Below are 72,089 nucleotides of genomic sequence, written 5' to 3'. Positions count from 1 at the left end.
TAAAAATCCTGAGATATAACAATAACATCTGATAGAAACATGGCAGATTATCTGCTCCCTCATGGGCTTCTTTCCACAGTTTGCAGCTCCGGCCCAAGGCCTGCTCTCCATGGCTGCAACCACCCTCAGGTCAGATCCACCATGGTTTCCTCCACAGGCTGCAGCATGGAGATCTGCTCTGCTGTAGGCTGCAGGGGGACAGCCTGCTCCACCAGGGGCCTCTCCACAGGCCTCAGGGGGACTTCTGCTGCATGCCATCTCCTCCCTCTCCTTTTTCACTGACTTTGGTGTCTATAAAATTGTTTCTCACTCCTCATTCTCCCCATTTTTTCCCCCTTTCTTAAAAATGCTTTCACAGAAGCAAAACCAACATCGCTTACTGGCTCAGTTCTGACCAGCAGAGGGTCCATTTTGGAGTAAGCTGGAAATGTTTCTTGTCTGACGTGTAGCTTTAGGACTCTTCTCACTGAGACCACCCCTGCTTCCAAAACCTTACCACATAAACTCAATACAGGGATGCAAACCAGTTTTCTTTTACTTGGAGGGGCATCCAGTACACCGGTCATCAATTGCCCCAGGAGTGGAAACACATCCCTACCATTTGCTATGGACTGATCCACACTGCACTGGAATAGGATTAAGTTCCTGAAAATGTTCAATATACTGCTGACATCATCATGTGGAATAACATAGGAGAAAAAGGTTTTGAGAAAGGGGATAAAATAGTTCGAATCCTTCTAAAGATTGGTTTTATTATAAAGCAAAGTAAAGTCAAAGGATCTGCACAGGAGATTCAGTTTTTAGGAATAAAATGGCAAGATCAATATCATCTGATCCCAATGGATATAATCAACAAATTAACTGTTATGTCTTCACCAACTAGGAAAAAAAAAAAAAAAAAAAAAAAAAAAAGTTCCACTCTATCAAGTGATGCAGGAAATAATGATTTCAAATGTGGCCATGAGCATCAATAAACCTTTGAAAAAATACAATGGGAAACAGTTTATGCTTTAGCCCTTGAGTAAATCCAAGCAGGACAGTATGTAAAAAAAAATGCGCTCTACACTGCGAGAATGCAGCAGGGGAGAATGGCCTTACCGGGAGCCTCTGGAATGAATAGTGCAGGGAGATTCAAGGTTGACTGCTAGGGTTTTGGAGTTAAGGATACAGAAGATCCAAGGCCTGTTAAAGTCCAACTGAAATAGAGATATTGTCACTGTATGAAGGGGTTAAAACTGCTTCAGAAGCCGTTGGGACTGAAGCACAGCTTCTCCTGGCACACCGATTGCTGGTGTTGGGCAGGATGTGACATGGAGTAAGTGGCTTCAAGAAGGGCAAAAAGGAGAAACCAGAAAACTACAGGCCAGTCAGTCTCACCTCTGTCCCTGGAAAGGTATTGGAACAGCTTGTTCTGGATGCCATCTCCAATCAATTGGAAGAGAAATGGTTCGGGAGCATCTGAGTGGGCTCAACACACACAAATCCATGGGTCCTGACGGGATGCATCCATGTGTGCTAAGGGAGTTGTCAGAGGTTATAGAGGAACTGCTCTCTATCATCTTTGAAAGGTGCTGGAGAACAGGAGAAGTGCCTGAAGATTGGAGGATAGCCAATGTCACTCTGGTCTTCAAGAGGCGCAAGGAGAATCCAGAAAACTACAGGCCAGTCAGTCTCACCTCTGTCCCTGGAAAGGTGTTGGAACAGCTTGTTCTGGATGCCATCTCCAATCAATTGGAAGAGAAGAAGGTTATGAGGCACATTCAGCATTAATTCACCAAGGGGAAGTTGTGCTCAACCAATCTCGTTGCCTTCTATGATGGCATCACCAGCTGGGTGGATGGGGGAGAGCAGTGGATATCATCTATCTTGACTTTAGCAAGGCTTTCGATACTCTCTCCCATGACATCCTGCCAAAAAAGTTGATAAAGTGTGAGATAGAGGAGTGCACAGTAAGGTGGGTTGAGAACTGGCTGACTGGCCAAGCTCAGAGGGTGGTGACTGGTGGCGCAGAGTCTGGCTGGAGACCTGTGACTAGTGCTGTTCCCCAAGGATCAATGCTGGGTCCAGTCTTGTTCAAAATCTTCATCAACAACCTTGGGGAGAGAATAGTGTCTGCTCTCAGCAAGTACACTGATGATACAAAGCTGGGAGGAGTGGCTGACATGCCAGAAGGCTGTGCTGTCATTCAGTGTGACCTGGACTAGCTGGAGAGCTGGGCAGGAAGAAACCAAATGAGGTTTAACAAGACCGAGTGTAGAGTCCTGCACCTGAGAAGGAACAAACACATGTATCAGTACAGGCTGGGAGGCTACCTGCTGGAGAGGAACTCTGAGAAGAAGGACCTGGGGATCCTGGTGGACTGCAGGTTGACCATGAGCCAGGAGTATGCCCTCGTGGCCAAGAGGGCCAATGGTATCCTGGCGTGCATTAAAAGGAGTGTGGCAAGCAGTTCAAGGGAGGTGAATCTGCCCCTCTACTCTGCCCTGGTCAGGCCTCATCTGGAGTACTGTGTCCAGTTCTGGGCTACACGTTACAAAAAAGACAGGGATCTCATGGAAAGAGTCCAGTGGAGGGCCACAAAGATGATACGGAGGCTGGAGCTTCTTCCCTATGAGGAAAGGCCTGGGTCTGTTCAGCCTGAAGAAAAGAAGAATGAGAGGGGATCTCATCAATGTGTATAAATACCTGAGGTGTGGGTGACAGAGGGATTTGGCCGACCTCTTTTGAGGACAAGGAGTAATGGTCACAAGATAGAGCACAGGAAGTTCCACACCAACGTGCAAAAGAACTTCTTCACAATGAGGGTGATGGAGCACTGGAAGAGGCTGCCCAGGGAAGTTGTGGAGTCTCCTTTTCTGGAGATATTCAAGGTCCATCTGGATGCCTACCTGGGCAACCTGCTCTAAGGAACTTTTTTTGGCAGGAAGATTGGACCTGATGATCTCTAGAGGTCCCTTCCAACCTCTTCAATTCTGTGATTCTGTGATTCTGTTGCACTGATTACTCAGTGGGCTCTATAAGGAAACCTTCAGGCTGTTGATATTGCTGAACCAGAAAAGTGGCCAGTTTTCAATCTCTATACCAACTCATAGATGGTGGCAAATGCCCTTTGGGGAGGTTACAGCAATGGAAACAGACCAGCTGGAAGTACAGAGGCAAACCCACCTGGGCTGCTGCATTCTGACAAGATATCGCTGCCTGGAGAGACAACTTTGTTGCAAAAGTACACCGGGTAGATGCTTGTGTACCCAACAGTTGGGCCACTGAAGAACATCAAAACAACCAGCAGACAAATCAGGCTGCTAAGATTGAAGTGGCTCACAGAGACCTCCCTGGATATTGTTGGACTGGCGACATTATAGGTCAGTGGGCCCGTGTCACCTCAGGCCATCAAAGAAGAGTTGCAACATATAAATGGGATCATGACTGAGGGGTGGACCTGACCATGGACACTATTACACAAGTTATCCATGATTGTAAAACTTCTGGAAATTCAAGTAATCTGTACCTAACCTAAAGATGCTACCAGGTACCTGGAACCATTTGCATATACTGTTTATGCTGTTGTTATATCATATAGATCAAGTTTTTCTATGAAACTGACAACATTAGTTTATATATTTTTATGTCTATGTGTTCTCTAGAAAACATGATTACCAATTCCTGTCAAAAGAAATGACTTTTAGAAAATGAAATTTGTGTATGCTATTTTAAATTGTTTTATTTTTTTTTCAGTTAGCACCCAGATAAACCTGGAGCAGAAGCAGATGTTATTGAAATTGGTCTTACAAAGCTCATTCAAAAGTGTACCAAGGGAGTAAGTGAAATTTACTGTAGGATCTGACGTTATATTTTTAGAAAAAAGGAAAGATGGTCAGTGAACCCTGGGCAAAGCATGTTGCATACTAATAAAATCTCTTCTAGTATGTATGTAATTCAAACCATCAAGGTTCAGGAAAAAAATAAATAATAAATAATACCAGCATCTAAATTTTTCTACTGTTCTGGAAATAGAATTCCCCAAGTTTTGTAGCATACCTAGATGAAGCACATTTCTTTTCAAAACAACAAAGCATACATGTGCAATCATCAAAATCTTAGACCCCATGGACTCATATAATCTAGCAGCAAGAGCAATGAACTGAATTTTCGACCCTTTCCTGTGTGATACTAAAACTGGCCCTTTCATTCTCTTCACACACAACATCTAACTGAAAAAGCATATAAATATTTCTTGTAGGCAGACATATGCTTCTATTAAGGAGAATGTATAGTTTTAAACTTATTTTCCAATAAGAAGCCTTTCCCAAAGGATGCAACATGAGAAAAGTGCTTAAGTCAATACCAGCTTGACACTGCTGCTCTTGCCATCTGTTTGTTATAGAGCTTTCTGCAGCTGCTTTGCACTCTTTTCACCGACTAAAGGTTATTAATATTGCTTGACAACTGTCTTGTGTATGAAATAAATAGTTATCTAATTTTTTGCCTAACAGCTGTTGATTCAGCCATGTTAACATATTTACGGAACATCCATCACGTATTTAGGTGGACAGCTTCCACCGTACATTTGGTGAGAGAATATTGGACAATGAAGAAAGGCAGCCAGTAGAAAGAAGATAATGACACAATTACACAAACAGATGTTATATCTTTAATAATTTACACATCAATCACATTACAAAGATGACATTTTCTATGACTAAAGAACCCTGCAGGCAAATAGATAAGACCTATTGCCAAAATACAGCCTGAATAAGAATAAAATTTCTAGGTTATATCCTAGGTTACAAGATCATATAGTTCCTTTATATACCTGTATACCTGTAGATGTGTTTGCTCTATTAAAACCCTTACCACAACCCTCCTTCCCACCCCCATGCTTCCCACCCCTATTTTAACAAGTAGTTAAAATATCTCTTCTTACTAACAAGAGATAAGTTAAAGAAGAGCAGCTATTTAAAAAGTTTGTTTATGAGGGCTTTGGGGAAATGCATGCATACACTCAACAAAACAATGTTTAAATGATTTATTTAAAATCTGATCACTAAAGAAAAATTTAAACATCTGGTTCTATCTCACACAGATATATATTCCAATATTCATTTTCTCAATATCAAGAACCTCTTTTTTTTTTTTTTTTTTCCTTTTCCTTAAAAAGGAAAAATTCTCAAAAAGTAATTTATTTTATCTTCTATATTCTGTCATGGTCATATTAGAATTAAAACAATGTACCACTATTTTTTCCAGTAGAATTTTTCTTCAAGGGTTTTAGGTTTAGGTGTGTTTGTTTTTTGTTGCTCTCCCCACCACTACAAACTAAAATAAAGAAAAGTTTATTTTTTTCCTTATGGGACTTCATTAGCTACATATCATGTCTGTAAAGCTGCAGAAGTGGGAATGAAAGAAAAACAGGATGAAAAAGAGCCCTTAACATTACATTTTAATCAACAGTCAGTTGCTGTCGATGGAAGATTGATAGGGAAAATAATAAAGAAAAATGAAAATGTTTCAAATGTATTTTTAAAATGTTCCATTAAAATCTTCAAAACTTGTTTGAAGAGATAAGTCAAAAGGATTTTATTTATTTATTTATTTATTTATTTATTTTTCTAGCCTAAAATTTTACTCTACTATTATTTGAAATAACTACAGAAGACCTACTTAGACTGGCAACAAAGATTTCTTTTTGTCTGTGTTATCTTTTTGTCCCACCTTGACTCTCATTGTTTTTGTGTAATTGTGATGAGAAGTTCAATTTAAATTATGGGCAAGGTATAATGGATTTTTACAAAATAATTCCAGATTTACTCATTTCAAGTTTGTTATAAATGACTGAGTCCCAAATAGGGTTACAATCAAAGCAATCAAAGTTTACAATTTATTAAAGGAATAGAGGTAAACAAACAGCATTGGTTGCACCGGGAGTCTCTGCTCCACCAAGACGCGCACCAGTTACATCAAGCAGCTGATTTTTATGCTCCTAGGCTAATACATATTCATTACTACTTCTGAAAAAAAAAAAAAAAAGTTATTATAATTAGTTTCCAGAATCCAAACCCTCCTACTGGAGCATGTGTATCAGTCTCCGGTGGTCCCTCTGAGGGTCGCTTGTACTGAAGGCTCGTAGTCTTCCTCCCAGGTTTTGTCCTTTGGTCATTCTTAAGCTTCCCCCCCCCCCCCCTTATTTAATAGTCTCTGGGCCAGATGTCAGAAAGTTGTGTCTCATTCAATAGTCAGCAGTTATCTCAAAAAACTCCCCGCTATTCTCTTATCTCCCAGACCCAAGTCTCAAGGTTTACCCTTCAAACCCTCTATCGACACGAACTGCTAGACCATTCTTTTGCAAGATACAAGAACTATATACACTTACCACTCTGTCTCTCTTGGACTTGTGGTTATTTATACAAAGGGATATAAGACAGAAGGTCACATTTCATTATGAGGCCCTAGCATTGTTCCATATTGACATGAATCAGATGAACATATTTCACAAGTTCAATAATATTTCATAACAATTGTAAATCTTTTGTCCAAAATTATATCCTAGCTCTTGTACATTTTCAATTCACTTTGCTCCTTGTCCTTAATAAATGTAACAATTTAAAAAAATTAAAAAGAATAACAAAATAAAAAGACATAGTGATTTCTACTCCCTGATTCCCAATTTCAGTGATATTGTAGAGATTGAATTGTATATTCTTCACACATTTATAAGAAAGAAAAGAAAAAGAAAGCCATGAGAAATCACCTAAGTACGTGTGAGGATCAAAATTCTTAACAGTACCTAAATACTCTTCAGGTATTATACAGTATTTCTAGATATTCCACATTTCAGAGGTGGACCTGTGTAAACCTCATTAAGTTTATGGCCAGCTGCAAGGTTCTGTATCTGGGCCAGGGCAATTCCAAGCACAAATACAAGCCGCATGGAGAATGGGTTGAGCAGCCCTGAGGAGAAGGACCTGGGGGTGCTGGTTTATGAGAAGCTCCATGTGAGCTGGCAATGTGCACTTGCAGCCCAGAAAGCCAAACATATCCTGGGCTGCATCAAAAGAAGCATGGCCATCAGGTCAAAGGTGGTGATTGTCTACCTCTACTCTGCTCTTGTGCAGCCCCACTTGGAGTACTCTGTCCAGGTCTGGAGCCACCAGCACAGGAAGGATGTTGATCTGTTAGAACAGGTCCAGAAGAGGGCCTCAAGAGGCTGGAGCACCTCTCCTACAAAGAAAGGCTGAGAGAGCTGAGAGAAGCTGTTCAGCCTGAAGAAGAGAAGGCTTCAGTGTGACCTCATTCTGGCCTTTCAACATTTAAAGAGGATTTATAAAAAAAAGAGAGAGAATAATTCTTTCCTCAATCTGATAATGACAGGACAAGGGGGAATGATTTTAAATTAAAAGAGGGGAGATTTAGATTAGGAGGAAATTCTTCACTCTGAGGGTGGTGAAACACTGGAATAGTTTGCCCAGAGAAGTAGTGGATGCCTCATTCCTGGAAGTTTTTAAGACCAGGTTAGATGAGGACCTGATCAACCTGATCTAGTGGACCATGTCCCTGTCCATGTCAGGGTGGCTGGAACTAGATAATCTTTAAGTGTCTTCCAATCCAAGCCATTCTTTGATTCCATGATTCTATGGTTCTCTCCCTCCACTCTCATGAGACACCACTTGGAGTACTTCATTCAGTTCCCGGGACCCCAGCAAAAGGACATGAGCATATTAGAACAAGTCCAGGGGAGGGACACAAAGATGAACCTCTCCTATTAAGTCAGGCTGAGGGAGTTGGTGTTGTTCAGCCTGAAGAGAAGGCTCTGGGGAGACCTCATTGCAGCCCTTAAAGGGGGCCTACAAGAAAGCAGAAGAGAGACTTTTTCTCATGAAGTGTAGTGTTGTTGATGGACTTAGTGGAAAGACAGAGAAGGGAAAGAATGATATGGTATGGCAGATTAATATAGACAGGCTGTATACATACGTTTCCCTTTATTGAACAACATCAGTATTATTCATATTCATACATATTCATAAAAAAGAAGCAAAAATATGGTGACAGTAAGACCAATTTCAGTTTAAAAAAAAAAAAAAGCAACAAACAAACAAACAAACAAAAAACTTTATTAAAGTCAGAATCTGACAGAGATTTATTTGATTAAATGTATGAAAACACCAAAATCTGAGTGGTCTGAGTAACATGTTATTACCAAGTATTCACTGAGGTTGGAAAATCTTTAAAGTTAATACCCACAAGTATTATGTTAAATCTATACTTCCACAATGTAGGATCTTAGATGTGTAGTTGAAAATGATTGTGCATGTGCACTTCCCAAACCTTAATCTAAAGAGAAGCAGTAAAAATGCCAACAGAATCTGAGCTGGCAAGTACCTTGCATTCAAACAGCTAATTATGTGTATTCATTTAAGATTATGGGACTGAATCCTTAAATAAACAACATGGCAGAGCCTTAATTACATTTATAAAGAATCCTTATTATATAACATCATCCAAAAAAAAAAAAAAAGATAAAAAAAAATAATAATAAATAAATAAATAAATAAATAAATGAAAGGGTTAGTTTATATTTTTTATCAACATTTGGGATGTCTAATTTAGTGACTATACTACAAAGGAAATTTAATTTATAAAAGTTCTTATATATTTTCTATGATAATAAGTAGAGACATTATGGAAGTCTGACTTTTAATGCTAGATCAGATAAATCTATGATCTTCTGCTCATCTTTTTTTTTTTTTTTTTTTTTTTTTTTCATTAATACATTTGAAATGAAAAGTCTTCCCAATATCTTGAGCGAGTCCAGAGAAGGGCGACAAAGCTGGTGAGGGGCCTGGAGAACAAGTCCTACGAGGAGCGGCTGAGGGAGCTGGGCTTGTTCAGCCTGGAGAAGAGGAGGCTCAGGGGCGACCTTATCGCTCTCTATAGGTACCTCAAGCGAGGCTTTAGCGAGGTGGGGGTTGGCCTGTTCTCCCACGTGCCTGGTGACAGGACGAGGGGGAATGGGCTTAAGTTGAGCCAGGGGAGTTTTAGGTTAGATGTTAGGAAGAACTTCTTCACTGAAAGGGTTGTGAGGCACTGGAACAGGCTGCCCAGGGAAGTGGTGGAGTCACCATCCCTGGAAGTCTTCAAAAGACGTTTAGATGTAGAGCTTAGGGATATGGTTTAGTGGGGACTGTTAGTGTTAGGTCAGAGGTTGGACTCGATGATCTTGAGGTCTCTTCCAACCTAGAAAATTCTGTGATTCTGTGATCTATCTCTTCATTTGACCATCAGTCCTCAACTCCACCAGACTCATGTTTCTATTGGATCCGGTAGTGCTGTTTAATTAGTGGCCCATATTTCCTAAATCGCGTAGTCTATGCCAACAGTTAGTGAGGTTTGAATTCAGCACATACCTGAATTTCCATGCTTAAAGAAATAGTTGATTCCTTTAATCAGAATAATATAGATTTATATCCAGGGTGAAAGAACACACATTCACACCTTGGGTGTGAAATTAACATGCTATATCCTGTATTTCTGTTGACTATGTTGTAATACAGATGTTCCAAGTAAAAAATAAAAATGAATCTATTCCAGACCACAAAGTGACCAGTTATCAATCCTTTGAACACACTAATCATTTTGCTAATGTTGTCAAAAAGAATCTAAACATTATGACTTCCAATGCCTAAAAGTACTTAAAAATTGTTTGTGCTTTCAATGCTTCAAATTTCTGTCTATGACTTGTCTTAAAAATAAATAAATAAATAAATAAATAAACTACAAAGGAATTATACAGATGTTACTTGATGTTAACTCTTGTTAACTCTTGGAAATTAATAATTATCACTTTTTAAATACTGTGACACTCATACTATTTTTATAAATTCTTTACATTCCTATGGGTGTTACTACAACCATTTCATGACACATTTAAAAATCAATAGAATTATAGAGACATAAAGGTTGAAAAACACCTCCACCATCTGGTCCAAGCACCACATCCAACCTTTTCTTAAACACCCCCAAGGATGGTGACTTGACCACCTCCCTGTGCAGCTCATTCCAATGCCTAAATGCCTTCACCTGCTTCGTAGCCCTTCTCTGGACACGCTCCAAGACCTTGATTTATTTCTTGTAGTGAAATAGTAACACCATATGAAATATTGGTGACATCTCAAAAGAAAGAAATTCCACTGGTATTTTCTAATTAATTTGAAACAATGTTTCAGCTAGGGGATTGTAATTTATGTATCATGAAAATAAAATAAAGTCATAATATACCTAAATATAACTAAATAATAATAAATATAAATAATAGTAAATGATAAATAATAAATAATAAAAACTATGATGAAGTCCAAAATGTTCTTATTGAGGAACTAATAGAACCATCCAAGTCTTCAGGTCGGAGTATCTGGGAACCAAAACAGAATATTGTTCTCTCACCTTAAAGAGTAAAATTTCTATTCTTTTACATCCAGCCAGTGACCACCTTTAAACATAAGTTGTCGTATAACTCTACTTTAGCAATGGCCATATTCTGTTGTAGAATACATATGAATCAAAGGAACAAGGAACTCACCACTAGAGTTTAAATGAAACTATCAATAATGATAACTGGAATTTCAAAGGTAGAAGTTTTACAGAGCTATGACAATTTGTTAGTGGAAATATCGCTTGACTTTTGTTAATATCAACTGGGCAGTTTTTATAGATACATATACCAAACCTATTACTTCTAGCACATTCTTCAATGCAGTTTTCCATACATCCTTGCTGCATAATTTTTACTATTGTATTACTTGCATTACTTGTGTATATAGAATACATCTGATTTTGTTGTTGTTGTTGTTGATGCTTTCTAGCTTATAGAAATCATGACTTAAATGTCAAAACCTAAAGTTCACAACTTGAAAGCATAAAACATATCAACTATACAGTTTCAGATCAATTGTACCCATTTCCAGGTCTTCTTGTAACAAAACCTAGTTCCAGATAGAGATGGAATTTCAGTTTTTCACCCATTTCTATAACATTATATATGACTTTACTTCCTAACTATAACTTTAATTCCACATTTTAAGAGAGCTTTTAATCCTGTCCAGTATATTATATCACAGAATCACAGAATTTCTAGGTTGGAAGAGACCTCAAGATCATCGAGTCCAACCTCTGACCTAACACTAGCAGTCCCCTAAAATATACATTACTCTGTCTTATTACATTGCTCTCTGTTAACTTAGTCTAGTTTTAAATATTTTTATCTCGAAAGTTTGTCACACTCATTATGTCATGTCAGTTACATTCTTGCATAGGGAAACCACATAAAGTATCTATAAACAGAAATATTTGAAATATTCTGCTTTCTCACTAAAGCAGCCATTGTAACATTTAATTCACAATTTAAGTTCCAGATTATAAATAATTTGAGCAATGCATACTAATAGCATCTAAGAATAATTGTTCAATTTCTTTGTGCCTTACTGATGTCATTGATAACATTGGAATCTATGAAATTTACACTTTCTGAACATACCAAGAAACAGAGAAGGAACGTGAGAGAAATCAATGGAAAGACACTAGTGATCTTTAAGTCTTAAAGACTCACATAGTCTTTAAAATGTAAAGACAATATAAGGCTTTACCCTGCACTGGATTTCCTCAACATTTAGCTTAGTACCAGGTTAGCTTCCTAACCTGGTACGCCCCTCTGACTATTACCCCCTTTTGATAGTCCAGGCGGGCAGTGATAACATCGAAGAGAGAAGCCTCAAGGCTATCAAAAGGGACTTTAGGGGACTGGGTCGGTTAGTGGATGGAGCGGGAGTGCAGGTGGTGTTTTCGTCCATCCCTACGGTGGCAGGGAGGGGTTCAGAGAGGACACGGAAAGCCCACCTGTTAAACACGTGGCTCCGGGACTGGTGCCAACACAGAAATCTTGGGTTTTTTGATCATGGGGCACTTTACTCAGCACCTGGCCTGATGGCCGCAGACGGGTCCCTATCTTTTAGGGGTAAAAGGATCCTGGGCCAGGAGCTGGCAGGGCTCATTGAGAGGGCTTTAAACTAGGTAGGAAGGGGGATGGGGCTGAGGCTAGGATTGTTGGGGCTGTGCTAGGGGGAACAATGACAAGGCTGGAGGATAAGGCAATGGCCCAGCTGAAGTGCATCTACACCAATGCACGCAGCATGGGTAACAAACAGGAGGAGCTGGAAGCCATCGTGCGGCAGGCAGGCTACGACTTGGTTGCCATCACGGAGACGTGGTGGGACCAGTCTCATGACTGGAGTGCTGCAATGCCTGGCTATAAGCTCTATAGAAGGGACAGGCAGCATAGAAGGGGTGGTGGTGTGGCTCTCTATATTAGAGAGTCTTTCGAGGTTGTAGAACTCGAGGTTGGGAATGACAAGGTCGAGTCCCTTTGGGTTAGGATCGGCAGGGACAACAAGGCTAGTGTCCTGGTCGGGGTCTGCTATAGACCGCTGAACCAGGATGAGGAGACGGATGAGGAATTCTACAGGCAGCTGACAGAAGTTGCAAAATCGTCAGCTCTTGTACTCGTGGGGGACTTCAACTTCCCTGACATATCCTGGAAGCACAACACAGCCCTGAGAAAGCAGTCTAGGAGGTTTCTGGAGAGCATGGAAGATAGCTTCCTGACGCAGCTGGTTAGTGAGCCTACCAGGGGAGGTGCCCCGCTAGACCTTCTCTTCACAAACAGAGAAGGACTGGTGGAGGACGTGATCGTCGGGAGCTGTCTAGGGCAGAGTGACCACGCAATGGTGGAGTTCACTATTCTTGGCGAGGCCAGGAAGGAGACCAGTAAAACCGCTGTATTGGACTTTCGGAGGGCTGACTTTGAGCTGCTCAGGACACTAGTTGGTGGAGTCCCTTGGGAGGCTGTTCTGAAGGGCAGAGGAGTCCAGGAAGGCTGGGCGCTCTTCAAGAGGGAAATCTTAATGGCGCAGGAACGGTCTGTCCCCACATGCCCAAAGACGAGCTGGCGGGGAAGAAGACCAGCCTGGCTGAACAGAGAACTGTGGCTTGATCTTAGGAGGAAAAAGAGGGTTTATAAGCTTTGGAAAAGTGGGCAGGCCACTAAGGAGGACTTTAAAGAAGTAGCGAGGCTGTGCAGGGACAAAATTAGGAAGGCCAAAGCTCATCTGGAGCTCAATCTGGCTACTGCCGTTAAAGATAACAAAAAACGTTTCTATAAATACATCAACACAAAAAGGAGGACTAAGGAGAATCTCCATCCTTTACTGGATGCGGGGGGAAACTTAGTTACAAGAGAAGAGGAAAAGGAGGAGGTGCTCAATGCCTTCTTTGCCTCAGTCTTTAGCGGCAATACCGGATGTTCTCTGGATACTCAGTACCCTGAGCTGGTGGAAGGGGATGGGGAGCAGGATGTGGCCCACACTATCCATGAAGAACTGGTTGGTGACCTGCTACTGCACTTAGATGTGCACAAGTCGATGGGGCCGGATGGGATCCACCCAAGGGTACTGAGGGAACTGGCAGAGGAGCTGGCCAAGCCACTATCCATCATTTATCAGCAGTCCTGGCTATCGGGGGAGGTCCCAATCGACTGGCGGCTAGCAAACGTGACGCCCATCTACAAGAAGGGCCGGAGGGCAGACCCGGGAAACTACAGGCCTGTCAGTTTGACCTCAGTGCCAGGAAAGCTCATGGAGCAGATCCTCCTGAGAGTCATCATGCAGCACTTGCAGGGGAAGCAGGCGATCAGGCCCAGTCAGCATGGCTTTATGAAAGGCAGGTCATGCCTGACGAACCTGATCTCCTTCTATGACAAAGTGACGTGCTGGGTGGATGAGGGAAAGGCTGTGGATGTGGTCTACCTTGACTTCAGCAAGGCTTTTGACACCGTCTCCCACAGCATTCTCCTCAAGAAACTGGCTGCCCTAGGCTTGGACTGGCGCACGCTTCGTTGGGTTAGAAACTGGCTGGATAGCCGGGCCCAAAGAGTCGTGGTGAATGGAGCCAAGTCCAGTTGGAGGCCAGTCACTAGTGGCGTCCCCCAGGGCTCGGTGCTGGGGCCTGTCCTCTTTAATGTCTTCATCGATGATCTGGACGAGGGCATCGAGTGCACCCTCAGTAAGTTCGCAGATGACACCAAGTTAGGTGCGTGTGTCGATCTGCTTGAGGATAGGAAAGCTCTGCAGGAGGATCTGGATAGGCTGCACCGATGGGCTGAGGTCAACTGCATGAAGTTCAACAAGGCCAAGTGCCGGGTCCTGCAGCTGGGGCGCAATAACCCCAAGCAGAGCTACAGGCTTGGAGAGGAATGGTTGGAGAGCTGCCAGGCAGAGAAGGACCTGGGAGTGATGGTGGATAGTCGGCTGAATATGAGCCAGCAGTGTGCTCAGGTGGCCAAGAAGGCCAACGGCATCCTGGCTTGTATCAGAAACAGTGTGACCAGCAGGGCTAGGGAGGTGATCGTCCCCCTGTACTCGGCTCTGGTGAGGCTGCACCTCGAGTACTGTTTTCAGTTTTGGGCCCCTCACTACAAGAAGGACATCGAGGTGCTTGAGCGGGTACAGAGAAGGGCAACGAAGCTGGTGAGGGGCCTGGAGAACAAGTCCTCCGAGGAGCGGCTGAGGGAGCTGGGCTTGTTCAGCCTGGAGAAGAGGAGGCTCAGGGGCGACCTTATCGCTCTCTATAGGTACCTCAAGGGAGGCTGTAGCGAGGTGGGGGTTGGCCTGTTCTCCCACGTGCCTGGTGACAGGACGAGGGGGAATGGGCTTAAGTTGAGCCAGGGGAGTTTTAGGTTAGATGTTAGGAAGAATTTCTTCACTGAAAGGGTTGTGAGGCACTGGAACAGGCTGCCCAGGGAAGTGGTGGAGTCACCATCCCTGGAAGTCTTCAAAAGACGTTTAGATGTAGAGCTTAGGGATATGGTTTAGTGGGGACTGTTAGCGTTAGGTCAGAGGTTGGACTCGATGATCTTGAGGTCTCTTCCAACCTAGAAAATTCTTTTTGATTCTGTGTGATTTTTGCCAAGCAAGGAGTGCCTTCTTCTTTTTTAACATTTTAAGCAATAAGTTCAACTTGAAACTAGAAATCTGTATCTTAAAAAACAAAGCAATCAGACTTCCATGCATATTACACAAATTACACCATATCTAAAGATCCTGAGTGCAAGTTAAAATTTTAGAGTCTGTTTTAGGGAGCTAAAAAGATTTTAACTATTTTAACTTGTAAATAATTGTTTCTGTTATGAATAAAAGGCACTTTCCAGGAAATGTGTATTTCAGCAGATGTGCAGAAGCATTTCCATTAGGCATATTTTAATACTCAGAGAGTGCTATAAAAATTAATATTAAAGCTTCTGTATTTTCTGGACTTTAAGACATGATTTGCAATATCAGTTCAGCAGGAAAGCTCAAAAGCTTCTAAAGAAGGGTCCAAGAACCATTACACGTTCAAGTTGATAATTAGACTTTAGTTGTAGAAATTATTATATTTTTGTCTCTTGAAATGATCTGAACTTCAAATTAGAATAAACATACAACACATTCTCATATCAGAGCACCCAGGAATTCACAGCCTTTTTACAGATTGTACTGAATCATAGATTCATAGAATCATAGAATCATTTAGGTCAGAAAAGACCATATGATCATCAAGTTCAACCATTACCTAACACTACCAAGTCCACCCCTAAACCATATACCAAGTGTCCCACCCACATTTCTCTTAAATACCTCCACGGGTGTCAAGTCTTCCCTGGGCAGCCTGTTCCAATGCTTAACTGCTTTTTCCCTGAAGAAATTCTTCTTGACATCTAAGCTAAACTTTTCTGGGGAGAACTAGAGGTCATTTCCTAACACTTATCACCTGAGGAAAAAAACAAACAAACAAAAAAAAAAAGTAACACCCACCTCACTACAACCTGCTTTCAGGTAGTTGTAAATTTATGAGGCCTCCTCAGCCTTCTCTTCTCAAGACTCTCAATCTCAAGGAACTGACATTCTTGGCCACCTAGACACTCTGTTGTGTTCAGCCAGCTGTTGATCAACACACCCAGGTCCTTTTCTGCCTTGCAGTTTTCCAGACATTATTTCCCAGACTATATTAAGACTTTGTGTTGTCATTGCCCAAGTGTAGCATCCAGTATTTAGCACTGATGAATGCCCTATGATTGGATCTTTGGAACTCTCTGCAGAGGCTTCCTACCTTCAAGCAGATCAACACACCAGCTGAGGTTAGTGTCCTATTCAAACTCACTGAGTATTCAATCAATCCACTTGTCAAGATCACTGATAAAAATGTTAAACAAAACTGGCCCCAATACTGTGACCAGCTAACAACCAAATGTAAATCCGTTCACAGAGACTCTTTGGGCCCTGCCACCCAGACACAATGGACAGTACATTCACCCAACTACTATCTTCAGAAAAACTTGTCAGTGGACAGATGATGGTATAATAAATGAATACTAAAACATACTCAGAAGAAGAAGAAGAAGAATCACCACTTTGATCACCACTTATCAACTGCCTCTACCTGGACATAGAACCATTGACCACTCATATCTAGGTGCAGCCATCAAGCCAATTCCTTACCTACCAGGTAGTCTACCCTTCAAATACCCTTCTAAATGAATGACAGTCTTCCCTTGTTGACTGATGCAAGGTTGTCATGCGGGACTGTGTCAAAGGCATTACAGAAATCCAACTAGATGACATCGGACAGTCTTCCCTTGTTGACTGATGCACTTACTCCATTATAGAAGGTCACCAGATCAGTCAGTCATGATTTACCCTTGGTGAAGCCCTGCTGGCTGTCCCGGATCACTTCCTTGTCCTGCATGTGCCTTAACATTGGCTCCAGAAAGATTCGTTCCACAATCTTCCCAGACACAGGGGTGAGGCTCACCAGTCTGTAGATCCCCAGGTCTTCCTTTCTACCTTTTTTTAAAAATGAGGGTGATGTTTCCCTTTTTCCAGTCACCAGGGACTTCGCCTGACTGCTGTGTTTTTGCAAATATGATGGAGAGTGGGTCGGTACCTACATCAGCGAACTCCCTCAGGGCCATAGAATTCATGTCATCATGGTCCATAAACTTGTAGTTGTTAAATTGTTTTAAGAGGATCTAGACCTGCTCTGTACCCACAAGTGCCAAGGGAACTGGCTGAGGTCATGGTGAGACCACTGTCAATCAACTTTGAAATGCCATGTTGATCAGAGGAGATGCCTGTGGGCTGGCAGACATCATATGTTAATGCTGTGTTCAGGAGGAAAGACCCAGGGATCTACAGTCCACTGAACCCCATCTCAATTTCTGGGAAGGTGATAGAGTAAATAATCCCCCAAAATATTTACAAACATATGAAGGACAAGAAGTTGATGGGGAGTAGTCAGCATGGTTTATCATGTCTGAACAGGATAAGATTTATTTGGTGGTCTGAACCCTGGCTGAACTGCCAAAATGGCTGTGAATCAGCAGCACAAAGCCCATCTGGAGGCCAGTCACTAAAATTGTACTCAGAGTTCAATACTGTGGCCAGTACTATTTAACATCTTTGTTAAGGGCCTGGATAATGCAACACAGCTCATTCTCAGCAAGTTTACTGGTAGTATAAAATTAGGATGAGTGGTTGATACACCATATGTTTGTGATGCCATTCAGAGGGACCTTTACATACTGGAGGAACAGAGAGAAAGAAACAAAGAAATTAAACAAAGGGAAAAATCATGTTTTGTGTCAAAATTCCCTTTTATTTTAAATGGAAGAACTCTTTTCTTGTAAAATTTCACAGATTTTTGAAAAACTGAACTTTCCACAGAGCATGTTTTCTCTTTGTGGTGGTTTTACTGTGCTGGACAGCTGAACACCACAACCGCTCTCTCTCTCCCCCTCCTTAGATGAGGAGGGGAAGAAGTATAGAAAAGAACAACTCACAGGTTGAGATAAGAGTAATTTAATTATAGGGGAAATATATATATATATATTAAGGAAAGATTATTATTAATCAAACAATTAACTAAAAGGAAAAAGGGAAAAAAAAGGAAAGGGGGAAAGGGAGGGGGAAAGGGTAAATAAATAAATAAATAAATAAATAAATAAATAAATAAATAAATAAAGACTATGTGGAAGTGAAGAGGAAAGAAATTACTCTCTAATTCCGACAAATGAGCGATGCTCATTCCTTTTAAGCAGAGCCTCAACGCATGTAGCCGGTGTTCAGGAGGACAGACATTTTCACAATGAGATCCCTCCCCTCCCCTCTTCTTCCTTTTTCCACCTTTTATTGCTGAGTGTGGCATCATATGGTATGGAATATCCCTTTGGTTGGTTTAAGTCAGCTGCCCTAGTGATGTTCCTTTCTCACTTTTTTGCCCACTCCCTAAGAGGGTTAGAGAGAGTCCTGATGCTGTGCCAGCACTGCTCAGCAGCAGACACAACACTGGTGTGATACCACTGCTACAAGTGCAGAGCACAGCATTGCATGGGCTACTGCAGGGAAAGTTAACATCCCAGCCAGACCCAGTACACTATTAAATTGCTATAAGAAAACACAGACATTCTGATAGATATTTAGTGATCCATTTGAGAGATAACTACACTTTATAAAGTGTATTGCATTTGAAGCTACTAAAGAACATTCCTACATGTACTATGCAAGAATACTCCTTTGTCACTGAAACCATACACAGAGTCACTTCCTGCTCTTCTAGAAAATTTACTACATCCCTCTTGAGATAAAATATAGGAATGATAAAAAGTTATTTGCTGTGTTTTTCCTTTGTGTGTGCACATATTTTATGCTGTATCTTAGTCTTTATATATGTTAAATACAAGCAATCAAGGATCTCATAATGATACTTCCTTGAAAGATCTTCCAAATTCATGATATTTAAGTATTAAAACATATAGAGATAAATTCACAGAGCACAATCTCAAATCTAATTCTTAGCTTTGCTTAATTTGGGAAGAGTCTGATATGACCTCAGATTTTACTTTTCCATCATGAAGATATACACAAAGCATAAAAAGCTTTTCTCCTCAATTCTTTGATATATCCATGACATCATAATTACAGCAAGGTTCTCCAGCTATTCAAATTCTGTTGACCCATTTCTATAATCACCCAAATAAAAAGATTACTAAGGAAGGCATCATGCAATAAAAGAGAAATAAACAGAAAATATCTGAAATGTGAATGGTCACCTTTCAATGAAAAGTTCTTACAGTCTACTTTTGGAGCTTGTAAGCAGTAGGACTAGTGGGAAAAAAAAAAAAAAAGAGAATGAAGGCAAAGGGACACTTAAGTATAACAATTTCAGTACAGTTTCTGTTTTAGGGTGGTGCTTAATCTTAGGCATTTTAAAACTGTTTTTGCTTTTAAACACCTAGAGGGTTTTTGTTGTTCTTTTGTATAAGGCTTTATATAATTATGTTGAACATTGCACGGAAAAGAGTTACTCAACTCAGACAGAAATAGGAAGATTTTAAAGAAAATGTGTTAATAATATTTAGATCAAACTTTTAGAGATTCCTTAACTCCTTTACCTTTATGTTTCAAGATGCATCTTGTAGTGTAAATTAATAGGACAAAAATAAAATAAAACCTTGAATCGTCACACATTTCATATTTCAAGGTAGCTGCTTCCAGCTGCTCAAATATTGGAGCCAAAAAGTTGTGAAATCTTCATCACTGGAATAACTCATTACTTAGAACTGGACCAGGCAGGGCCTTGTGCAGTCTTTGATTCACACTGAGCAGGAGGTTGAACCTCTGGAGGTTCCTTCCAGACAAAAATATACTGTAGTTCTATATGTTGACTTAGTTATGTATGTTAAAATGATACTGAGTGTTTTCAATCCCAGAGTCATTCATTACTTATCAAACACCAATGATATAAAGAACTTAGGTCACATTTTCCAGAAAAATAAATCAAATGCTTAAAATCTGGCCTTTATATCTGCCACTTACTCCGAAGCTTAATGTGTCAAACATACAATTATAAGTTTTCCAAGTATTTTACTTGATAGAGAATATGTGTCAACTAAACCTTTATGACCAAAGCATTCCCTAATGTTCAGAAATCTAAAGGAGTTTAAAAGATATGTTGAAAAAATATTGCCTTTACATGTCAGATTATTTCATCTTCTAAAGAGAAGTGGTAAGTCTCTGGTAAAACTCTGACTACACATTACAGGGAGGAAGTATTACCACAAAGAGAGAGGTCTTTTGATTAAAAACCTACAGAAGGTCAGCAAAAGCAGTCAGTCCCTCCATCTTCTATGATGTACTTTGGCATTTCTAACTCAATTCAAAAGTATTGCTTATCTATGTTAATATCATTACATCTTCTCTTTATTAGAGCCTTTCTAGGTAAACTTTTCACCTCTCCCTTGTTTCTGCATATCGTCTACCTGGAAAATAATCAGAATACCAGCAACACTACTATATTGTATATAGAAACACCTTTACACTATGTAAGAAAAAATAAATAAACAAAATAAAACTAAATAACAATAAAATGACTGACTTTATGAACTTTTTGTTCAAGAATTCATATATTCACTTTTAATTGCCATGTTTCTAATGATCTTTTCCTCTGTGTTTAAATCTCCATACCCATTCTGTACAAGTAGGTCTGGGAACCAGCTGTTGTAACAATATCTATTTGAGCAGGGATGATCAGAAGTGTACAGAACATAACATTCCCTTCCCTTGAAATTTCTAGTGATGTGATAAATTATTCCAGTCTTTACTAGGAGGAAACATCTTTGATTCAAAGTTTATTATTTTAAAGAAGAAAATTAGGTAAAAATATAAAATAATAACAAAACATTACTGTATTTGCTTGAAAGATTTGAAATTGAACTTAAATCCATAATACTATCACTGTGAACCTTGACCTGTCATATGCAAACAATTTTCTGAACATTAAATGTCAATTATCTATTGAAATTCTGTTGGCTCTGCGTGTGGTTCTAGGTAAAATTATCACCAGAATGGAAAACTGAACCTGTGCATCATCTGAGAACACCATAATTATAACAATAATTTTTGTCTCTATAGGATATGTTGTATTTTAAATGCTGTAATGATATTTGCAAGCTGAGAGTCTCTGTTCCTTTAAGGCCTACCTTTCCAGTGCAAAAAGGGATCGTAATTAGAGGGAGATATAAACAAGAACATACAGAGACATAAATCTGACAAATAGGTAGTATGGGAAGTATAAATGAGAACTGAACCTGGTCAGTCACATTCTTTAGTGGAATGTGGGAATGTTCATTTCAGTAGGATTACCTGATCAAGCACACTGTCAAATGGGATGATGAGGAAAATGGTAAAGCACTTCCATGAAGGGTGGTTGCGTGTAAAACAGGACCAGTTGCTATTATTGTCTGACTGAGACCTATGCCTGATAACTGCAGTCTGTCTTATCTTCTTACTAAATCCTTTCTCGACAATCTCTAGTCTATAGTCTCACTCTCTATTCCATATCTATGTGTACTCCAAGGACTTAGTGCCAATATTTGGGGTGGAAAGGAGTGGAGTTAGCCCTAGTATAATAACATTGTTAGTGATCACATGATTTTAGCATTTTCTTACATTCTGATATCCTAGCCAGACATAAGATATAAACATTTTTGATAAGTAAGCAATGTAATTCATAATGACACAGAGAAAAGATTTGGTCACTCACTTTCAGGCGGCAAGGGAAAATGTTCCAACACTGAATAGATAAATAAATAAATATATATATATATGTATATATATATATATTTGCAAGATAAAGAAGAGCAAGGGACAGTAAAAATGTGGATCTTTCTGTTCAATATGGCAGAAAGATGACTGGAAAAAACAAGAACAAGATAAGAAACATCAGGAGCCAATGAGATCCACCAAGACCTGTGTTTACTGTGTTAACTGTAAGGCTTGAGTTTCATGTCATTATACACACAATAATTTAGGTATAGCTGTTACAAGATAAGAGTTCTGTACACAGTGAAAACAAGTGGTGATGCGTAGAAACTGTTAGCATGAAAGGTGTTCTTAAAGAATGTTAATACGAGAAAGTTTGTTTTAAAGTCTGAAACTGGCTGTCTTCTAAACATTTCCCTAACAAATGATCTCTGACACCTTGACTGGTACATGTACACATGCATAGACATAAATACACAGATATTCAACAAGAACTCTTTTGCAGCATTTCAACTACTGAAGAAAACATAAGCTTACTGGAAATAGGAAAAAAAAAAAAAAAGGACAAAAACTGAATTTGATTCATTCGTACTGGTAGATACAGACTTTTCTTTAAAACAAAACAAAGCAAAAAAAAAAAGAAACAACAACAACAACAACAACAACAAACTTTCTAACCAGCTAGCTAATGTGTCAAACACTACAAGAAGCTCAGTGAAACCTATCCAGCTGGTTACTGCCATTATTTTGCTAGATCTAATTTAGCTGTTTTTCCTACACTACAGATACGGAGACTAACATTTACTGCCACTAGACTTAGATCTTTCATCTTTGTTTTGGTTAAACAGAGATTTATCCTTGCAGAAATTTATCCTATATCACCCCTACAGAACGGAGAAATGCTGCTATAACAACTTTGTTGACCTGTGTGCTAGAACAAGAAAAGCTGGTCCTCCATATATCTTTTTAAAATTACATTGTTGGAAAGAATGTTCTATACTGCCTGGTACAAAGCAAGCTGTTCATTAATACAATATCAAATGTTTTCATTCTCTTGGATGCAAAGGCAACACAAACTCTCTAACTTCTATTTGTAAACAGAACCCTGAAGTTTTTCTTGCAGGGATTAGAAGTAAAACCTCTCTTGAATGTCCAGTCTGAGGTTCAACTGCAGGTTATGTTCACAGTTCAGTCTTCTTGGTTTTAGTTTTGTCACTATTCCATTACTGACTTGGATGTAAATAAAATATTAACAGTGATTTGTATTAACTGTTGGTGTTAACGGCTGAGGAGACTATACTAGACAGGAACACTATAAAAAAACCAGCCACTAGTAACTTCTAAATAGTAACTAATAACTTTATCTATTGAATGCAATATGAAAGAAAAAAAATAAAAAAGATATTCAGTGGAGATACAAAACTGTAATAAGAGGCAACATGGAACTATGTTATTCCCAGGAACTGCTTATATATATATGTATTATATATATATATATATACGTATACTTATATATATATATACGTATATACGTATACGTGTATATATATATATAATACATATATATATAAGCAGTTCCTGGGAATATATTCAGTGTGTATATATATATATATATAAAATATAGTATATATATATATAAAATACTATATATATATAGTATATAATAATAATAACAGTATATATATATATACTGTAAAACTGGTCAGTTCAAAGACTGCAAATCACTGTAAGACCCTGCAAATCACTGTAAGACCCAGAAAAAAAAAAAAAAAAAAAAAAAAAGCGCATAAATTATCCCAAATTATCTGGGCTGTGCTGATCCATAAAAAGTTAACATATTTGTTAAATATGTTATACTTAAGTTTAAAACCCTGTCCAGACACTGTAACAGGACAAATAATAATAATAATAATAATAATAATAATAATAATAATAATAATAATAATACAATAAATCCGTACCTTTACTACAGTCTTAAGCTGTGGAATACCTACTTTTTGTTTTAGGTTATTTTCTTTCTTTCTTCTTCTTTGTATAACTTAATGTGGATAACATCAGTCTGAGATTGCTGTTTTATTCTACTGGACAAAATATTTAAGAAAAATGAAAATAGTAATAATAATAAAACAGTCCTGCACCAGCTGCTGTGCCTATAACAGCATGCTTCATCTGAACTATATAATCCTTCTCTATCAAGCATGATAGAAAGAGGAAAAATGCTAACAAAGTAGGAAAAAAGTTGTTTATTTAACTTATTAAAGTATTTTCTGATTATAGTCATGCACTTGGTATAATTAAAACTCAGTATTAGAAAATATCCTAATATGCATATTGATATGACTTTCAGCATATTTGCCAAGGATGCAGATCAATAGTAAATATCAAATTCACCATCATTTTAAGCTGATTACTTGCTGCAGGATTCATTTCAACAATATTCTCAGTTTCACAGGTGGGCTATGTAGCTTTTTCCCAGTTGGGCACAAGTTCAGTTTATTTCTGAACCTTCCTTCACTGAGATCTGAAATTTTCCCAAGGAAGACACAAATCTCTTTTTTCTTAGCATCGTTCTGCTGCCATAGGTAAAAACAAACAAACAAACAAACAAAAAAACACTACTCATGTCCCTGACTCCCATGTCACTGCCCCTAAGACTGTATTAATTTACTTCTCTGAGATTTACATCATGATACCCATGTCAGACATTTAATGCAAAAATTCTCTGTCTTACCACCAGTTCCACTGTATCAAGCTAAGCAAGCTGCTGGTAGATATTTTGGAGGCTGGTGGAGGTTAAGGAGCTTAGGCTAAGGCTAAGGCTATAAGCCTTACAGATGTCTGGAGAATAGATGAAGCAGTAAAAACTCTGGAGTTATCTTGCTACAATATGTGTAAGGTCTGAGAGGGAGGATTACGTCTGGCATCTGGGAATGAGCTAGCATTTCATTATATTCAGCAATGCTGAATTTAAATGCTGTTAGTTGCTAGAAGATACGGTCAACCTGTGCTGGAGATTAAATTCTGCACTAAAGCCAAGTGACAGATCATGCAGTAAAGAAAAACAGATGCACATTGTGATGTTTCACAATTGTTAACATAGTGTACACCTGAGGTTATTATTTCTCTTTTCAACAGCATTTGCATTCATTCCCATAGAAGCAGTACCACTGATCCCCAGATGGAGTGAAAATAAATTCGTAGTTTCTCTTATGCAGATCTCATTAGAAGGACCATTTTGCCACAATGTCTATTATCATGATAGAAATTTTCATAGAAATTTTCATAGAAATTTTCATAGAAATATCATTACATGCAGCCAGAGGGGAAGAAATATATATAATAGTACATTCCTTTTCCTATATGGCAGTATTTGGAGAAATACAACTCTACTTTTTGTTTTACCTTTAATGCATTTCACTAACATTATCTAATTAACTTACATACCACCTTCTTTCAGGCCTTCTTCCTAAGTAGACAATAGAACTTGACCTTTATGTCTTTCTACCATTTAATATTCCATGAAAAGGAAGCTATTGAAACCTTTTTAATGTAACAAAACCAACAATAAAAATACCATACGGGGGTGTGCATTTACTTGAGTTTATATAAATTACAATAAAATGGCTATAAATGCCACCTAAAAGCCACATAATTTTTTCTCTCATGTTTTCTGATAAAGATCTAGCTGATTCTGTTTACTGATAAACAGGATGTAGCAGGGGTGAAGTATGGAAGAAACACCAGCAAAAATCTTCTCTTTGTCTCCCCAGCACAAATTTTCTATTTCTAACTGTTTTATGAAATAGGGAAAATGGCATTATCAGGAATTGCTATGAAATTGACTGTGATAACTCATAGGATAATATGCTATTACTGCTAACACCAGTACAATTACACCATGCAATGATATATCTTCTATTTACATATAATTTAGAAATCCAATGACAGAAAAATAATGTATTTATCTAAACTGTTTGAGAGTGAAGGGTTGAACTACTTATGCAGGAAAGGAGGAAAATAACTTTGTAAACAATGGTAGAGGATGCTGTATTTTCTAAATATTCCTTTACATTCATTATGTGTACAACCAAACTTTTGAAACAATAAAACATGTAACAGGCTTAAAACTATCAAGAATTATTAGTGTTTTGTTGTTGTTGTTGTTGTTGTTTTTGTTTGTTTTGTTTTTTTAAGAATGAAGCTAATGGCAAAATTCACCCAAATTTCAATTATCAAAACTCATTCTAGATGTTCCATTGTAGGATTTCTAGACAGTACAAAACAGTTACTGGCTACAATATATCTAAGACAAATACATTAAACAGAAAACATCATCTTAGTGTGGAGACTGATCAGTGAAAACATTGATCCTTTGTATCACCTCTTTTCTGATCTCCAATCAATATTTGAGAGTTTTCTTTATCTGAACTTGAACCTAAAGAAAGAATAGCTGTATTGAATGATAATTATCTCTCCCCAGCCTGTAGTATACATGAGTACATTAATATGTCATTGTGGGCTATATTTGCTCTTCAACATAAGGGCAGTTACTTTATGTAAGCACTTGTACGAAGAGCAAACAGAATACCATAAACAGACTAAGATTCCTGTTCGACTCAAAGGCAGAGTTTTTGCACAGTCCTTGGAAAGGCTACAGGAGAAAATACCGGAAGGTACAACACAAAGCTTGCCTACCTACTCATCCCAGTCTATTTCTCCAAATGTTGATGCTCATCCAGTAATGACATATAAAACTCACATATGCTACACACTTTACAAGTAGGTAGTGCTCAAACAGTGATAGCAGAACATGCTGAAGATATACTGAACAGTTAAAGCTTGCCTTATAGAGATCCACTTATAGAGATGTGGATTTCATACCAAGTATATTTACGTCTAAAATGAATAGAAGTGGAATGTTGATTGCTTCATTTCTTATTTGTTCTGTTCCTTCATCCTCTGCTGATGCATCCCAAACTCCCAGACAGAAGGCAAACTAGACAAACCCTTGATATGATCCCATATGATAATTTCAACACCATATATATTTATGATATTTCCGTTAAATTGAATATTAATTTTAAAACATCCTACATTAGTTCATTGTATTGGAACTTCACCCTATAAAGCATTTATTTTAAAATATTGCTGTAAATTAATGCAACTGATGCAGAGCCATTGTTATTATGAGGAACTACATAAATGAGGATAATTTACCATAAGAAATCAGACCTGTTCTGAGGCGTATTGTCTACATTTGAAAAGTGTTAAACTAACAAACAAAGAAACAACAACAAGAAAAACATGGATGCAAAAAAAAATCAAGAAAAAATACATCTCCAAAACAAGCTAGGAATGTAGTACAATTACCCTTCATAGAAATAAAAATACCTTACATTTCCCTTCTGAATCAAGATTTCAATAACTGTGTTCTACATGCTGTCATGCAGTATGTATGAATTATATGGCTAGGAGAACTTAAAAAGATTAATAGTGTAGACATTCTTAAATTAAGAAAGCTTAACAGTACATCTTTTTCAAACATTCATGTCAAACAAATATTAGAGAAATGCATTCTTTTTTATTTATATTTCTTTGTATCACATGGATTTTTTTTTCCCACTTATTTTCTAGATATGAACTTATGATTATTTGGTAAATTTTCCACTTCCTACTTGAAAGAAAACATACCCAAAGATCTATATCAACAATATAAGATTAGCATTCAAATTTTTATGTTCTCAGCTTAAATGACTTTATTCAAGTACAGTAATTTTCAAATTCAAGCTCTCAGCTCACATTCTAGAACATGACCTCTTTTTATGTTGTATTTTCATAGGTCTGGAACCACTATAGCATCCGTGTCGGGCTCAGAAGAGGGTTGATGATCCTGAGGGTTAGTCACACTGCACTGCTGCATACATCAAACTCTTGATAGATCCTAAACTGGAGTGAAAATTTACCATATTGGTCCAGAAGGTTTTGACACAACTCAAAAACTAAAAACTGTGAAGTGACAAGAGCTGACAGCTTTATCCCCTGAACAGCCAAGTGAAAGTAGCATGAGAAGGTTTTCTAAAAATATAGCAGATTTACACATTACTACTGTATGAATATTCATCTATCCATTCATTTATTTATTAATTAATTTAATAGAATTTACATGTCATTCATATAGGTACAAAATGCTTTATTTCATTCTAGATATAAAACACTTATTAGGAACTCTGGCAACAAACATTCAGGATGTCACCAGTTCATCTATGCATCACTTACACGTAAGTCAATTTAATTAATATCAAAATCTGGTATAAATTAAATGCTGGTAAGTTGTGAGGGTGTTTTTCAATTAATATCTGGTGATAAAATGTTAGAAAGAACACGACATATTTCTGTCATATAGTGGACATGTCATTTATGTTTTAATATATTGTTTTCATCTTATACTAACAACAATGGTGTGTTGAAATATTATTTCTTATTCGGTAAGTCTATAAATAACTTGCTTTTAATTTTCTCACTTTCCAAGTTTTAATGTTAAGTTCTACCACCTAAAATTGTAGAACTAATTAATAATAATAATAATTAAAGACAGCTTTCATTCAAACGTGCTATAAATAGAACAGTGTTTTAGATACCTAGAAAATCTAGAATTTACCTTCATTTCATTAGTCTGCAAACATGTTATTTAAGATCTTGCTATATCTGGATAAAATCGTATTTCACATGCTTAATATAAGAGTGTCAGAATGAAATACTACTAATAATAAGTTGTCATTAAGAGCACATTTTTCTATGTGAAAATGTATGGCTTGCCTATTATGATTCCATTATAAATGGAATGTATGGCTTGCCTATTATCACTCTGGCATGTGATATGCTAGGGATGTTGATTCTTTAAAAATCACCATCATTAAAAACAGTGAGCTAATGTGGTGTTAAGTCTTTCAGATAAGTGGGGCCAGACCTTAAAGTAAATTCAGTGACATTTTATTTTGGTCTGGCTATCAAGGCATATGTTCTGGGAAAGTGTGTATAAAGTGACTATCTAATAAAAATACCTAAATACGAAATAGATAGAGGAATGCAGTTCATATTTACATTTTTCTTCCATATAGAACTGATTTTTTCTATGAAGATTTTATAACATTTGTGCAATGAGATTTCTTTTTTACTTTGTTTAATATTCTACCAACTAGGAAAAAATTTGAAGAAGCGGTCATTTTATTGAGTATGTTTTCTGTTGAAATGTGAATTGGATTGTGAATAATGTGAAGTAAATAAACAATTTAAAGTCTAGTCTTATTAACTATGAAAAAAAAAAAAAAAAGAAAGAAAAGAAAGTAGGATTATAATTCTAAATAATAATAATAATAGTAATAATAAAGTTTTAGACATTGCTTTCCAAAACAAAGACATTCTAATGATTTTTGATTTACTTTTTTTTTTTTTTTTAATTATTATCATGATGACTTCCCAAAAATGATTAAATTAAGTCTTCAGCTGGCAGATACTGAAATATCTAATATAATAGGCAGATACATAATAGAAAGAGATGTATGGCTTCTTACAAATATGGTGTCCTATGGACAAGGAGGGGGTAAATCCATCAACTTAGTTCAGGAAAACTTTGTATTTGGTGGTCTTAATTACTTGAATTGATCTTCTGCTTCTCACTTCCTGCAGACTTTGGGTCAATTTTGCAATTCCCACATCTTCTCCCAGGCCAGAAACAGTTTATTACAAATTGTATAGCCTTATTACAAATTTGTCTAGCCTTATCTCAAATTATTTCAGCCACCCTCAACCCTTATCAGTTAAGCTAAGACAGTTATTGTGCACTAATAATTTAGTATGTAATTAATTTCTTAGATTTACTTTGGAGAAAGGTTTGCTGCTGCATAGTGCTTGATTGACCATGCTGAATTGCCAAAAACAAATCTGTGGGTTAATTTTGGTTTGTACTAGTTACAAATGAATCGGTAGGAGGGTCCAAATGTGTTCCTATATAGTTACTTTAATTACAAACCTCTAAGTTCACAATTAATGAAATCCATTGGGTTTTGTGCATACACAGAATAATTTCTTTGTAGAAATTGCCATTTTAATGGTTAAGAAAGGTGTCTGTTTTTCTGTTTGTTTGTTTGTTTGTTTGTTTGTTTGTTTTCCTTCAAGGACGAATGCTTTTATGGTGCATTCACCTACTTTGATCAACATTCCCTCTCCTTTGTAAATGTATTAGAAAAAAAATAAAAAATTAGTTGAGGTTAAGAAAGAGAAGAGCTTCTGTGTTTTCTTTTATTCACAGAAGCAAAGATTTCATTTCAATTTTACAGTTGCTCTCAATAGCATCATAGATTTTGCAGAGTATGTGAATTTATTGTTGTATCTGCATCCCATTAAGTGTAAAGCTACTAGAAAATATTACCTTCATGGCTCATTGGATATTGTTTGCACTTTAGTTGCATATGCAATAAGAACAGGAAAAGTTTGTCTTCCTAACATCTCCCACTTTTCTTGAAGAATTTCGTTGTGTTAGGAAGATAACTTGCTTTTAGTTTTATATAAAGAGGACTATTACAAATGAGAAATTTACTTCTATTTCAGGCACTCTTTATTTTTATTGATTTTTATTGTTGCTGTTAATCTTTCAGCAGAATTTAATCTGCATTGGTATTCTAAATATGAAGGCTCTGCTATTCTATGTGGTTTTTTTTGTTGTTTGTTTTTTTTTTTTGTTTTTTGTTTTTTTTGTTTTTGTTTTTGTTTTTGTTTTAATTATTCAGAACAGCAAAAATTATGAATTTATATCTTTAATCAGTGTCTTGTCTTCTTTTCAGGCAAGAACTACAACTGTATAAAAAGCAGAATTAATTTTTTAAGTCTCCTTTTACCTCTTGGGACTTCACATCCTTGTGAAGTGGTTGAAGACACCACAGAGTATATACAAGAACACTTTTTAGTTAATAGCAGAAACGAAGAAGCTGGTCACCATCTGAAACTCTTGTTGCTACCAACAATAAAAATATACCAATGGGGGGGGGGGGAACCTATCATTATATATTTTGATTGTCCATACATTAACTCACTCATCAACCAAATAATCTCTTTACCATTAGAAAAATTATTCATCCAATGTTTATTTCCATGTGTGTTGCAAAACAGATTATAGACAAAGGTTAAATGACAACCCACAAAGATCTATCTTTACAGAAATGTGCAAGAAAAGTAATGTTTCTCAGGTATAAGGTTTCCAAATTCCTACTGCTAGCACAGTATATTATATCTTGAAACCAGATTTGTAACACCTAGAGAAAAAGTGTCTGAATTTTTAAGGAAAACGAAACCTTCTAACATACTTCTATTTTTATTATTATTATTATTTTTTTTTAACTTGTTTCTTTTTGAGAAGAAAGTGATCTAATGCAGGGAAACGCATTAAAAAATATATATATTTTTTTTTTTCAAATTAATTCTTCTGGGAAGTAATCAAATAAACTGGAATAAAAGAAGAAGAAAAAAAAGTCTTTTTCTTTTTTGAGAAATTATGTTTTCATAAAGTAGTGGAGAAAAATTAGGATCTGAAAGCTGTATCTTAACATCTGCTGTGACAGCAGTTCTCCAGCTCTGATGTGTGTACCATTTGGTCTATGTAGGTTTTACTGATGGGATGAATAAAAATATTTATTGTGCACAAAACAAGAACGATTTATAATACTCTGATTTTATTATGAAACTATGACCTGGAAGTCCTGGGATGCTAATTTTTATTGCTTAATCCAGCTCAGAAAGTGCCATAGAAAAGCAATGGACATAAAGGGGGATAGTGAGTACATACATGTATAATTTAGAAAGAGTAAAAACACATCATGATTGCACCTATAATAAACTTATTACCCTTTATACAAATTTTTGGATCCACCAGACACCAATTACCTTTTTAATTTTGAAAGCTCATGCTCAAGTGGACTTTTACTCAGTGAGTAAATGAAACATATTGTGCATTAGTATCATGAAGTATTGATAATAATGATCCACCTTCTCAGACTTTTTTTTTTTTTTTTGAATTGCGATACCTAAATAACTAAAAAACCCTCACCACATCAAGAAAAAAAGATGGAGACAAGATACTTGTTCTATTTACGTGACAACCATTCTGTTTGTTTATTTCTTTTGCTTAATTCTTTTCTAATAACCTTAATATTTCAGTATGGATATCCATTTCAGTTACAGTCTAGATGGTCCAAATTCTCAGCCAAGCTAAGGTTATAATTAAAATTCTCTGTATAACATGTATAATATAATGATTTATATAATTTGTTTACAATGTATTACTTCAAGCTGTAAGATTTCAGTTGTCAAATAAGATTTATTTAAATATTGATTAATAGCATCCAATTAAATCTTAGACTGGACAGGGAACTTCAAAAGTACATGCAGAAACCAGCTGATTTTTGGTATAACTGTGAGTATGTGCAGTTTTGGTTATTGCTCCAATTTTTCCGCCTTGGGATATTTTGCTTCTAGGATTATTTAAGTTATATGTATCATATTACTCAGGGAAGAGCAAAATCAAGGTCTGCAATAGCACATTTTGTCTAGTGCACTTCTGAGAATGGCTGAGTGGAGTTGTGAATACACAAAGAAGTTCAGAACTGTTTGTTCTGTCCTGCCAATACTGAGTTATAAGGACAACTGGAGGAAAAGGGTATGAATGAACTTTCATATTGACAAATATTTAGAGCCCTGCTGTTCCAGTTGCTACATACATCACAGACTATATTAAATGTTTTCATTTTAGGGAGACAAATAATGCTTAAAGTATCTACCATAACTAAAAAGAAACTTGGAATGACATAGAGAGAGACTCTTGTGTAATAATTGATTACATCTCTGTTTAATAAATAAATCAGCTTGCGAGATTTTTCATTCTTTTTAAAGAATGTTATATTATATTTGTAATAATACTACAGTACTATACTGTTAGTTCATATTTCAACCCACAATTAAATTTACATCCATGACTCTTGTTATATAAACGAAATAAGTATTGTGCAAAATAAAAGCATATATACTGTTGTACACATTTACATATTGTGTAAAATAAAAACACATATACATGCCGTTAAGTGGTCAGACGGTTGGATTCAAAGATCTTTGTAGAGAACTATACTATTCTATTCTATTCTATTCTATTCTATTCTATTCTATTCTATTCTATTCTATTCTATTCTATTCTATTCTATTCTATTCTATTCTATTCTATCCTATGCTATGCTATTCTGCTCTGCTCTGCTCTGCTCTGTTCCATTCCATTCCGTTCTGTTCCGTTCCGTTCCGTTCCGTTCTTTTTATTTGATTGTTTGTTTGTTTTGTTGTTGTTGTAGTTGCTGTTTTTCTATTCTGTTCTTAAGCAGAAATGCAAACATTCAACAAAGTATGGACTTCATGCAAACAAAAAGGCTGACATATTTATTTATTTATTTCTGAAATTTTTGTCATCAGAGGTCAAACAAATGACCAGCTTTACACCTCAGTGATTTGCAGATTTCCAAAGAATGCAGCAACATAGCCTACAGACATTCACTATTGAAAACTCTCCCCTTAATAATGCTAGGTGATATCTACTTAAATGGGTACAGGCTATTACATTAAATGATAATTGACTTCCCAGAATGTTAATTTATAACACATTAAATATGTTAATTTATAACAGATTAATATGAATGCAACTGCATAGTTAATGGACTTCTACTTCTTCTCCTTCTTTGGTTCATTACATTTCACATAGTTTTTCTTATACTCTCACCTAATTTCTCTAATTTCTATCAATCTTTTACTACTGACTGATCCTAAAAAAATATAGTTCCATGGAGCTATCAGGTAAATGATTATGAAACACGTATCTGTGACATTTAAAATGACAGATTTAATAAGCTCTGCCTTTTATTGAACTCAAAGACAGAATAACAGAAAATTCTGTAAAACACATGGACTCCATGCTTTCTTAAATGCATCTTCTATCAACAATTAGTTTATACCAATTCGGTTGCACAATAATTCCTACACTGCAGAAAACTACATATTTTCTCTCTAGAACCTCTAGATGTGGGCTGGGGCAGCAGAGTCGCTCCCACTGTAAGTGAAGAACAAGTTCAAGACCTCCTGGTGCAGCCTAACAACTACAAGGACCCTCATGGCATGCATGACAGGGTCCTGAGGGAATTGGCTGATGTAGGTACCGACCCACTCTCCATCATATTTGCAAAAACACAGCAGTCAGGCGAAGTCCCTGGTGACTGGAAAAAGGGAAACATCACCCTCATTTTTAAAAAAAGGTAGAAAGGAAGACCTGGGGATCTACAGACTGGTGAGCCTCACCCCTGTGTCTGGGAAGATTGTGGAACGAATCTTTCTGGAGCCAATGTTAAGGCACATGCAGGACAAGGAAGTGATCCGGGACAGCCAGCAGGGCTTCACCAAGGGTAAATCATGACTGACTGATCTGGTGACCTTCTATAATGGAGTAAGTGCATCAGTCAACAAGGGAAGACTGTCCGATGTCATCTAGTTGGATTTCTGTAATGCCTTTGACACAGTCCCGCATGACAACCTAATTTCTAAATTGGAAACATTTAGAAGGGTATTTGAAGGGTAGACTACCTGGTAGGTAAGGAATTGGCTTGATGGCTTCACAAATCATAGAATCGTAGAATATCCTGAGTTGGAAGGGACCCATAAGGATCATCAAGTCCAACTTCTGGCGCTGCACAGGTCTACCCAAAAATTTAGACCATGTTACTAAGTGCACAGTCCAATCGCTTTTTAAATTCAGACAGGCTTGTTGCAGTGACCACTTCACTGGGGAGCCTGTTCTAGTGTGCAACCACCCTCTCGGTGAAGAACCTCTTCCTGATGTCAAGCCTAAACTTCTCCTGCCTCAGCTTAACACCATTCCCATAGGTGTCAAGCAGTTCTCTATCACTGCTATTGACAGAGAATAGGTCACCTGCCTCTTCACACCCCCTCGCGAGGGAGTTGTAGAATGCGATGCGGTCTCCCCTCAGCCTCCTCTTCTCCAGGCTGAACAGGCCCAGTGCCCTCAGCCACTCCTCATATGTCTTCCCCGCTAGTCCCTTCACCATCTTTGTTGCCCTCCTCTGGACACTCTCCAACAGTTTGACATCCTTTTTGTACTGTGGTGCCCAGGACTGCACACAGTACGAAGTGTGTTGAAGCCGGAGCAACGCAGAGTAGAGTGGGACAATCACCTCTTTTGACTGACTAGCGATGCTGTGCTTGATGCAGCCCGGGATACGGTTGGCCCTCCTGGTGCCAGGGCACACTGATGGCTCATACTCAACTTGCTGTAATGGTCAAATATAATAGTGGTCAATGGTTCTATGTCCTGGTGGCAACCAGTGATGAGCGGTGTACCTTGGGGTCTATCCTGGGACAGGTGCTTTTCAGTATCTTTATCAATGACATAGACAATGGAATTGAATACACCCTGAGCAAGTTTGCAGATGACACGAATATGAGTGTTGCAATCAATACAACAGAAGAAAGAGATACCATCCAAAGGTAATTGGACAGTGGGCCCAGGTGAACCAAATGAGATTCAACAAGTCCAAGTGCAAGGTGCAACTGGGTTGGAGCAATCCCACACATGAGCATGGGAGAACTCATTGAAAACAGCCCTGCAGAGAAGAACCTGGGGATTCTGGTGGATGAGAAGCTCAACATGAGACAAAAGTGTATACTTGCAGCCCAGAAGATCAACTGCATCCTGAGCTGCATTAAAAGTGCTATGACCAGCAGGTCAAGGGAGTTTTCCTCTACTCTGACTTTGCAAGGCCCCCCCTAGAGTACTGCATCCAGGTCTGGGGCCCCCAGCACAAGAAAGATGTGGACCTGTTTGTGGAAATACAGAGGAGGTCTACAAAGAAGATCAGAGGACTGGAGCACCTCTCCTGTGAAAAAAGACTCAGACAGCTGGGGCTGTTCAGCCTGGAGAAGAGAAGTCTCCACCTCAGCACAGACAATAGTTAAACAGGTCTTATAAAAAAGGTGAAGAAGGACTCATTACGAAGGTAGGTAATGATAGGACAAGGAGGAATGGTCTTAAACACTAAGAGGGAAGAGTTAGATTAGACATTAGGAGGAAATTCTTCACCTAAGGGTAGCAAGGCACTGGAACAAGTTGCCAAGAGAAGCTGTGGATGCCCCATCCCTAAAGATGTTCAAGACCAGGCTGGATGGAGCCTTCACCAACCTGATATAGTTGGAGAATCCCTGCCGATGACAGGGAGGGTTGGGGTTATATTATCTTTAAGGTCCCTTCTGACCTGAGTCATTCTATGAGTCTATGGTCTTTTGACAAAAAGGATAGACACAGTTTAGCAACAATTATTTTTAGTTCTAAAGTAATCCTATACTCAAGATACAAACCTGCTTTCAGTTTCCTCTGAAAGTTGAAATGTCCAAGCCATTTCTAAGAAAATGAAGGCTTCTACAGTATTTACAATTCAGAGAGTCTCATGGTAATTTTTCCAATTTACTTAGTTTTTATCTATGGATATATATAGAAATTTTGGGTACTGTATAAGTTTTGGTTACTGTAGAAGTTCACTCCTAATATTAAAGATTGACTGTCACCATTCCACCAAATCAAATAAGGAACCAGCGAATTTAAATGATATAAGTTATAGTATATATACTATATATATATAAAAGATATAGTTCTTTAAACTAGGTAGGAAGGGGGATGGGGCTGAGGCTAGGATTGTTGGGGCTGTGCCAGGGGGAACAATGGCAAGGCCGGAGGATAAGGCAATGGCCCAGCTGAAGTGCATCTACACCAATGCACGCAGCATGGGTAACAAACAGGAGGAGCTGGAAGCCATCGTGCGGCAGGCAGGCTACGACTTGGTTGCCATCACGGAGACGTGGTGGGACCAGTCTCATGACTGGAGTGCTGCAATGCCTGGCTATAAGCTCTATAGAAGGGACAGGCAGCATAGAAGGGGTGGTGGTGTGGCTCTCTATATTAGAGAGTCTTTCGAGGTTGTAGAACTCGAGGTTGGGAATGACAAGGTCGAGTCCCTTTGGGTTAGGATCGGCAGGGACAGCAAGGCTAGTGTCCTGGTCGGGGTCTGCTATAGACCGCCAAACCAGGATGAGGAGACGGATGAGGAATTCTACAGGCAGCTGACAGAGGTTGCAAAATCATCAGCTCTTGTACTCGTGGGGGACTTCAACTTCCCTGACATATCCTGGAAGCACAACACAGCCCTGAGAAAGCAGTCTAGGAGGTTTCTGGAGAGCATGGAAGATAGCTTCCTGACGCAGCTGGTTAGTGAGCCTACCAGGGGAGGTGCCCCGCTAGACCTTCTCTTCACAAACAGAGAAGGACTGGTGGAGGACGTGATCATCGGGAGCTGTCTAGGGCAGAGTGACCACGCAATGGTGGAGTTCACTATTCTTGGCGAGGCCAGGAAGGGGACCAGTAAAACCGCTGTATTGGACTTTCGGAGGGCTGACTTTGAGCTGCTCAGGACACTGGTTGGTGGAGTCCCTTGGGAGGCGGTTCTGAAGGGCAGAGGGGTCCAGGAAGGCTGGGCGCTCTTCAAGAGGGAAGTCTTAATGGCGCAGGAACGGTCTGTCCCCACGTGCCCAAAGACGAGCTGGCGGGGAAGAAGACCGGCCTGGCTCAACAGAGAATTGTGGCTTGAGCTTAGGAGAAAAAAGAGGGTTTATAAGCTTTGGAAAAGTGGGCAGGCCACTAAGGAGGACTTTAAAGATGTAGCGAGGCTGTGCAGGGACAAAATTAGGAAGGCCAAAGCTCATCTGGAGCTCAATCTGGCTACTGCCGTTAAAGATAACAAAAAACGTTTCTATAAATACATCAACACAAAAAGGAGGACTAAGGAGAATCTCCATCCTTTACTGGATGCGGGGGGAAACTTAGTTACAAGAGATGAGGAAAAGGCGGAGGTGCTCAATGCCTTCTTTGCCTCAGTCTTTAGCGGCAATACCGGATGTTCTCTGGATACCCAGTACCCTGAGCTGGTGGAAGGGGAGGGGGAGCAGGATGTGGCCCTCATTATCCATGAAGAACTGGTTGGTGACCTACTACGGCACTTAGATGTGCACAAGTCGTTGGGGCCAGATGGGATCCACCCAAGGGTACTGAGGGAACTGGCAGAGGAGCTGGCCAAGCCACTGTCCATCATTTATCAACAGTCCTGGCTATCGGGGGAGGTCCCAATCGACTGGCGGCTAGCAAACGTGACGCCCATCTACAAGAAGGGCCGGAGGGCAGACCCAGGAAACTACAGGCCTGTCAGTTTGACCTCAGTGCCAGGAAAGCTCATGGAGCAGATCCTCCTGAGAGTCATCATGCAGCACTTGCAGGGGAAGCAGGTGATCAGGCCCAGTCAGCATGGCTTTATGAAAGGCAGGTCATGCCTGACGAACCTGATCTCCTTCTATGACAGAGTGACGCGCTGGGTGGATGAGGGAAAGGCTGTGGATGTGGTCTACCTTGACTTCAGCAAGGCTTTTGACACCGTCTCCCACAGCATTCTCCTCAAGAAACTGGCTGCCCTAGGCTTGGACTGGCGCACGCTTCGTTGGGTTAGAAACTGGCTGGATAGCCGGGCCCAAAGAGTCGTGGTGAATGGAGCCAAGTCCAGTTGGAGGCCAGTCACTAGTGGCGTCCCCCAGGGCTCGGTGCTGGGGCCGGTCCTCTTTAATATCTTCATCGATGATCTAGACGAGGGCATCGAGTGCACCCTCAGTAAGTTCGCAGATGACACCAAGTTAGGTGCGTGTGTCGATCTGCTTGAGGGTAGGAAAGCTCTGCAGGAGGATCTGGATAGGCTGCACCGATGGGCTGAGGTCAACTGCATGAAGTTTAACAAGGCCAAGTGCCGGGTCCTGCACCTGGGGCGCAATAACCCCAAGCAGAGCTACAGGCTGGGAGAGGAATGGTTGGAAAGCTGCCAGGCAGAGAAGGACCTGGGAGTGATGGTGGACAGTCGGCTGAATATGAGCCAGCAGTGTGCTCAGGTGGCCAAGAAGGCCAACGGCATCCTGGCTTGTATTAGGAACAGCGTGACCAGCAGGGCTAGGGAGGTGATCATCCCCCTGTACTCAGCTCTGGTGAGGCCGCACCTCGAGTACTGTGTTCAGTTTTGGGCCCCTCGCTACAAGAAGGACATCGAGGTGCTTGAGCAGGTGCAGAGAAGGGCGACGAAGCTGGTGAGGGGCCTGGAGAACAAGTCCTACGAGGAGCGGCTGAGGGAGCTGGGCTTGTTCAGCCTGGAGAAGAGGAGGCTCAGGGGCGACCTTATCGCTCTTTTTAGGTACCTCAAGGGAGGCTGTAGCGAGGTGGGGGTTGGCCTGTTCTCCCATGTGCCTGGTGACAGGACGAGGGGGAATGGGTTTAAGTTGAGCCAGGGGAGTTTTAGGCTAGATGTTAGGAAGAACTTCTTCACTGAAAGGGTTGTGAGGCACTGGAACAGGCTGCCCAGGGAAGTGGTGGAGTCACCATCCTTGGAAGTCTTCAAAAGACGTTTAGATGTAGAGCTTAGGGATATGGTTTAGTGGAGGGCTGTTAGCGTTAGGTTGGAGGTTGGACTCGATGACCTTGAGGTCTCTTCCAACCTAGAAAATTCTGTGATTCTGTGATTCTGTGATAAGCATTAGAAATTGAATGAAATCTGGATACTTTTCCAGCTCTGCTACTCCTTTGAAGTGACAAGTTAATTCCCTTTATGAGATTGTTTTCCTGCTTCTTTCTTGCTAGGCTTTGAAACAGAATTTGCTCATAGGTATATTTCAGAAAAGTTATAAAATATCAGTAGCTTGATATGTTTACTTAGCTAATTAGCTTTTATCCTGCAGACCTGAAAAAGTATACAAAGTCCAAGCAGAAGCCCCAAAGCTGTTCTCTAAAGTGCTGTCTTGTTGGCCCTAGTCAACAATACCTTTAATATGCTTTCAATGCATCAATAATTTTATAAGAAACATTAACTAACACCTTAAAACAAAACAAACCAACCAAACAACAACAACAAAAAAATCCCCTGTAAAGGACAATACTATTTGATATGAATTCTAATATGGAGTAGCAGTGTGTGTGTGGTTTTGTTGTTTTGTTTGTTTGTTTGTTTGTTTATTTGCTTTTGTTTTTCTTTTTGCTATACATGTTTCAGTTTCACATTCATTGATTTTAATTTCAAAGACTGCAACCAGATCCTCAAATATGGAATATGGTTAGGGTGTTAAAAAGGAGAGAATGCAACTTTGGAGATTTGGATTCTGAAACAGATTTGCTGATGACTTCTTAAGAATAAAAGTTAATAGCCAAATAGTTTATATCTCTTGTCCACCAACTTTTAAAAAGGACAGAAAAAGCAAAATGAATATAAAGTTGTGGTACAGAAAGATTAATTCTCTGCTGGTTGTACTACCATTGAGCACCAGCCCAAAATAAATAAATAAATAAATAAATAAATAAATAAATAAATAATAATAATAATTTTGCTGCATTTTTTTCCACATTCAGCAGTTTTTCAGCTTACCTTTGTTTCTGCAAGTATTTGTTATCTTTTCTCTCTCATTCATCATAAGGAACTGCTATGCACTGCACAGGTTTTTTCCAACCTAATTATCAAGATTTATTATCCAAGTAACTAGGATTCCTCTGTCCGTTTACTCATTCTCAGACAATGACCTCTATCCTTATCATTCATCATAGAAAGATTCTTACAGAGCTCCACAAGGCTATCTTAGTAACCTTTTTTTTTCAGACAGATTCCCATTCTTGTGACAATATGCCTATATGAAATGTATAGCTTTTGCTTTGCTGGGGTTCCCACTTATGAAGTCTATCAGTATTGTCTCTTTTTTTTTTTTTTCCTGATACATACGCTATTAAGTATAGATTTTGTTCATACAATAATGTGACACTGATTGGATGAATATGGGCAAAATTACAAAGTAGGTAACTCAGTCAGGTTTCATTAGGTTCAGTCATTGATATGAACATAGAGATGAAATGCCACCAGAATGTGGTTCTGTCACTTCCAGACCTGGTTGGCAACTGCAAACTAGACTTGAATAATCTTCCCTGATACAACCCCAAATACATTTACTGACTTAGATTAGTCTTCTAACTCATGGTCCTCAGTCAGTACTTCTGCATAAAAGTTCTTCTGCATGTTTTCTTGACATGATAACAGAATAAAATTACCAGTTCAATTTTCCATGGTTTTGATGAATATTGGATATCTGTTGGCCAACTAAAAAAATAAAATAAAATAATAATATTTTTTTTTTTTAGCACAGCATTTTATAGAGGGATGAAAATATTACCTGTGTACTTATGCTTCACATATAAATAAATCAGCAAGAACAAAATGAGTATATATTTCTTCAGAATGACAGTAACGACAAAATTATTGCTATTCACAAGCATTTTACATGCTGTTTTGTTACAATCACATTTTCTAGCATTATCTCGTTTGCAAAAAGAATCACATAAGAATCTAAGGCCACTTCTTATGTAAGTGTGTTGTCAGTACACGTGTAAATTTAAGCTGAGTTTAAATCATATAGATACCAGTGCCCTCATTAAAGACGTAGAGAAAAAAAAAAAAAAAAAAAAAAAAAAAAAAGTTTTCCTTGCTTTAATGGTGACTGAAAGAGTAAAATATGAAAGAGTGAAAGATGACTGCAACCTAGTATTCTCTATGCAACACTTTGAAATAAGTGTATAAAACCAAATAGAATAAATAAATAAATGATCTTTATAAAAAGTTTAGCTCCTAAACCCAAGTTGATAGAGAAACCTCAAGTTTTGATTAATGAAACAATTCCTTCATGGATATTAGAACAGAAAGTGTTAATTCTTTTCTTTTGGTCATTCAAAATGAGTGCTGATGTCAACGTCCCTCAAAAGTTAAACATTCAATGAAGTGATGAGTTATTTTCATGGTAGCACATTTAAATAAAGATTGCCTTAATGGCCCAAACCACTGAATTCCTTAAAACTGATTCTTTCACCATTTTCCCATCCTCATGTATTTAATTATTTTTCCCATAAGCTTGTACTGTTTACTATCTCAGGTCTTATCTACCACCTATTTCAGTCAGATATTGGGAGGTAAATTTCATTCAAACATGCTTTTAAGTATTTTTGAAAAACTTTCCCAAGGAACCATACTCCTTTCTGTTCTTTAGCTTATGATCCAGGAACTTCTTGGATAAACAAGCATTATTATTATGAACTCTAGGTCTAAACCCATAAGACTCATGCCTTGCTAGTTGAATCTAGTAAGAGGTAAGTCTTGTGTTCAGGGTTAAAAAATATAGTTTACCAATTAAAAATTAGTCATTTACAAATGTCCTGCAGGTTTTACATCAGCTTGAAACAATGACCCAGAAACACAGTCTTCTGAACTGCTGTTCCATTCACTTAAGAGAAGTTTCAGCTGTGTGGACAGTACTGACAGTATAGCTCTCAAACATTTCAATACCCATTTTACCACTGATCAAAGTACCAAGAAAAGACAAGCAGAAGGATATATTGGACTAATTGGGATAATCTGCATATCTGAAACAGCCTAGGGAGAAGTTTCATTTCTGAAAGAATAACAGAGCTAACTCAAAGGTCTATATATGTACCTAATGCGTCATCCCACCTTGTGCTACAGATAGATAAAATCTGGTTAGGGGCTGAAAAATGATGCATTGTCACAGAATCACAGAATCACAGAATTTCTAGGTTGGAAGAGACCTCAAGATCATCAAGTCCAACCTCTGACCTAACACTAACAGTCCCCATGAAACCATATCCCTAAGCTCTACATCTAAACGTCTTTTGAAGACTTCCAGGGATGGTGACTCCACCACTTCCCTGGGCAGCCTGTTCCAATGTCTAACAACCTTTTCGGTAAAGAAGTTCTGCCTAACATCCAACCTAAAACTCCCCGGGCACAACTTAAGCCCATTCCCCCTCATCCTGTCACCAGGCACATGGGAGAATAGACCAACCCCCACCTCGCTACAGCCTCCTTTAAGGTACCTATAGAGAGCGATAAGGTCGCCCCTGAGCCTCCTCTTCTCCAGGCTGAACAAGCCCAGCTCCCTCAGCCGCTCCTCGGAGGACTTGTTCTCCAGGCCCCTCACCAGCTTCGTCGCCCTTCTCTGGACTCGATCAAGCACCTCGATGTCCTTCTTGTAGCAAGGGACCCAAAACTGAACACAGTACTCGAGGTGCAGCCTCACCAGAGCCGAGTACAGGGGGACGATCCTTTCCCTAGCCCTGCTGGCCACACTGTTTCTGATACAAGCCAGGATGCCGTTGGCCTTCTTGGCCACCTGAGCACACTGCTGGCTCATATTCAGCCGACTATCCACCATCACTCCCAGGTCCTTCTCTGCCTGGCAGCTCTCCAACCATTCATCTCCCAGTCCGTAGCTCTGCTTGGGGTTGTTGCGCCCCAGCTGCAGGACCCGGCACTTGGCCTTGTTGAACTTAATACAGTTGACCTCAGCCCATCTGTGCAGCCTATTCCGATACTCCTGCAGAGCCTTCCTACCCTCAAGTAGATCGACACACGCACCTAACTTGGTGTCATCTGCAAACTTACTGAGGGTGCACTCAATGCCCTCATCCAGATCATCGATGAAGATATTAAAAAGGACTGGCCCCAGCACTGAGCCCTGGGGAACGCCACTAGTAACCGGCCTCCAACTGGATTTGACTCCATTTACCGTGACTCTTTTGGTCCGTCTATCCAGCCAGTTTTTAACGCAATGAAGCGTGCGCCTGTTCAAGGCAAGAGCAGCCGGTTTCTTGAGGAGAATGCTGTGGGAAATGGTGTCAAAAGCTGTTTGACATGACTTACTTTTCAGTTGTGTAGCACAGGAATGATTGATGTTTAAGAAGATTATAGTCAATTATTTCTGTTATATATTGTTTATATAGAAAAAAAAAAAAGTGCTAACTTAAAAGACTGAAAAAAAAATGTTTATGGATAAAAAATATTTGCCCGTGCATAAGAATTTTGGATATGATTAGAAACTTAGTGAAACAACAAATTGAAAATAAATAAATAAATAAATAAAAATAGAAATAGAAATAGAAATAAAAATAAAAATAAAACCAAATAAAAGTAAAAATAAAAATAAAAATAAAAATAAAAATAAAAATAAAAATAAAAATAAAAATAAAAATAAAAATAAAAATAAAAATAAAAATAAAAAAAATAAAAATAAAAATAAAAAAAGTAAAAATAAAAATAAAAATAAAAATAAAAATAAAAATAAAAATAAAAATAAAACAAAAATAAAGGAACCATTATCTTACCGTGTGATCCTTTGATAAATTTTTTAAGACAATTTTTTCATAAATATGGAGGAACTTACCCTTTAAATACTCTGTAAAAAAAAAAAATATATTGGCTGCCTATATTACTGATAAAATGATGAAAGAAAAATACTGATTAACTCATCTGACTATTATGTATCTTATCTGCTAATACTTATTATAGGAACATGTAATCTTCAGCCAAAACTACAACTCCAAAATATGGAAAACTTTACTTTTCTAGCTGTTTTTCAGTGTATATGATGTGATCTCCAACAGGCAAGAAAACTATATTTACAGCTCCCATTTAAATATATTTAGTTTTGTTGTCGTTGTTGTTTTTGTTTTTGAAATAATTTGAACAGTCATCTAAATTTTTTTTGCCGTTGTTTGAATCTTGTTTTATGAAACACAGATATGTCATCCTCACAGATTTTACCACATGGATTTATAATGAAAGTCACTGTAGCAAAATGTATGTTCTATTCTTCCAGCTGAAATAGAGAAATCCATATGCAATTCAACATACAATTCAACTGGGCAAAATGCAGTCCAAAATAGCACAGGCACTAAAAGTGATATGATCAAATTAGTGTAGGAATCCATCTGTGAATGAACAGAAATAAGGATGAGCTATGCCATACACATCTTACTGTGAATATTTTGGAGCTACTTCCTCACTGAGAGATAGTCAATTACACACAGGTTTTGTCTTCGTTTCTTTAGTTCTATTTTTTTCCATAATTACTCTGCCATGCCATACCATTCTTTACCTTCTCTCTATCTCTTCACTGAGCCCATCAACTTGGAAGTGCCAACAGCACAGATTGCTCTCTCCAAAACTTACTGAAATCCTAGTACACAAGCTAGCGTAGTGTTAGTTAGTTCTGCACACCTGCAACTGACATAAAAATACATCCACACAGATCCATAAATAGGCAACAAGTTCTCTTATATAGTGAAAGCAAAAACAGAAGTCCATATTGGTACATATCCATACTCTTTTTCTCTGCTCGGTTATCATGTTATACCATGTAAAGAATCAGTACACACCACACTATAGCCACTACCTTTGGGCATAATGCTACCTTGTACAACCCCATAGGACAGTTTTGAAGATAAAAAGCATTGGACAATCCTACCTCTTGCAGGGTGACTACTACTACTACTACTACTAGTACTAGTAATACTACTACTAAATTTGAAAGTATGGTTAATCTGAATCAAAATTCCACATGGAGTTTCTCCCTTTGAGAAATAAGAGCTATTGTATTTCTTTATATACTTATTTTTCACCAGGATGCTTACCACAAGCAGATCCCTAAATAAATTACAGATCAATATATCCATAAAATATGAAGAGTTGGTGGTTAAAAAAGGTAAAATCTTGTTTATCACTGTATCTTGATCTTAATAAACATATGATCTGAAATTCATTTAACTGAATTGAATATATGCTAAGAGTTATGGCTTTGCTCTTAGGAGTCTGTCTTTAATGAACATTCTAGTATAATTCAATCAAAATAAAATAAAATAAAATAAAATAAAATAAAATAAAATAAAATAAAATAAAATAAAATAAAATAAAATAAAAACCTCACTTGTCTTCTTCATTTTATATATAATTCCTATGACTTTATTTCTTTTCTGGGGTGAATATTTATCTACCTTTTATTTTAATATTTTAATATATTTTAATCTCTATATTGCTGGTTGATTTTCTTACATTATTTATTCTTCAAAACATAAGCAGCCAATTATCTCATTTTGACTTACTGTGTCCTTGCTTTGTGTGATCCTACTTTTATCTGCAAAAGTTTCTTTACAGTTTGAAAGTAACATGCACTTTCAAAATCAGGAGAGATAGCTCAAAGTGCCGTTTCCACATTTCTCATTAAATAGGTTTGGTAGCTGCTAAGACTTCATATGCTGAATAAGAAATTGCACCAAGACAATTCAATTCTCAAATATATATATATATATATTTCCAACTCTATCTGTGATTCTTATGTTTTTTTGTGACGTAGTCACATAGTTCATGTGACCAAAAGGAGAAAAGTGTGAAGCTGAGAAAGTCAGCGTTGCCTTCAGAGGGAAATTACTTCCTCTGATAACATTACTTAAAATCTCAATTCTGCCAACTGCAACACTGAAAGAGGAAGATTCCACTAGGGTGCCCAGCTCAACCCTGACCTTTGAAGCAGAGGACCTCAACAAGTGTCTAAGTTTCCTGCCACCATGGACACAAATGTCTCTTTAGCATTTTGCTTTGGTTTGTTTAGCTACTGTGCTACTTGTTGGACATTTTGTTTCAAGTCATTATGTCTTTCAATTTTACTATATTGTATATCTTCCTCTTTCTCCCACCCAAAATTAAAAAAAACTTTTTTTTTTTTTCTTTCTGATGTAAAGAGCACTAATGATAATAAATAGATAAATACTCTTGTACTGTATTCTCAAACACAAAAGTATCCATATGCCAAATGAGTAACATTTTATTAATTTCTTGACTTTTTCTGTGAAGGCTTATTACATTCAGACTATTGCATATTTAATGGAGTTTTACTGATTAAAATGCTTAAGCTCTTATGTTCACCTTATTGACACAGACTTTGTAATCTTTAGAAATAAAAACATATTGCCTTTTGTATTATTAAAATATTTTAAATAAATTATTTACAAACAAAACAGAAACAAAAACAACAAAAGAAGCTTACATATTCTCTTATTCACAATATGCATGTGTAATTTTCCCTTCATGTTGCATCCTTTTCTTGTTTACCATAAAGCACACCTTCAACTTGACATTATGTTATAGCTGTACTTTTTCTGTGGTTGAGATTGTGAAGAAGAAACATTTGAACAGCAAATTGGTATCTGAATTAATGACTGACTGATCCAAAGAGAATATCCATGAGTAATATGTTAGCTGCAAGATCATCTAATACCAAAACAGCCCCTGAAGAAATGACTCAGAAATGACAGTTTGGAATTGCTCACCAGTATTTAATATCAATTTGTCAAGATAAAGGATTTCATATTAAAAGGAAATGTGAGAGAACAAAAGCAAAATATTTACCTTTGCTTGGAAATAAGGAAATAAGGAAAAGAGATTTTATAAAAATGTCTTTAATAGACAGATGTTATAGTTCTACTAAAGTCCACTTATTTAGCTTAACTGTAAGGATGTCCAGACATTCTTGTACTTTGAGAGATAACTGAGCATCTAATCATGCAATGAATATGTGCTCTTCCGTATTCACATAAATATTTGGCAATGACTACTTTGTACGAATGCTGTTATTCACAGGGGAGCAGAGTTCTTCCTTATTAGTTCTCCATTATTCATGATTTCATGTTTGTTATTCTATTTTAAATGCTTCAATCATTTTACAAGATAACTTCAAGAAGCAGTTTTGCATCATAAATGAGAGAATGAATTGTAAAATTAACAACTCACAGGGTTATTTTAAATCACCAGACACCTGAAGTACTAGCTTGTGCTGGAAAATATCTCTCTTCTCTCAAGTTTAATTTCTACAGAGAGATTCAAAGAAAGATGTGAATTTAATATGGCTTTCATAAAACATGTTAAATTTCCATGTAAACAATTTTGCTTGGAAATAAAGAACCTTCAGTTACATATATTTTAATTACTTGGGGAGTTATCCAAAGACTAAGTTTGAATTACCTTAAATTTGAGCAAGAGTACTCTGCACAAGGACTTGAAACATTTTAAGTAATTGACTTTAAAAGTGAAATAAGATAAGGTACTTTTGTACCTGTGAACACTGCAGTGGTTTTACTCAGGTAGGCAGCTGAGCTTCACCACAACAGCTCTCTCCCCCTCCTCAAAGGGAAAGGGGGAGAAAATATGATGAAAAGGGTTCAAGGGTTGAGATAAAGACAGGGACATCACTCAGCAGTTATCACCACAGGCAAAATAGACTCAGCATAGATAGATTAATAAAATTTACTATTACTAACAAGGTAGAGAAGTGAGAAACAAAGAACACAAACTAAAACCACCTTCATCCAACCATCCTCTTCCAACTCCTCTCACCGAGCAGCACAGGGGAATAAGGTTTGTGGTCAGTCTACAACACTTCACTGCTGCTGCTCCTTCACGATCACTCTCTTCACTTGCTCCAAATTGGGGTCCCTCTCCCAGGATGCTGTCCTTCCTGAATTGATCCTGTGTGGGCTTCCCACAGGACAGCAGCTCTTCAAGAACTGCTCCAACAGGGGTCCACACCATAGGGTCCATGCATCAGGAGTAAACTGCTTCGAAGTGGGTCCTGCATGGGTAGCATCTCCCCCCAGATCCCCTGCTCCTCTGTGGGCTGCAGCTCTCCACGGGCTGCAGCTCCAGCCTGGGGCCTGCTCCTGCAGGGGCTCTCCATGGGCAGCAGCCTCCTCCAGGCCACATCCACCTGCTCCACCAGGGGCTCCTCCACCAGGAGCTCCTCCTCAAGCTGCAGCATGGAGATCTGCTCTGCTGTGGGACCCATGAGCTGCAGCGGGACAGCCCACCTGCACCAGGTCCCTCTTCACAGGCTGCAGGAAAACTTCTGCATGAGGACATGGAGCACCTCCTGCCCTATTCTTCACAGATCTTGAGGTCTGCAGGGTTAGTTCTCTCGTATTGTATCACTCCTCTCTCCCAGCCACTGTTGCACAGCAGTCTTCTTCCCCTTTATTAAATCTGCTCTCACAGAGGTGCAAACAACATTGTTCATTGGTTCATCTCTGGCCAGTGTTGGGTCCCTCTGGAGGTGCCTGGAACTGGCTCCAATCTGACATGGGGCAGCTACTGCATTCTGTTCACAGAGGTCATTCCTGTAGCTCCCCACTACCAAAACTTCACCATGTATACCCAATACAAAGACCCAACTCAAGCCTGAATTTCTAGACATAAAGTAGTGCTCCAAGTATGGACCCATGCCACAGGGTCCATCCCTCAGAAGCAAACCTCCATCACAAGTCTCCCATGGGCAGCAACCCCTACCAGGTCATCTGCTCCTGCGTGGGCTCCTCTCCACGGGATACGGGTCTGGCCCAGTGTCTGCTCCAGTGTGGGTTCTCCACAGGCTGCAGCCTCCTTCAGGTTAGGTCCACCTGCTCCACCATGGATTCCTCCATGGGCTGCAGCATGGAAATCTGCTCCACTGAGGTACACCATGGCCTGCAGGGGGACAGCCTGCTTCACCATGGCCACAGAGGAACTTCAGCTCAGGAGCCTGGAGCACCTCTTCCCCCTCCTCCACTGACGTTGGTGTCTGCAGGGCCGTTTCTCACTCCTATCTCTCCCAGCTGCTGTTGCACAGCAGTTTCCCTTTCTTAAATATTATCTTAGAGGCACAAACAGCATTGCTTACTGGCTTGGCTCTGGGTAGCAGCAGATCACTTTGGAGCAGCTGAAACTGGCCCTTACCTAAAACAAGGGCCAGCTTCTGGATTCTTCTCAAAGAAGCCACCCTGGCAGCCCCCCCACTACTAAAACCTTTCTATGTAAATCCACTACAAAGGCAGAGCAACATTTTTTATCTCTGCTTAGTTCTTATCACTTTCTATGATGATTCAACAAATATGAATATTCATTGGCTTGAATTCATTCACTCTGTTTAATAGCAGGTACTGCCTTAATTTTTCTTTCTTCCCTGCAAATGATCAAACTTAAATCTACTGAGGTAATGCTGGCACTGAGCTCTATACTGTCTGTGGCGAAAATTTTCATAGTAATTCATAGAAAATTAGGAGAATGAAAATATTAAGTAACAATTAACATTTTGTTGTTGTTGTTGTTTTTCTGGAAGTTAAAGTTCATCTCATAAAAATGTATATCAAATTTAGCTTGTGATACTTCATTGAAAGCTTTCAACTTTTAACATGTCATTTCCTCATACAGAAAGTATAAATGAAAGGAAGGAAATTATAGATAATATTTTGGTAAGAAAAAAGTTTTCTTTATTTTCTGTTTCAGAAAAACATAACTTTTTTCAAACAATGATGTCTGATACTTTATATTATCCATTACATTAATCTTGGAAAAATGTACAAAATATTGTTTGTTTTTGTTTGTATTTCTGAGTTTCTCATGATTTTGTTGTCACTGCAATACAGTATAAATGAGCTAAGTAATTCTGTGTGTATGGGTCGTCCACACAGATGAATGACAATACGCTTAAAGGCAAGGATCTACACTGTTTATCTTGTTAAACGATAGCATTTTTATTGAATTATTAATCATGCATTATTTCTATAATTATGCATGAAAATATTTCTATAATCAAAATGATACATTTTAAAATTTATTTTTAAATTTGATTTTAGAAACTTTAATTTAACAAGTAATAATAGTTCAACTTTATCATTAATGTGTGAGCAATTAAAGTTTTATATTTCTCAAGAAGTACGATAAGATAGTAAGAATAAAATAAAATAAAATAAAATAAAATAAAATAAAATAAAATAAAATAAAATAAAATAAAATAAAATAAAATAAAATAAAATTCAAGCTGTGGAAGATCAGAGCTACACATAATTATTATAAAAATATAATAAGAGTTTTATAAACATTCATGAAATTAGTGAGAAACAGACAAATTTGTCTAAGACAAAATCCTCAGGTTTATAACAGGCAAAGTAAAACATCTAACGTGTTCCTGAGTTGAATGTTTTATGCCAGCTGGTACATACTCCCAGCCCAAATATGTGCATGTTTGTCCTGCTTTGAGTATATTTCTCTGACTGTATAGGTTGCGTCTTAAAAATGAGGTATTTCTTAATTATGTCTGTTTTATCACATTTCTGCATGGAAACTGTAAATATAGCATATATGAGGTAATAGTCCAAGATGCCTCACTGAAACAATTAATTAGTCAATAGAGATTAGATTCTCAAAGACATTTCATTCCTAGGAGAATAAGCAGCACCATACCTCTTTATTGATCATATAGGAAAGCAAAGGCAACTTTACCTGTCACTGCAACATTGCAATTAATTACATATATCTGGGTGATTTAAATCCATACTCCATTCTTTTTCATGTAGTGCTCAAAAACATATTATTACCTATCTATTGCAAGTATCTTAAAACATTTTTAGCAATGGACTTCACTGGAAATGAAATGTCTTTGGTGCTGAACTCCTGTATAGAATCATTAAACAACAACAACAGCAACAACAACAACAGTTTGCATGAGAGGAGACAAGGAAATAAATGAAAAAGATATAGATCCTTAAAAATCAAATATGGACTTCATGTGTTTTACAGAGAAATATTTGGCCAAGTAATACTTCAAATTTATATCTTAAAAGAGAAAAGACTTACTCAATGACCTTTCAGCATTACATTAATCCATTTCTTCACAGAATCACAGAATTTCTAGGTTGGAAGAGACCTCAAGATCATCAAGTCCAACCTCTGACCTAACGCTAGCAGTCCCCACGAAACCATATCCCTAAGCTCTACATTTAAATGTCTTTTGAAGACTTCCAGGGATGGTGACTCCACCACTTCCCTGGGCAGCCTGTTCCAATGCCTCACAACCCTTTCAGTAAAGAAGTTCTTCCTAACATCTAACCTAAAACTCCCCGGGCACAACTTAAGCCCATTCCCCCTCGTCCAGTCACCAGGCACGTGGGAGAACAGACCAACCCCCACCTCGCTACAGCCTCCCTTGAGGTACCTATAGAGAGCGATAAGGTCGCCCCTGAGCCTCCTCTTCTCCAGGCTGAACAAGCCCAGCTCCCTCAGCCGCTCCTCGTAGGACTTGTTCTCCAGGCCCCTCACCAGCTTCGTCGCCCTTCTCTGGACTCGCTCAAGCACCTCGATGTCCTTCTTGTAGCGAGGGACCCAAAACTGAACACAGTACTCGAGGTGCGGCCTCACCAGAGCCGAGTACAGGGGGACGATCACTTCCCTAGACCTGCTGGCCACACTGTTTCTGATACAAGCCAGGATGCCGTTGGCCTTCTTGGCCACCTGAGCACACTGCTGGCTCATATTCAGCTGACTATCCACCATCACTCCCAGGTCCTTCTCTGCCTGGCAGCTCTCCAACCATTCCTCTCCAAGCCTGTAGCTCTGATTGGGGTTATAGCGCCCCAGCTGCAGGACCCAGCACTTGGCCTTGTTGAACTTCATGCAGTTGACGTCAGCCCATCTCTGCAGCCTATCCAGATCCTCCTGCAGAGCTCTCCTACCCTCAAGCAGATCGACACACGCACCTAACTTGGTGTCATCTGCAAACTTACTGAGGGTGCACTCAATGCCCTCGTCCAGATCATCGATGAAGATATTAAAGAGGACTGGCCCCAGCACCAAGCCCTGGGGGACGCCACTAGTGACTGGCCTCCAACTGGACTTGACTCCATTCACCACAACTCTTTGGGACCGTCTATCCAGCCAGTTTCTAACCCAACGAAGCGTGCACCGGTCCAAGTCAAGAGCAGTCAGTTTCTTGAGGAGAATGCTGTGGGAGACGGTGTCAAAAGCCTTGCTGAAGTCAAGGTAGACGACATCCACAGCCTTTCCCTCGTCCACCCAGCGCGTCACTTTGTCATAGAAGGAGATCAGGTTCGTCAAGCAGGATCTGCCTTTCATAAAGCCATGCTGACTGGGCCTGATCGCCTGCTTCCCCTGCAAGTGCTGCGTGATGACTCTCAGGAGGATCTGCTCCATGAGCTTTCCTGGCACTGAGGTCAAACTGACAGGCCTGTAGTTTCCCGGGTCTGCCCTCCAGCCCTTCTTGTAAATGGGCGTCACATTTGCTAGCCGCCAGTCAACTGGGACCTCCCCCGATAACCAGGACTGCTGATAAATGATGGACAGTGGCTTGGCCAGCTCCTCTGCCAGTTCTCTCAGTTCCCTTGGGTGGATCCCATCCGGCCCCATCGACTTGTGCACATCTAAGTGCCGTAGCAGGTCACCAACCAGTTCTTAGTGGATAGTGAGGGCCACATCCTGCTCCCCATCCCCTTCCACCAGCTCAGGGTACTGAGTATACAGAGAACAACCGGTATTGCCGCTAAAGACTGAGGCAAAGAAGGCATTGAGCACCTCCGCCTTTTCCTCATCTCCTGTAACTAAGTTTCCCCCCGCATCCAGTAAAGGATGGAGATTCTCCTTAGTCCTCCTTTTTGTGTTGATGTATTTATAGAAACATTTTTTGTTATCTTTAATGGCAGTAGCCAGATTGAGCTCCAGATGAGCTTTGGCCTTCCTAATTTTGTCCCTGCACAGCCTCGCAACATCCTTATAGTCCTCCCTAGTGGCCTGCCCACTTTTCCAAAGCTTATAAACCCTCTTTTTTCTCCTAAGCTCAAGCCACAATTCTCTGTTGAGCCAGGCTGGTCTTCCCTGCCAGCTCGTCTTTGGGCACGTGGGGACAGACCGTTCCTGCGCCATTAAGATTTCCCTCTTGAAGAGCGCCCAGCCTTCCTGGACCCCTCTGCCCTTCAGAACAGCCTCCCAAGGGACTCCACCAACTAGTGTCCTGAGCAGCTCAAAGTCAGCCCTCCAGAAGTCCAATACAGTGGTTTTACTGGTCCCCTTCCTGGCCTCACCAAGAATAGTGAACTCCACCATTTCGTGGTCACTCTGCCCAAGACAGCTCCCGACAATCACATCCTCCACCAATCCTTCTCTGTTTGTGAAGAGAAGGTCTAGCAGGGCACCACCCCTGGTAGGTTCACTAACCAGCTGCAGGGAGGTTCACTAACCTCCCTGGCCCCAGGGAGGCAGCAGACTTCCCTACGGGTAGGGTCAGGCCGACAAATAGGGCCCTCTGTTCCCCTAAGAATAGAGTCTCCAACAATAACCCTCCTGTCTTTCTTGGTGGAGGCAGTCCTGAGGCGTGGAGTAGACCTCCTCACCCTAGGCATCCTCCTGGGAGCACTTGCTACCTCTTCCTCAGCTACTGGTCTGTCGAGCTCCAGGGCCTCAAACCTGTTATGTAAGGGCACCTGGGAAAGCGGGGCCGGAAGGGGAGGGCGTCGCCTGCGATGTCGAGCAGGGACCTGTTTCCATTCCTCCTCAGCTCCCAAATCCCCTCCCTCTGCCCGACAGCTACAGGGCAGGGGGTCCACCCCCATTTGAGGAGTCTCACCTCGGTACCTCTCCTAGAGGCCCTGCAGGGAGTTACTCCAGAAGTCTATCTCTCGCTCACACTCCCTGATGGCCCTCAACCTCTCCACCTCCTCCTTGAGATCTGCCAACAGGCGGACCAGGTCATCCACCTGCTCGCACCTCACGCACACAGTTTCTCTGCCTCCCGCCGATGGCAGCAACAGGCTCATACACTCCCTGCATCCGGTGACCTGAACTGCGGCATTTTTTAACGGGTAGTCGGTCTGGGTCTGTACCGACTTCCTGGAGAGTGCACCGTGCCTGGTGGAGACCATTATCACCTAGCTACGGCTGTCGTTAAGGAGGTGTTCGTGTGGGCAGGGGGAGCGCTCTGCCCTGCCTGTGCGAACTGCCGCGCTAACTACCACGCCACTCCCTTCTGACGCGCCACGCCCTGTTTGCCCGCCCTGTTTGCTGCGCTCCTGGTCGCTCGCGGTCCCTAGCGGCAGCTTTTGAACGGCTGAGGAGGGGGCGCTGCTGGCTCTGCCTTCGCCTCGTCAGCCTCCCTCATGAGGGCTGCTGGGTCCTGGGCTCCCTCAAGTAGGCTCGATGCCGGAAAAATTAGCCCTGCCTGGCCCGATCCCCTGCTCCACTGCAGAACGCGTCTGCCCCGGAGCCGATCGCCTCTATCTTCTTGTCTATCTGCAGGCAGCCAAGCTATTTTTCTGTTTCTATTAGAGATATCCACTTCAATTCCAATTGCGCAGTCATCTTCAATAGTTGAATCCTTGGCAGAGTTAAACCATATTCAAATTCAGCACAATATATTTTCCTTGTGCACCAGGCATTCCAAAGCCCTGTAAATCAGATGAATTTCAAAAAATAATTCAAACATTGTTATCTGTTCTGGTAATTTCAGAAACTGACTTATATCTTGGAATAGAAAGTATGTGTATCCAGTAAATGTTTTATTTAATAATCAGATTAAATTAAAGAATTTTTTTTCATGCATCACATCCTTCCAGAAACATTAGATTGCAAGATTCATTTCCTCTTTAAGACTATACTATTTACAAGATATCCAGCTCTGTAACTTGGAGATAATACTATCTCTATGTGATCATATATATATATGAAAAATATGTCTATTTAGCAAAACATATATTAAAAATGATGAGTCTGATAAACTGATAAACTGATAAAATTAGTGTAAAATATTTCTTAATATACAACAGGAGCTGCAGTTTAAAATGATTGTGTCTTCCTTTGTCTGTTCTTTGTCTTCTCTCTATTGGCAAGTGCTGTGATGTCAGAGCCCAGAAGACGTACAACAGCTCTTCAAAAGACAGCAGAATGTGGTACCATTGCATATGGTACAGAGAGACATCTTGGCCTAGAGGAAAAATGGCAATAAGACAAGCCCAGCTTGAATAAATACAGATGGGCATTGAATTGTCTTGACAGATCAGATTGTTTACATTATAATTCTATCTGAATAATTGGGGGAATATATATATATTGTATATATGGGGAAGTATATATATAAATATATATATATTTTGATTATATATACATATATGATCAAATTCAAAAGTTTTTGTGTAAAAGGTTTTAAATATGTTGGTGTTTGTTGTCTTCCTTCCTTCCTTCCTTCCTTGCTATTTCTTTCCACCAAAAAAAAAAAAAAAAAAAAAAAAAAAAAAAAAAAAAAAAGAACCAAATTACCTTTATATATCTCCTTGGTTTTATTGTTTTTACAGATTTTTAAGGCTCATAAATAAATACTTAGAGCTCACTATTCTTGTAATTGAGCTCTTCTGAAAATGCAACTTTTTCTGACACCAGCTTTATTCTTGAAATTAAATGGTCTTTTGCAGAAGCTATAGAACAGCTGTACTATCACTGTATAACCTGGGGCAAAAGACTCTTACTCTTTGAAACCCCCAAAATCTACAGTAAATTGATGAACAGAATGCTGTGTCAAAAATCAGCAGGTAGTAGATTCATAGTGCAGGCAAAAAATGTACAGAAATACAGAAAGATAAACTAAGGAAACATCAACATTTTCAACTACATGTCCAGTGAACTGTTTCTTCACTTGATTTCTGTGCAAGCATGTTTGAAAAATAAATAAATAAAGCTTGTCCTCAGTAATTATACTAGGTCAGTAAAAGAACACCCCAAACCATTTTCTCCTGAAACAAATCAATTATACTGTAGAAAATATCTATAATATTGAGAGCAGGTACCTTGATTACTTACCACATGGCAGCTACCAAAATAAGAATATGCTAAAGTCTGCTCCGTGAACAGACCTTTCCAAAATGAAACACTAAATTTTGTATAACTAAAATAGAAAATAAATGGAGGAAAGTTGGTTGTTGTGTTTGTTGTTGTTTTGTTTTGTTTTGTTTTTATATGCTTTATGGAGTAAATATTTTTTGTATTATGAATATATACACATATATATTTGTGTATTTGTGTATATATATGTATATATTTTTTTTTTATATATAGGTATGTTTATATATTTATATATATTTACTCTACACTGTTTTGTATGGCTCTACTAATCACAAAAGTGTGCTAAATCTTAACATTCTTTTCACAGAGCTATAGCTCAAACCCTTGGGGGAAAAAAAAAAAAAAAAAGACTGGAAACATTGTCTTGTCACATGAGAAAGCAACATTCTGTAAGTACTTTACAAAGGATTTCACAGATTTCCATGCTTTTTCTTCACATACACTCCCAAGCACACTTTTATGACAAAGCCTGGATTAGAGAATACTAGCTGCAATTGAGCACTGAAACACAGGTATTAAGATGTGTGAGAAAATACGTTGTGTTTTTGCAGTAAACTCTGCAGGTGCAGAATTTTTGCACGTCACACTAGATCAATTTGCTCAAAACCTGATAAAGCTTGGTAGTTTCTCAGAGGACTGAGCCTAAAATGAAATCACTGTGATGGGAGGGGTGAATTGGTTACTCTTTGTTGTGGGTTAGTCCCAGCAAGCAACTAAGTACCACACAGCTGCTGATTCAAACTCCCTAGGTAGGAAGGGAGAGAGAATTCTAAGAGTAAAAGTGTGGGAACTCATGGCTTGAGATAAGGACAGTTCACTAGGTAAAGCAAAAGCCACGTACACTAGCAAAACCAGACAAGGAGTTTATTCACTCCCTTCATATCAGCAGGCAGGAGTTCAGCCACTTCTTGGAAAGTAAGGCTCATAACGGTTTCTTGGGAAGGCAAACACCATCACTCTATGCCATTCCTCCTTCTTTACCCCAACTTTTATTGTTAAGCATGACACAGCATATGGTACGGAATAAGTTTTTGGTCAGCCTGGTCCAGCTGGCCTGGTTGTGTCCATTCCAAGCTTCTAGTGCTCCCCAGCCTCCTCACTGTCAAGGCAGCACAAGAAGCAGGAAAGTCCATGGCTGTATGCAAACCCTGCTCTACAACAGCTAGAAACACCAGTATGTTAACACCACTATTTTGATAAAAAATACAAAAATACAAAAGGCAGCATTGTGTGAGCCTCTACAAAGAAAATTAGCCGACCCAACCAAAACCATGACATTTTTGCATCCTTTTTCATTACCTTTCCATTGTAATAGACTACAAACACAATGGTTACAGGAAAGGATGTAATATTTCAAGGGAATATGAAAAGGAAAAAAAAAAAAAAAAAAAAGAGTTTAGGAGAGCAAAACTTGGGAATGGGCATAGAGATTTCTTTCATTCCTCCTCTGGTAAGAAGGAAAAAAAAATATGAGTAAATAATATAATTCTTTTAAAGTGTTCTCTGCATATTTACATCATACAGTTAGGAATGTCTTAGCAGACAGTATATACAGTGTATTTAACTGAGTACAGAACCTGTCTGCATGGAATGGTGCTTAAGAGATAAATTCTAGCCAGCAATGTCCAGCAAAAGTGCACACATAATCACAAAGTGTTGCATTGTATTTTCACAGCTTCCAGTTCTCAGCAGTGAGTTATTGAAGAGAGGTCAGTGAAACACCCATTACAACAGCCTAGACAACAAGACCACGTTCAACACTCTCAACAGGATCATTCTTTGTTGTCGACAGAAGGAAGACACAGACACTCAATATGAGTGAACAATGAACTTCAACTTTAATGGATAGCTCAGTCGCCTTTTATCTAGTTCGAACATAATCAACTCATACATATTGCAAAAACTAAGCTCAGGATTGGCTAACACTTCCCGCTCTTTTAGTTCCTCCTTCTTTTAGCTACTGTCCCGCCTTAGGGACTTTCCCAATCGCTCAAGGGCATCGTGTCCTTGAGCCTGATTGGCTCTCAGCCAGCTGCGTACGTGCCCAGACTCATGTGAATTGAGTACGGTACTTCACTAGCCCATTGCCTCCTAACTGCCCAACATCTACATGTCCTATTTCACTTAACCATTCCTCCACACTTCGTGATGCAGGCTACAGAGGATGCCCACACTGGTACATTCTTTTGCAGATCCCACAAAAAGACATACAAAGAAAGACATGTATTGCTCTCAGTTATGACACTTGGAATAACATACAATATAATTCTGCAACACTATCTTAGATCAAGAAACCTAATTTTTTTAACAGGATCCAGCACCACAACCCTGTGATAGCCAAAGAGATCAGGAGAACTATTGCAGGAGTCACCATGTCCCTTTTGTGGTCTACAGAGACGCCTCCCAAGGGAAAGGGGAGAGGGGAAGGGGGGGGAGGGAGCAAGAGGAGGGGAAGAAGGGGGCGGGACATGGAGCAGAGAATCAAGATGAAAGCAATATTTCTTAAATCTGTGTAAATTCTGGATAATGATATGTTGCAACCTAGATTGCACAAAAGTAATAGCAAAAATATTTGCAATGGAAGCAAGCATAAGTTAAACTAAATGCAATATGGGAAGTAGCTGTACTGTCTCTCATCAGGACTACAGCTGGTGATTCTTTCCATTCTGTTTTTTCACCATTTGATGTTTTTTTCAAACAGAGTGTGCTGCGGAAATGTATACTGGGGGAAAATCACTTCCCTAGTCTTGCTGGCCACACTATTTCTGATACAAGCCAGGATGCTCTTGGTCTTCTTGGCCTCCTTAGCACAATGATGGCTCATACTCAGCTGGCTATTGACCAATACCCCCAGGTCCCTTTTCTTCAGTCAGCTTTTTAGCCACTCTTCCCCTAGCCTGTAGTGTTGCATGGGGTTGTTTTGTCCCAAGTACAGGACCTTGCTCTTAGCCCTGTTGAACCTCATACAGTTGGCCTCAGCTCATCAATACAGCCTGTTCCTTTATATAGCCCTCCTACCCTTGAGTAGATCAACATTCTTGCCTAACTTGGTGTCTTCTGCAAACTTACTGAAGGTGCACTTGATCCCCTCAACAAGGTTATTGTTGAAAATATTGAAGAGAACTGTCCCCAGTACTGAGCCCTGGGGGACACCAACTATTGACTGGCCTCCAGCTGAATTTAGTTCCATTCACCATAACTTTTCAAGTCATACATGAAGCTCTTAAATGTTGCTAAGGGAGGGGAAAAAACTGTTGAAAAACTTCTGTAACTAAGGTACACAAAAATATTTTTCCACTTTTCTGTAACAAATAAGATTCTGAATTATGCTCTTTTTTTTTTTTTCAGTAATTCAACAGAAGATTATTCATTTCAAATTGTTTAAATAAAAGTGTTGTGCTACTCAGCACTTCTTTTAAATTATGATAGAATAGTGATATTTGATGCATACAGTCAGCTACAGGAGAATATATGTTTTAAAAGTCCTTATAATAAAAACAATATGTATGAATATTATGTAAAGCTATCATATTATCAAAGGGAAAAATGACAGAAGAATACTATATCTTCAAAAGAAAACTTTAAATAGTGATTATATTAAATTATCTGCTATGAATGTTTGGTTTTAGAAAGAATATTAAATGTTACGAGAAAAAATATGTTAGATAATTTTCCCTTTTTTTTGCTCCCTGATACATGGCTTTCTTTATTATTTCAGAAGTGACTACAGGATATCAATGTGCCTGTAAGCTGATATTCAACTGAAATCTCTGATTTATTTATTTTTTTTATGGTGTTGTTTTGTGTTATTTGTTTTGTTTTGTTTTGTTTTCAATTCATCTGAATGTTTTCTTCCAATTACAAGGACAAGTGAACAAGGCAGCCTTCTATGTTACTTTGAAGAAAGATTGGATAAATTTCAAAGCTGACAATTTCTTTCTCGCATCTATAACTTTGATATTTTTCTCTCCTAGAAAACAGATATTTCCACAAGACATTTTAACAACAGTGCACCAGTGAGAGTATCAGTAAATAAGATGAACAGTGAAGGCGTCACTAAATAAGTTTTTTTTTATTTCAAATGGTCAGGAGTTTTACAAATCTTGTTGTTGTTGTTGTTGCTGTCATTTTCTTTAAGCTTATTTGTTAAAGTTGATCACTTGTCTAACAGACCAGCAGCCAGACTCTCAGACAGATGCTCACTCACTTCCCATCCTTAGTAAAAGCAAAACCAAACAGCAACAAAAATTAACAACATAACAAGAAAGCTCATGGGCCAAGATACAGACAAGGAGATTGCTTCAATTACTGTTGAAGGTAAAACAGATTTCCTATAGGGAAAATTAATTTAATTTACTGGTAAATTAAAATAGATTTTTATATTAAGAATAAAATAAAATAAAATAAAATAAAATAAAATAAAATAAAATAAAATAAAATAAAATAAAATAAAATAATAAAATAAAATAATAAAATAAAATAAAATAAAATAAAATAAAATAAAATAAAATAAAATAAAATAAAATAAAATAAAATAAGTAATTATTAAACAATTTTTCCTCTCCTATTTCCTAGGTTTATCTTCATTCCTTCACTCTAGATGTTTCTCTCTGCCCTGAACAGTGCAGAAGGATGGAAGGTATTTATGCTCATCACAAACCAGTTTCTTTCTGCTGCTCTTTCTTACACACAGTTTTTCGTTGCTTCAGCAAGAACTCTGCCATGGGCTGCACTGCTTATAGAAGTGAATTTCAGAAATATCCGTATATTCCAATGTAGGTTTTCCAAGGGCTGCAAGTCAGAGATCTGCTCCACCATAGCACGCTTAATCACAGAATCACAGAATCATAGAATGCCTGAGGCTGGAAGGGACCTGTGAAGATTGTCTGGTCCAACCTCCGTGGAGGACCAGCAGGGTCACCTAGAATGCTTGGAGCAGGATGGCATTCATGCAGTTTTTGAATATCTCCAAAGAAGAAGACTCCACAACTTCTCTGGGCAACCTGTTCCAGTGCTCTGTCTCCCTCACTGTAAAGAAGTGCCCCTTACTGTGTTTCAGCCTGTTGCTTCTCTTCCTGTCTCTGGACACAACTGAAAAGAGAGCTGCTCCATCCTCTTGACAGCCTTCTCTCACATATTTATACAGATTGATGAGGTCTCCCCTCAGCCCTCTCTTTTCCAAGCTAAACAGGCCCAGTTGTCTCAGCCTGTCCTCATACCACAGGTACTCCAATTATCTAATCATCTTCATAACCCTCCCCTGGACTTGGTCCAGTAGTTCGATGTTCCTCTTGTACTGGGGAGCCCATAACTGGACATAATACTTCATCTGTGGCCTCACCAGGGTTGAGTAGAGGGGGAAGATCACCTCTCTGGCAACACCCTTCCTTGGCCCCCAGGATACCTTTGGCTTTCTTGGCCACAAGGGCACATTGCTGACTCACGGTCAGCCTGCTGTCCACTAGGACTCCCAAGTCTGCAGAGCTGCTCTCCAGGAGGTCAGCCCCCAGCCTGTACTGGTGCTTGGGGTTATTCCTCACTAGGTGCAGGACCCTGCACTTGCCTTTGTTGAACTTCATGATGTTTCTCTCCAGCCTGTCAAGGTCCTTCTGGATGACAGCACAGACCTCCGGAGTATCTCCAAGCTTTGTGTCATCAGCAAACTTGCTGAGGGTCTGCTCTGTTCTATCATCCAGGTCATTGATGAATAAGCTGAACAACATTCAACCCAGTAGTGAACCCTGGGGGACACCACTAGCTACAGGCCTCCAACTAGACTCTGCACCACTAAGCACAGCCCTCTGAGCTCTATCATCCATCTAAACATTGGCCCCTCATCTAGCCCACACTTCCTGATCTTGTCTATCAGAATGTTACGGGAGACAGTGTCAAAAGCCTTGCTGAAGTCACTGAAGACCACATCCATGGTGAAGACACGCCATTAGTAGGAATTCATCATCAAATGTTGAGAAGTTAAGAATGGTAGATTTAAATGCTGACAACCTTCAATTGACCACTTTGAGTGTGCAGTATAAGACATTTTAGTTACATAATCACACAGTATTTTTTCCTGAGAATAACTGCCTGTACACAGAATTAATGATGTTCACTTAATGAGCAGCTATTCAGATTTTTTTTTTCTTCATTTTTAGTGAATGGTCCCATTGTTTATTTACAATACATTATTCAAATGTAACATTACTGAGGGTATTATTACTTCTCCTATCAGTTTTTCTGGGATTAAAAATAATGTAGAAGCTACAGTTAGAAATTACTTCTTTTAGGAAAGGAAATAAGCTCTTGCTGATCTCTGTGTTGTACATTTTGGCTGTTTATGATAAGCCAGTGAAGTAATTTCCAGATAGAATATATGTAATTTTATTACTAACATTACAATAAAGATATATTTTAGAGTTTTAATTATTATTTTTAACTTTGAGTTACTGAATTTATTTTTAAAGTATTCCTTAGGGTTTAAAAGACCACTTTTAAAATTAATATATATATATTTATACATGTTTTCCAAAGTTTTCATTTCAGTTTGATTTTTATTTTCATTTCAGCTCACTATTTGGTTAAATTACACCTATAAAATTAATGGGGTACCAGTAACAAGACAAATTATAGGTGATGAGCAGCTATTGTTATACAAAATTCTAAGGGGGAAGATAGAAATAAAATGAAGTTTTTGAACAATGTTAATCATTCTTTCTTTCTTTCTTACTGTGGAAAATGTTTGCTTACCTGAACATTCTACTAGGGAAAAAAAAAAAAAAAAAAAAAAAAAAAGTGGAATATTAAGAGAAATAATATTACTTAATTTTTCTACACCTTACATGAATTTATTTTAAAGATCTCTGAATTTATGCATTTTAAAAAGTCCACAACTGTCTGACTTCTGCACATAAGAAGAGAAATTTCATGCATTAAGCTAATATTTCCTTTTACTTTATGACAAGTTAAATAATTAAATACTGTTTCATAAATAGAAAAACAGGTGGCCTTGCTTATAGATCTCACAAGAGATAGATTTGGCTTTTGAACTAAACTCCATTTCTATCCTTTCTGGGATAAAGGTTATCCTTAACTGGTTAACAGGTTATCCTTAAAGGTTATCCTTCCTGGTTAACAAAAATATTTTTGACCTGTAAGCTAAGGATATTTTTCTACCACAGAGAAAATTGATCAGTCTGCTTTGATTCATTAAGATGTTTTCTGTTATTCTAACAGAATAAAAAACACTGTGTCAGAAACTTTGGTCTGTGATTTTTGTCTCAACTCATAGAAGAGCTCAGACAGAAAAAGAACGTGTGACAAATTCACAATAAATTTAAGAGTCTGGTTTAAATAATAACAGTCTTTTAAATGAAAGTTTAGACATCATAAATGATAGGGGGGGTTGTTTTGTTTTGTTTGTTTGTTTGTTTGTTTTCTTTTTTTTTTTGTTGATTGTTGTTGTTTGTGTGTTTTCTATAGAATGTTACAAAATTTATTATTTTTTTCTCCCTGGCATTTTAGCAGGTCTATAGCTTTGCTTTCCCCACACAAATAAAAATTAAAACCTTCAACCACATCCCACTACCCCTTCCCCATTTCCATTTCAAAATACAAAATCTGGCAAAGCAAAACAAATAAAAATAATCCCAGATTTATGCCAAAACAGCATAAAAACAGTATAGTTACATAATATATTTTCTAAGTAATTCTGTAATCATAAGCCTGGGTTATGAAATATAATGTCCCAGAAAAAAATCTAACAGAAATCAAAAGCTCTAATAAGGGAAATTGCTTTCTCAGTATTAATGATGAAATTCTGGGTTGTTTCATAGTTAAGGAAAGAGCAAACTTCATTTGTGTGATCAACAAAAAAAAATAAAATAAAAAAAAGCACTGTAAGACTTCTACTTTCCTGGTGGTCATAGAATTAAATAAAACTTATTCAATTAGTATTATTATTATTTTTTTTTTGCTATTTAAGAACAAAACTATTAAAAAAAAAAAGTCAGTAATAGCTGACAATTTTGTCATACATCTGAGGACTTCTTTTTCCTAACTGTCCTTGTGTTACTCTTAGGGATTTAGTCAGGAGGCTCATGACTGGAAAAATTCTCCCTAAATTGGTAGATAGTACTTGCCATTGCTGTTTTTCGTTTCTTTTAGTTTGTTTTTTTCTTTGCTTGTTCTTTGTTTCATTTTGGTTTTGTTTATTTTTATTTATTTACTTTTTAATACTATATGAAGAAAAATGCAGATTTAAGTAGATGAGAAGTCAGTGAGAGCTGGGAAAAAATAGTTATTAGTCCACCACTAGTCCAGAGACCATCCTTCTCATGATAGGTCTTTTTTAGCAACAGGAACCATTGAATACACATGAGTAGAGGTAGAGTGATAGACAAAATTAAGTCTTCTGTTTCTTTCAATCACAAAATAATCATATTGCAATTCAAATATATAGTAATGCAAGAATAAGAAATACTGCCTTCTGCTCACACAGCTAACATGTTGGGGAAAAAAAAAATCTTTGAAAGAAATGGCATTTGTTAAATACTGGCTGTTTGTTTCTTTAGAACACCCTGTATACAATTTATAATTCAATCTCCGTATGCATTTTCAAAAAAAAATGTTTCAATTTTGTTAATTCAAAAAATATATATACTATCATATGAGGAAAAAAAGAAAAAAGAAAAAAAAAAAAAGTTTAAATAACAAATGCACTTATATAAAAGGAATACACTGCCAAAGCCTGTATCAGATATACACATATTTAATCATTATCATAAATGCATGCACATACACATAAATATTTGCATTCATAGAATCATAGAATGGCCTGGGTTGGAAGGGACCTTAAAGATCATCTAGTTCCAACCCTCATGCCATGAACAGGAAGGCCACACACTAGATCAGGTTGCCTATGGCCTCATCCAGCCTGGTCTTAAATGTCTCCAAGGATGGGGGTGTTTCACTATTTCTCTGGGCAACCTATTCCAGGGCCTTCCAGGGCCTCTGAGTGAAGAATTTCCCCCCTAGCCTCTAATCTAAACCTCCTCTCTTTTAGTTTAAAACTATTCCCCATGTCCTATCTATATCTGCCTTAGCAAAAAGCTCTTCATCTTTTTCTATAAGCCTAGGTTGAGCTATGAAAAGCTGCAGTGAGGTCAATCTAGAGCCTTCTCATCATGCTGAACAGACCCAGCTCTCTCAGCCTTTCTTCACAGGAGAAAATTCATGGATGTTCACATCTGTATAAGCAATAGTTTATACAAATTCCTTCTCTGTCCATTCCACACGCATTTATGACAGCAGAAGTAAATCACACAGCTTCAATAGTTCCAGCTGTCCAGACTTGTTCCAGTGTTTATGGACTACAATTGAGCTCATTATATAAAAATATATACCAAGAAAAGAGACTGAGAAGAATGGATTTGTCCAGTCTCAATAAAAGGTTAGAGAGGATTATTATTGATGTATCCATGTACCTAGTGAGAGGATAGACAGGAAACAACCAAATCAAACTCTTCTAATAGAAAAGTATCGGACTTTATGAGAGAGAAATTCTGATCAGATATGAGTAAATACATTTGCACAAAGAGGGCAATCAATTATAGGAGCAGGTGCACGGAGAACATTCACTCCAGTAGATACCTAAACTCAACAGGTAACAACAACCTGTTGGTTGTCCCTTATTCCCCTTATTTTCCCTATGCTTCTTATTTCAACAATGGATTTCATCATCAGAGGTCACTCCCAACATAAATTATTCAATGACTCTGTAAGTTAGTAAGAGAAAATAACATTACTAGTATTTCCAAGGATAAAAGGTCATTCACCTTCTTATAGGTCACTATTATATTGTGATTTAGATGTTTTATTTATTTATTATTATATTTATCAGACACAATTCAAAAACTATTAATATTTTTTCCCACTTTTGGAATTATTTATACAAATTATCTGATGTTTCAAAACATTACTATTTAGTTTGGAGAGACTCTACAAATTTGTTCAAAACAAGCACAAATTACCATCTTTAAGTTTCCTATGTGAAAACATTCTTCCATTAAGTTTCCTATGTGAAAGCATTATTGTCAAGAGCATTGTTGAATGTAATTCCTTGTTCATTACTTTGACAATTTAGCCTATAAAGTTTGAGGATGTTCATTTTGTATTCTGTGAGTTGAACTTTGTAAGAATAAGAATTCAACAAAATCAAAAGTGATGTCAGCATATTAGAAAGAGTACAAAAGTAACTCTTAGAGGTGATTCAGTTAACTAATTTGAAAGACTACCTAAACTACAGTTAATGCTCACTGACACACCCTACAGCACACCAGCCCTCTGATTATTTTTGTGGACATGCTCTAACAGATCCATGTCTCATGCTGGGGGCCCCGGAGCTGAACACAAATACTGCAGGTTGGGTCTCGTAAAAACAAAGTAAAGGGAGTGAACCATCTCCTTAGACCCACTAGCTACACTCTTTTAGATGCAGCCCAGGATAAAATTGGCTTTCTGGTCTGAAAACACACATTGCCAGCTCACATCCAGTTTGTTGTTCATCAGTAGCCCAAGTACATCTTGGCAAGGCTGCTATCAATCCATTCATCCCCCAGGTTTTATTCATGTTTGGGATTGTCCCAACCCAGATGCAGGACCTTGCACTTTGCCTTTTTGAACTTCAAGAGGTTTGCACAGGCCCACATTTCAAGCCTGTCAAGGTCCCTCTGGATGGCATCCCTTTTCTCCAGTGTATTGGCTGCACCACACAGTTTGATGTCGTCAGATAACTTGCTGAGGGTCCACTCAGTGGCATTGTCCATGTCACAATTAAAGATGTTAAATAATGTTGGTCCCAGCAGTGACACCTGAGGGACACCATTCTTCACAGGTCTGCACCTGTACATCAAACCATTAACTACAACAATTTCAGTGCAACCTTACAAACAATTCCTTGTCCTTGGAACTGTTCACTCAACATATCAATGTTTCTCTATTTTAGACATAAAGATATTGTGCTGGACTGTATCAAAATCAGTACAAGTGCAGGTAAATAACATCAGTTGCTCTTCTGTTATCTATCAATGCTGTAACTCCTTTCTGTAAGGCCACAAGATTTGTCAGTTGTGATTTACCCTTAGTAGAGTAGTTGGCTGTCGCCACCATTATCACATCTCTGTTCTCCATGTGCCTTACTGTAGTTTCCAAGAGGATCTACTCCATGATTCACAGAGGTGATGCTGACTGACCTGTAGTTCCCCAAGCCTTTCTTTTTAATCTTCTCAAATTAATTAACTAACCAACTAACTAACGAAAATCTCTTTAAAAAAAAAAAAAAAAAAAAAATCTCTTTTCAAAGAAAAAGAAAAAGCTATAGAAAAGAAAAGCTATATTTCCTATTTTCCAATTACCAGTGTCTTAAACTTACCACCACAACTTTGTAAATATTAGTGAAAAATATTTACTAATATTTGTAAAGATTAGTAAAAAATTAGTATTAGACAGTGACTTAAAAACTTCATTTGCTGGTTCCCCTTGGATACATCACATTGGATCCCATGGACTTGTGCACTTTCAGGTTCCATTAATGGCCATGTTTAAGACAGTTTAAGATTGGAGTCAGTCTGGGATTCAGTGACCACATCCAGGTTGAATTTGTGATCTTGAGGAACATAGGCCTGGTGAGGAGCAAAGTCAGGACTCCGACTTTCTGAAGTGAACTTTCAGCTGTTTGAAGACTTAGAGGAGGAGATCCCCTGGAATACTGTCTTGAGGAACAAAAGAGCTGAACAAAGCTAGCAACTCTTTAAGGATGTTTTTTCTTAGAGCACAAGAACTCTCTGTACCCTTGTATAAGAAAGCAAGCAGGGAGTACAGAAAACTGGTATGGCAGAGCAAGACCTGCTTGTAAAAATGAGGTGCAAAAAGGAAATGCACAAGCAGTGGAAGCGGGGATATGTTCTCTGGAAATAGTATACAGATACTATTTATATGTGCAGGGATGGGATCAGGAAAGCCAAGGCACAGAAGGAAATGAGCTTGGGAAAGGATGAAAAAAGTAACAAGAAGGGATTCTATAGGTACATTGGCCAGAAAAGGAAGGCCAAGGATAGTATGACTCCTCTGACAAACAAGAAGGGAAAACTACCAATCACAGATGTGGAGAAGGCTGAGGAGGCAATTCCTTTGCCTCCTTCTTCACTGCCAGTCAGGCTTCCCTTGTCTATTGTTTCCCTGAATTTGTTGTAGATGTGGGCTGGGGTATGGGGGGGGAGAAGGTTCCTCCCACTGTAAGTGAAGAGCATTAGGTCAAGATCACCTAATTAAACTCAATAGGTACAAGTCTATGGGGCCTGATGACATGCATCCCAGTGTCCTGAAGGATTTAGCTGATGTAGTTGCCAAACCTCTCTCCATTATTTTTGAAAAGTTATGGCCATCAGGTGAAGTCTCTGGGGACTGGAAAAATGAAAACATCACTCCCATTTCTAAAAAGGGTAGAAAGGAAGACCCTGGGAACTACATACCAGTGAGCCTCACAGAAGCTCTTTGCATGGAAAGATCATGGAACTGCTCCTCCAGGAGGCAATGTCAAGGCACATGCAAGACAGGTAGGTGATCTGAGACAGCCAGCATGGCTTCACAAACGGCAAATCATGACCGACCAATCTGCTGGCCTTCTATGATGCAATGACTGCATCAGTTGACAAGGAGAGACCAACTAAAGTAATCTACCTCGTTTTCTGTAAGGCCTTTGACACAGTCCCATACAACATCCTGATCTCCAATTGGAGAGATATGGCATTGAAGAATAGATCATTCAGTGGATAAAAATTGACTGGATTTAAATTAGATGTTAGTAGAAAATTCTTCACTCAGAGGCTGGTGAGGCACTGGAACAGGTTTCCCAGAAAAGCAGTGGATACCCCATCCCTGGAGATGTTCAAGGCCAGGTTGGATGAGGCCCTGAGCAACATGATCTAGTGTGTGGCCTCCCTGTACATGGCATAGGAATTGGAACTATATGATCATTAAGGTTCCTTCCAACCCAAGCCGTTCTATAACTTTATGATTCTATGATTCTCCTACAGTGGGAACTACTTCTTTCTCTTGGCCTCTGCCTTTAGATTCTGTTGAGTTTGGTAGTATAGCTAGAGCACTTGCTAGTGAAGACTGAGGCAGAGAAGTTGTTGAGTACCTCAGCCTTCTCCATGTCAATTGTAGCTAGGTCTCCTTTTTTACTCATCAGGGGAGATCCAGATTCCCCTAACTTCCTTTGTTGTCCTATGAACCTGAAGAAACTTCTTGTTATTTTTATATATCTCTATCCAAGCTCAGTTCTAACTATGGTTTGGCTTTCCTGGTCTCTTCCCTGCACACAGGGACCATATCCCCATAATCTTCCCATTATATGTATCTCTGCCTTCACAACTTATGTATTTTGATTTTGTGTTTCCATTTGACTAAGAGGTCTTGACTTAGCCAAGTTGGTCTCCTGCATTCTGTGCCCTAATTCTTGTATGTTGAGATTGAGAGCTCTTTTGCACTGAGGAAAATGCCTATATATCTAGTAGCTGTCTTCTGCTCCTTTATTGCTGAGGGCAGTTTCCCAGTGGAAATGGCCTTAAACAGCCAAAAATTTGTCTTTCTGGTGTTTTTAGGGTCTTGACTAAACATGTTGCCCATCCCGTAACTGATTAAGGTTGAGAATTCTGTCAGATCATAGTCATTACAGCCCAGGTACTCTATTTGTGAACTTTCCAATAAGTCCTTCCACATTGTTGAGCAACAGGTCCAGCAAATACATCTCTTCTGGTTGGGCTTTCTATCACCTGTACACAGAAATTATGCTCAATGCTCTCCCATAGTTTTCTGGACTGTTTGAAGTTTTCTCTGCCACTTTTTCAGGGTGGCTTAAGTCACCTAGTAAGATCATGGTCTGCAAGAGTGTTGCTTTTTGTAGTGGAAGAAAAAGCTCTTCATCAACATCCTATCCTTGATCTGGTGGTCTGTACCAACCACAAAGTCTCCTTTCATGTAAGCAGAGGGAGTCATCCTGCAACCACAAGCTACCAGAGACCATGATATCTCCTTTTCCAAGATGGATGGAAATGTCTGGATCTTGTTGATATTTGTTTGCTACTTTTTGGAAGTCAGTGCAACAGGGCCCTAGTAATTCTTTGTGAAATTTCTCAAGTAATACTCTATTTCTTAATATCCTTCCCTAATGCAGCATAGATCTTGCAGTTCCTCCACCTGCTGCCTGAGTGACGCTACTAGCACAGGAGATGTACAGACGATGCACAGGTGGAGCTCCCACTTTCCTTCACCCTGGTGAGTGGGAAGCTGATTTTGAAGCCCTCCATTGGCACAAATGCCAATTTGTTCTGAAATAGTTCTTAATCACAGAATCACAGAATCACAGAATTTTCTAGGTTGGAAGAGACCTCAAGGTCATCGAGTCCAACCTCCAACCTAACGCTAACAGCCCTCCACTAAACCATATCCCTAAGCTCTACATCTAAACGTCTTTTGAAGACTTCCAAGGATGGTGACTCCACCACTTCCCTGGGCAGCCTGTTCCAGTGAAATGTGTGTAAGTTTAAAAAGGAAACAAACAAACAAAAAAAAAAAAAGTATTTTTTTGTCCCAAAGAGACACATTACAGCAGAAAAAGCTATGTAAGTGTGTCCATGTAAACCTGATGAGGTTCAACAAGTCTCAGTGCAAAGTGTGGCGGCTGGGTCGGGGCAATTCTAGACATGAGGATAGACTGGGTGAAGAATTCATGAAGACCAGCTCTATAGAGAAGGACTTGGGGGTTCAGGTCGATAAAAAGCTTGATGTAAGCCAGCATCCCAGAAGGCCAGTTGTATCCTGGGCAGCATCAAAAGAGGAGTGGACAGCAGGTTGAGGGAGGGGATTGTCCCCCTCTACTCTGACCTTGTGATACCCCACCTGGAGTAGTATGTCCTTGTCTAGGGCCTTTAGCGTGATAAAGAGGGTCCAAAAGAGGACGATGACTTTGATCAAGGAGCTGGAGCACCTGTCCTATGAAGAAAGGCCAAGAGAGTTGCGGGTGTTCATCATGAAGAAAAGAAGACTCCAGGCTGACCTCATTACAGCTTTTCATTACTCAAATAGGGCTTATAGAAAAGATGGAGAGAAATTTTTTGCTCACATAGACAATGACTGGGTAAAGGCTTTAATCTAAAAGATTAAGATTAGAGGTTAGAAGGAAATTCTTCATTCAGAGGGTGGTGAGGCCCTGGAACAGGTTGCCCAGAGAAATAGTGGATACCCCATCCTTGGAAGTGTTTAAAACCAGGTTGGAAGAGGCCACAAGCAACCTGATCTAGTGTGCAGTCTCTCTGTCCATGGCATGGGGATTGGAACTAGATGATATTTAAGGTCCCTTCCAACCTAGGCCATTCTATGATACTATTATATTTCTGAAATAAATAAATAAATGGCTAAAGTAAATAATTTTACATTGATCTAAGACAATTATTTCCAGCTGCTCAATTAGACTAGAAAGCCAATGTCAACATTTGCACAACATTGATCATCTCTATATAAAAATACATGTATATGCATATAAGTACCTTAAAATAACTGGCCCTTTGCTGCAGAATCTGACATAATTGCACAACCCTTT

The sequence above is a fragment of the Aythya ferina genome (genome assembly GCF_964211825.1).
Source record: "Aythya ferina genome assembly, chromosome: Z".
NCBI lineage: Eukaryota > Metazoa > Chordata > Aves > Anseriformes > Anatidae > Aythya > Aythya ferina.
Note: the sequence above shows the minus strand (reverse complement) of the source record.